Source organism: Saimiri boliviensis, chromosome 7 (assembly GCF_048565385.1).
Source record: "Saimiri boliviensis isolate mSaiBol1 chromosome 7, mSaiBol1.pri, whole genome shotgun sequence".
Taxonomy (NCBI): Eukaryota; Metazoa; Chordata; class Mammalia; order Primates; family Cebidae; genus Saimiri; species Saimiri boliviensis.
This window is the reverse complement of record NC_133455.1, coordinates 67,311,045-67,376,903: the sequence shown is the minus strand read 5'-3', so window position 1 is coordinate 67,376,903 and position 65,859 is coordinate 67,311,045. Positions and strand designations below refer to the sequence as shown.

The window sequence follows — 65,859 nt, the reverse complement described above, 5'->3', positions numbered from 1 at the left end:
GTGAGTGTCTGTGCTGCCCCATTAGTCTGTTTACTTGCTGCTGCACACTTCGTTATTCCTATTTAATTTCGAGTCCGTTATTGCTATTTAATTTCGACACCTCTTTGCTTTCTTTTTTCATAACTGGCTTTGCTATAAATTGAACTTTATTCTTTCAGAAAGAATTTTATCAAGTTCCTCAAAATAAATCTAGCTGGAATTTTTGTTGGGTTTGCACTGAATTTACAAACTGATTTAGGTGCAATTTATATCTTTAGAACGCTAGGTCAAAGTATTGCTGAATATGGTATAATTCCATTTAATCAGAGTTTCTTGTTTTTCTTTTTCATTATAGAGTTTTATATTGTTCTCCATAAAAACCTTGTGCATGCTTTATAAAGTTATATTGTAAATACTTCATTGTTTTTAATCTCTCTTAGGAATGGTATCTTATTTTATATACATAATGGTATCTTATTTTATACTCCCTCTCTCTCTCTCTCTCTCTCTCTCTCTCTCTCTCTCTCTCTCTGGTTTGCTTAAGAAATCTCTCCCCACCCATAAGTAAGGACATTCTCTGACATAGTTTGAATTTGCAAACTAATTTAGGGGCAATTTATATCTTTAGAATGCTAGGTCAAAGTATTGCTGAATATGGTATAATTCCATTTAATTGGACTTTCTTGGTGTTTTTTCATTATAGAGTTTTATATTATTTTCCATAAAAACCTTGTGCATACTTTATAAAGCATACATATACATATATGGAGAGAGAGAGATGGATGGAGTTTTGATCTTGTTGCCAAGGCTGGAATGCAATGGTGTGATCTCGGCTCACTGCAACCTCCACCTCCTGAGTTCAAGTGATTCTCCTGCCTCAGCCTCCCAAGTTGCTGGAACTACAGAAGCGCCCAGCTAATTTTTTGTATTTTCAGTAGAGACGAGGTTTCACCATGTTGATCGGCCTGGTCTCGAACTCCTGACCTCAAGTGATCTGCCCACCTCAGCCTCCCAAAGTGCTGGGATTTCAGGCAGGAGCCATCATGCCCAGTCATATTTTCTATATATTTTCCAATTAGCTGTCACTGATAAAGAAAAGCACTTTTGAATTTCTTTTCTAAGCTAGTTAGCAGCACTGCTCAACTTTTCCTGATACTTCTACCCTGTATCCGTTGACTGTGCTGGGTTTTCTATACCACTGATCTCATTGCCTGAAAATAATGCCAGTTCTATCCCTTCTCTTCCAATTCTTACAAACATTTCTTTTCTTGGCCAGGAATTGCAGTATTTTACAGCATGGCCTTGAGAATGGACACTCTTGTCTTGTTCTCAGCCTTTACTGGCATGTGTCCCACACATTAGGTCTGACATCCTCTAAGCTTCAGCCACGGTATCCTCTGTTCTGTGAACACATCTGTGCTCTTCTCCCGTTTGCTGCCTGGCATTGCCTCCACCCTTCTGACCTTTCCAAACCCCTCTATCCTTCAAATCCCAGCTCAAGTCTGGCTTCTCCCGCAAAGCCTCCTACTGCTCCAGCCCAAATCGAGCTCCCCCTCCGAGGAGGAGGAGCCTTGAAGAACTGCTTCATCCAGAGCACAGCTCGCGTTTATTTACAGACCTGCCCAGCTACACTGTTGGGTCCTTGAGGACAGAGGTCGTGTGTTAAATTCCTCTCCCTCCTCTTAATACAGAGAACTTGTGTCGTAAATAGTAGTGAGTATGTGAAGGTGCCACATCTGATCAGCTCTGGAGGTGTGTTGTGAGTTCAAGGCCAGAAGGCAAAACTGGAGGCATCAAAGACTTCCTCCCGTCTGGAGCAGGAAGCCGACTGCAGCTTCCGCCCTCAAGATTTCATGCCTTCGGTGGACTCCACATGCCACCCCAGGCCATCTTCACAAAGGCCCAAAAGGCCAGTATTAGAATCCTCTTTTTTCAGATGAAGAAACAAGAAACAGAGATGAGCTAACGCAACACACACACACACACACACACACACACACACACACACAGTGACCAAAATGAGAGCTGCAGCCCCACTTCCAAGACTCCCAGATCTTACGACTTCACTGCATGAGGCTCCTCGTGGAAATGTCACTTCCACAGCCAGGTCAGCAACACATCTGCAGGCAGGCACACCTGGAGAAGAGCAGAACAGTCCCCTTTGACTCAACGATTTCACCTCCAGGGATTTGTTTTAAGGAAATTAATAGGCATGGGCCCAAAGGTGTATTTACTAATGTTCATCTCAGAGTCGTTTATCAAAAACCCATTCAGAAGGGACAAAAAATGTGAAGGAACATGGATATCAAGGCAAGAAAAAAAAATGACAAAATTCAGAGCATCAGGGTGTCAGAAACCTGGCAGGCAGGCAGGCAGCCACCAAAAAATACACAGGAAAAAGGCCAGGGGGTTGTACCCCAAGGGAGGTAGAGGGCGTCTGAGGACCAGATCAACAGGGCAAGCAGTCAGTCTTCCAGGCCAACCCAGGTCAGGTGTGAAGGGCAGGCACAGAGCCTAGGCCCTGGTGACTGAAAGAGCCCCTGACTCTGTGGGACCTTTTATGGGCCCATGGTTAGAGGGGGAACCAATCACAGCCTGGAGCCCAGGAGGGAGGAGGCACCCTGGGGGTTTGGGTGCTGCTGTCTCTTTGTCAGCTTCCTGTCTGTTTTCATGGGACTCCTGGTCTGTAGTTCTCTTTGTTCTGAGCCATTTACAAATAGATGCTCTAATTAAGGCTTTCTGGGGCCTCAATGATTGCCTTGTAAAACTGTTTTCTGCTTACCCAGGGGTGGCACTCTATATCACACTAGCTGTGTACACCATCCCTTTGCAAGGCCCTGCCAGCTGCCTACAGCCAAGACCCAGTCACCCTGCTAGCACAAAGTGAGGTGTTTACCCCCGCCAGGCACTCGCTCAGTCCTCCCAACCCCCAGCAAGCTGCAGATTGCCACTTATATTTCACAAGTAAGGACCCTGGGGAAAAATGCCCATGCCATGGCACAAAGCTAGTAGGAGGCACAGTTGGGCTTCGAAACCTGTCTTTTTATCTCCAGGGTCCATGCTATCTTCAGCTCCAATCAGGGCAGGGGTGGGGATGGTCATGGCTCCCCCACCCCAAGGAGGTCATGCGTCTACACAGAGCCCCTCAGTGAAAGGGTCCAACATGATCCCGCGCCTGCTGGATTGAGACAGATGAGCCAGGTCAGAGGACAGCAGCGCCGTTTCCAGCACGGTGATGGGGAAATGCTTCACAGAGGGTTCACTGCCCTGTAGTCCTCAGCATTTCACCAAGAAGCAGATCCTCCATAATCACTGGATGTGTGTGGAGAGCACTCCAGGTGCTCACTGGTTCCAGGCTGGGGGAAGAGCCTGGTCTTTCTTGGCTGTCTAGCAAATGTTTGACCCGACCACGACTGAACACGACAGAGCCAGCCAGCCCAGCCTCTCTCAAAGATGCTCCAAAAATTCCACTGACCACTCAGCTGCGATCAGCCACACCCAGGCGCCCAGGAACCCCCAGGCTGTGCCCCTCAGTGTGTCTTTCACACCAGGATCCCCTAGAACACAGCCCACACCCCCCAGAGTCCCCACCCCAGACACAAGACTCTGGAAGCCTGTCCACAGGACCCCAGAGGAGGGGCTAGGATCCATGGCAGATGTCCAGCTTCCTAAGAGACTTCAAAAGCACCATCACCTGCCCTCCTTCAGGCCCAGAGAAGATGGGTCCCTCTTCCATCATCCTCAGATCCCCACTCTGGGATGTACCTGGCCCACTCACCCTGAGAGGGAATAGGAAGGGCAAAAGATGAGCGTCTCAGGAGGGTTACTGTTAGCCCAGACTGGGTCAGTGTTGGGTTGTGGCCGGGTCAGGACACAGGTCCATCAGTGGAGTCCTCCTCATCCTCCCCTGACAAAAGTAGTCCAGAGACGTGCATTGGGAGCGGTTTATGGGCTCAGGTCCTCGGGTTAGGGCAAACCTCCTGGCTCGGTCCCACTGTCCATCCATCAAAGCCATTGCCTGTCCCAACCCAAAGGAACAAGGGGCCAAAGTAAGAGAGCTTGGCTTTCGAAACAGCCACATGAGCTAGCACCCTTCTCTCACCCAATATGTCCTCTGAAGTGAGGGGGTGACCTCACTTAAGGACCCTGCTGACCTCCCTCACCTCCCATTGACACAGCACCCTCCCTCCTTCCTGGTGAGTACATACACCCCAACACCCCATCACTGAGCTTCCCTGCTGGAAACCTGAAGGACACCAGTCAGCCTGGACATTGTAGGGGCCTTCTCCCCCACCTGTGGCCTCCTCCCTCTGGCCAAATCTTGGCTCCTCCATGTGCATGCTACCTCCAAGCACCTCAGGTCTCTGCAGGATTTCCAGAACCTAGCACAGTGGCCAATGCATAATTGGTGGGCACCAAATAAGTATTTCCTGAATGAATGAGTATACATAGTCTAGTCTGCAAAATCAGAGCCAGCCTTTTTTCTGGTCACCTCTCAGCCCGTACCACTCCACCCCAATCCTCCTCAAACCCAGGTCCCCACTCTCCCCCATGAAGCCTTCCCTGATCAGTCCCTGTTGCTCTGAGGCATTCCACACTCCCCGCTCTCCATCCCATCAGTGATGACGCCTGGAACTCTGAAGCATAGCCCTGGTTCTGTCTTGAACTCTCTGAATCAGTTTCTTCCACGTCCCAGATGGTGTCCCTAGGTGACACTAGGCATACCCAAAGTGCAAAGACCCTGCCCTCTCCTCACCCCCAAATCTCTAACCCCACTCCCACCCCTGACCAGGCGCTGGGCAGGAATGGGATAGGAAAGGCCAATTTTGACAATGAGGAAAGGAACCTGCCTTTCAGGTAAAGACAGGGAGGCTTAGAGCAAGAGGTTGTCTGGGAGGCAGTCCACTCCTTGGGACAGGCCAGCCACTCCACCCCAGGGCCAGGCCAGGGGTCCAGGGCCCATAGCCCAGCTCTGTCTGTTTCAGAATAGGGTTCAGAGAGCAGGCTTCACCCCAGGTCAGTGCATCAATTCCCCTCACTTGGAGAGTGGGATGAGACTGATGCTTTCAGGAGCCCCTCTGCCGCTCCACAGCAGTGCCAATGGGAGGGGCAGCAGCAAGGAGGAAGCTTGTAAAGGCCTTTGAAGATGAAACAGGGCCCGTGGCCAGGGATCGTTGTTGATGCAGCCACACTGAAGAGGCAAGCAGGGTTCGAGCTTAAGAGGCCAGGGTGATGCCAAGCCAATAAAATTCAGCTATTGTCTCTTTGCTGCCTCTTTTAATGCCAGCTGCTCCGGGCACATAAAAGGGCCTGCCATCAGCCAGGGAGCACAGGCCCTTGGCTCCATCCTCTGCCATCTTCTCTACTGTTCAGACACCTCCTGACCTCCATCATGACCTGTGGCTTCAACTCTACGGGCTGTGGGTTCCGCCCGGGAAACTTCAGCTGCATCTCGGCCTGCGGGCCCCGGCCCGGCCGCTGCTGCATCACCGCCGCCCCCTACCGCGGCATCTCCTGCTACCGCGGCCTCCCCGGGGGCTTCGGCAGCCACAGCGTGTGCGGGGGCTTCCGCGCCGGCTCCTGCGGACGCAGCTTCGGCTACCGCTCCGGCGGCGTGTGCGGACCCAGCCCCCCCTGCATCACCACCGTGTCGGTCAACGAGAGCCTCCTCACGCCCCTCAACCTGGAGATCGACCCCAACGCGCAGTGCGTGAAGCAGGAGGAGAAGGAGCAGATCAAGTGCCTCAACAGCAGGTTCGCGGCCTTCATCGACAAGGTGGGTGTCCTGGATCACACCCTTCCTGAACCCCTACTCGTGGTCAGGACTCAGGCTGGGCACTGACAGGGAAGTCAAAAGCTAGAACTTGACCACGGAAGTTCCCAGGCCAAAGGGAAAGGTAGTCATACTTCTAGGACACAGACAGAAAGACAAAAATAGGACCAGGAGCTACCAGACTGTTGGGGGAGGTTCACTGAAAAAACCCATAAGCAAAATGAGGGGCAGAGTCTTCCATACTGAGCAATAATATCGCCTAGTGAGCAAGCGACAACTGTGTGGGTGCTCAGGGCATTTGAAGCCAAGTAACTGCTTAAACGCCAAGGAGGTGCTCTCTCCATCAAGGCAGGGCTGGTAAGTGTGGTGCTGGAAGACGGTCTGAGGTGGGTCTCGTGGATGGCACAGAGCTCTTTCTATACCAGGCAGTGATTTGGTCACGGAGCAAGGGCCAGAGTAGTTTGTCCAAGCCACTACGCCTGGGGCTCAGGATCCAGGGTGAGCAAGAGACATGGTCCCCATCCTCATGGGCCTTATGGGGAGGCAGGCAGTGCACAGTCTGGGTTCGGTTGAAACCATCTGTGAAGTCAGTTTCCAGCTCGAGTCTGCAGCCACCTTCTCCACCAAATCCAGGCGATCGCCAGGTAGCAATGGTGTGAGGGACTGGGAAAAAAGGCTCTAACTAGGAGCATGTTCTGGGGTTGGAAAGAGCCCTCCAGAGCCAACCTCAAGAGAGAAGTCACACTAGAGAGATGCCCACCAGAAAGGAATGGGGAAAAAAATCTGGAACTTCTAAAAGCATGAGAGACCAAGGATAGCATAAGATAGGACTTACCAAGGGCGTGGCCAAGTTATTAGGCAAAAGAAGCTGAGTGGGGTAGTGGGCCAACCTCGTGGCTGGGAGAGAGATGTGAAATTCTCCTGCAATTGTCATAGTGAGAGAAGACTCCCCTGCAGAGCAGAAGATCGGAGTTTGAGCTCTTCTCTGCCATTGTGAGCTCTCAGGCAGTTGGGGAATGTCTTTGGCCTCCAATTCCTCATCAGTAAAACGAGGGGGTTGGAGCACAGGACATTCCTAGTCTCATATTCCAGGTGACTATTATTCTAATTGTATTGTTGTCATAGGGTTTGAATAATTGGTACATGCTTTATTTTTCAACTTTTACAGTCTGCCTTTCTAGACAGGTCCACCTGGCTTGCTGTGACTGAACAGCAGTAGCTGTTCAGTGTGGGACTCCCTTCTGTTAAAGGGTTCTTTTAATCCTCATAGTGAGGTGAGCTTTAACCTCCCCACTCTGCAGAGGGGTGAGTGCTTTATCCAAGGGCACATTTTTAACAAGGGGTAGCAGAATCTGGACTCTTCCAGCATTTTCCATGACACCAGGTAAATTGACTTAGAAGAGATTCAAGTTAGCTCCCAGGAAGAACTTCCAGGTGGTGAACTAGTTAAGCCCTGATGGCATTTTGAGAGAGGAATGGGATAGGAGAGGGTCAGTTTTGACAATGAGGAATGGAACCTGCCTTTGAGATAAAGATAGGAAGGCTTAGAGCAAGAGGTTGTCTGGGAAGCAGCCCGCTCCTTGGGACAGGCCAGACTTCCCTGCCAGGGAAGACTCTGGGTCAGAGAGTTGGGGGCCTTCAGGCCCTGGTGCTGGGAACCCCTCTTGCCCTCTGATGCTGCAAGAAAAGATTCTTACACTCCGCCTCTGGGTGGCAGGTGCGCTTCCTGGAGCAGCAGAACAAGCTGCTGGAGACCAAGCTGCAGTTCTTCCAGAACCGCGAGTGCTGCCAGAGCAACCTGGAGCCCCTGTTCCAGGGCTACATCGAGACTCTGCGGCGGGAGGCCGAGTGTGTGGAGGCCGACAGCGGGAGGCTGGCCTCGGAGCTCAACCATGTGCAGGAGGTGCTGGAGGGCTACAAGAAGAAGTGAGTGTGGACAGGAGGGATGCTGGGCACAGGAAAGAGTGTGGTGGCACCTCCCTGAGCCCCAGGGGAGTATCCAGTCTGCAGCTGCGATCTCTGCCTGAGAGTGGAGAAGAACCCACACCCCCTGCACCCCCTGCTCGAGACACAGGGGTCCCTTGAGTGGGCCCTGGCCCTCTGTAGGGTTGAGGCTCTGCTTATCTTTCCACCAGTAGATCAGGGAAACAATGCTTTGTCCCTTTCTCCATCCATCTTTCACAAAAACTCATATTCCCTGGTCCCTTTGAGACCAGATCTCAAAGTCATGAACATACTTTTTCCTAAGTTTGCTCCTTCACTCAGCTAACACTAGCTGATCACCTGCCACACGACAGCACACTGTGCTGTGCTAGTGACGCAGGGCCCCACAGTCCACATAGTATAAGTCCTTGCAGAACCTGCAGTCTGCTGGAAGGCAGGCATGACATAGCCACAGATCTGGCCTTTCAGCTACAAAGTGTGACATACGATATGAAGACCACGCACTGGGTCCTCAAAAGGAATCTGCTTTTGAGGAGTGGCCAGCTTCCTTCAGTGACATTCTCTCAATGGACTCCCCAGGCCCAGCACACCCCTCCCTCCCTGTCTCTGAGCTGCCTCCCACAGCTCAGGCCAGGAGGGGAGAGACAGAGCGAGGATCCCACCACCTGCAAGTGAGTGGGACTAGGGGAGGGCTCAAACGAAGAGACAATGGAGACCTGGATGAGAAAAACAGCATCTCCCACTCCCCACCCACACACATTCACACACTCAGCTTCCAGATCCTGCCCTCCCAACCTCCACCAAAATGGGGGAGTGGGCACTTGGGTTCTCCAGTGCATCCCAGTAGGCCCGCGCCAGCAGCCTGGTTCCCCCAGAACCCTGCCCATTTCCCTTGGGGCTGGAGATGACCAGGGGGAGGTCGAGGAAGGAGGCGCCTTTGCACACATGCTCGCAGCCATGATCAAGAGCTGGTTGACACGGTGCTGTTCTCCCTGCTCACCTCAGGTATGAAGAAGAAGTTGCACTTCGCGCCACAGCAGAGAATGAATTTGTGGCTCTAAAGAAGGTAAATGAAGCCCAGCTGGCCCTGAGCCCGCCCCAAGTCCCACCATCCATCCTCTCTGCCCTGCCACACTGCAGCCAGGTCCTCAGATAACTCTGGGGAGAGCCAGCCTCACAGCCCCTCTACCCCTGGCAGGACGTGGACTGCGCCTACCTCCGCAAGTCAGACCTGGAGGCCAACGTGGAGGCCCTGATCCAGGAGATCGACTTCCTGAGGCAGCTGTACGAGGAGGTATGGGGCTCTCAGCCATGGTGGGCACAGATCTCCCCACGGGACCCCCACTCCGGCCCAGACACCCACAGGCATGGACCAGGCTGCTGACGTAAGAACCCAGGCTCACGGCTGGAGGGTTGGCAGGGAGCAAGGACAGGGAAGGAGCAGGGAGGCAGAGGAATGGAGAACCAACAAGGAACAGATTTGTAAAGGGCAGGAGAGTGAGGAGTGAGCACACCAGACAGCTACGGCGTAGGCCCCACATGGCATCAGACAACCTCGAACCCCATTGCTCTGGCTCAGGACTTTCTCTGGCAGCAGAAGCCTTCCTTCATGGGGTTGGTCTAGGAGAATGGAAAGAGGCCCCACACACAGCGTCTGAGCCCCTTGAAAGCATCTGGATCATGCTGGCTGCACATGGCCCTGAATAATTACAAAAGCAAGCAGTTGAGATGCAGTTGTGTTTCTTCTAAGGGGATTTCCTATTTGTGCAGAAAGTTACGCAATCTCATCAGGTTTGTTTCTCCAAATATGAGAGGTTTGCTCCAGATGAGCCGAAAGGATGGTACGCATCCAGGTATTAGGGCAAGCCCAGAGAAGTGAATGTGTCCTTCCTTTTCTTTCTCCTGCAGGAGATCCGCATTCTCCAGTCCCGCATCTCAGACACCTCCGTGGTCGTCAAGCTGGACAACAGCCGCGACCTGAACATGGACTGCATTGTCGCTGAGATCAAGGCTCAGTACGACGACATTGTCACCCGCAGCCGGGCTGAAGCCGAGTCCTGGTACCGCAGCAAGGTGAATGGGGCAGCACACCTGCCTGCTAGTCATGGCAGTGTGAGGGATGCAAGGTATCTAGTAGAAAAGGCTTCTTTGTCTGGGGATTCTGATCCCTAACGATGGTAAGAGAAAAGCCAATAGCTTTCAGGTTGAGGTGGCAGGGCAGGACTGCCATGTGTGGTTGCACAGGCTGAGCACTGCACAATCGGTGGGATCATCCGTGGTGTCCTGAATGGATGGGAGTTTCCACCCTGAGCCTCATGAGTATCTCTCCTTCCCCAGTGCGAGGAGATGAAGGCCACGGTGATCAGGCACGGGGAGACCCTGCGCCGCACCAAGGAGGAGATCAACGAGCTGAACCGCATGATCCAGAGGCTGACGGCCGAGGTGGAGAATGCCAAGTGCCAGGTGTGAAAGCCCTGCCCACCCCTCAGTGTGGGAAGAGAGTAGGGTTAGCCCTCAACAGAGGGATTGAGTTAGACTCTGGAAAAGTCTTCCCAGCTTAGTCTCATGGGTGACAGAGTAAGATGAGGAATCTACTGGGATCTTTCTGATTGTCTTGGCCAAGGTGTGTGTGAGTATCTGTGTGTGTGTGTGTGTGTGTGTGTGTGTGTGTGTGTAAGTGAAGAGGGAAGGAAGGTTAGGAAGCCGATTGGAGAGACAGTATTTTAAGATAGAAGTTGAACAATCTTATTGGAGACTGGCTGAGATTTCAGGAAACTAAAATTTGCTTTCTCCTCTCCGTATTCCCCTGCCTTCCAGAACTCCAAGCTGGAGGCCGCGGTGGCCCAGTCAGAGCAGCAGGGTGAGGCGGCTCTCAGTGACGCCCGCTGCAAGCTGGCCGAGCTGGAGGCCGCCCTGCAGAAGGCCAAGCAGGACATGGCCTGCCTGATCAGGGAGTACCAGGAGGTCATGAACTCCAAGCTGGGCCTGGACATCGAGATCGCCACCTACAGGCGCCTGCTGGAGGGCGAGGAGCAGAGGTGGGTCCCACCCAGCCCTAAGCACTGCCTTGCATAGACCTGCTAACCTTTGATTTTTCCCTAACTCAATCTCAGTCCCCACGTGACATTCTTGCCTCTATGGATCCCAGATCCATATCTTCAAGTTGTCTCATTCTCAACTGTCCCAAGATCCACACTCTGCCTGGTTTCTAGGACATCACCTACTCTAGGGCAGGATTGCTGGCCAAACTCCACCCCTGACCTCAGCTTCCCAAGAGGGCCTTGCGCTTCTGAAAGCTGGGCCTATCCAGACCTGCCAGATATGGTTGTTCAGGTTGTTCACTGCACAAAACAGCCAGCAGAGAGACACATGAGAGCTGAAATCCAACCATACTCTGCCTGCTGAACAGTGTGCCCTGGCATTGCTTCAGCTGCCAGAAAGGCACCTTTTCCTAAGTTGCACAAGGGCATGTATGTAGGTCAGAAATAGCCCTGAGATGACCAATTTCAGCACCTAGGGGAAATTTGATGACCTCATTCTGACTTTTCTTTTATCTTTCCCTTCCTCTCTTTTCCCCACTCAGGCTGTGTGAAGGTGTTGAAGCTGTGAATGTCTGTAAGTATCTTGAGCCCTGAAAAGAACAATGCAGATTGGGGGAAAAGGACTTCATGACTATGAGTATACACAGAGACTTTGGGAAGAGTGTTTCCAATAATTCCCCCGGTAAAGGGGGTAGGTTGGTCATGCAGCAAAAGAGACTGAGGTTAGCTTGCAGGAAGAACCTCACAGCATGAATGTGTTGAGGAGGGGAAAGAATAATAATATGTCACTGCAAGAAGGGACCTCAGATGTCACTCATAACCTTCACCTTGTATAGATGAAAGCTGAAACCCAGATAGAGGAAGGGACCCTCAAGGTCACAAAGCAGAACCAGGACCGGAACTCTGGTCTGCTGGCTCCCAGGCGAGGGTTCCCTCCACACCTTCAGAATAGAACTGGAGGCTCTTTGCATCCTTGCCTGGATGGCCGATACCTCAGACAGATCAGAGGAAGGTGGCTGAATGGGACAGCCACCAGCAGAGGTCTCCTGATCCTGCCCTTGTCCCCTCAGGTGTCAGCAGCTCCCGGGGTGGGGTCGTGTGCGGAGACCTCTGCGTGTCGGGCTCCCGGCCGGTGACAGGCAGCGTCTGCAATGCCCCCTGCAACGGGAACCTGGTGGTGAGCACCGGACTGTGTGCACCCTGTGGCCAACTGAACACCACCTGCGGAGGGGGCTCCTGTGGCCAGGGAAGGTGTTAGGTGGCCCAAAAGAGAGCCAGGAAAGCCCCTTCTGCCTGCCAGACATGCCACTCACTGCTTCACCCCCAGCTGAGAACGGCAGCACATCGCGGGCTTTTCCCCTTGTGTTCTGAGAATACACCATCGGCTCATTCCCACCAGCGGCTCCTCCCCACCTCTCATCCCACTGGAAAGGGGCCCGCAGCTTGGCAATAGACCCATTCCTTCCCCGGTCTCAGCCTTCAGCACCTCCCAGAGAGAAGGGCCTTTCTTCTCTGGAAGGAGCACTGTGAGACTCTTCCCCCCACCGCCACCGCTTCTCTGGCCTCTTATCTCCTCTTATCCAATAAACTGGGGGACCTGCTTTCTGTGCCGCAAAGTCTTGCTTTCTTGGAGTGCCCCCACACCCAGCAGCTGGTGACCATCCCAGCTTGATGATATGGCCTGAACACTAGAGTCATTCTGGCCTATTCTCAGCCTGGACACCCGTGGCGCCCTGTCCCCAGATGGTTCTATCATCTCCTGGCCAGGCAGTGCTGACTGTGCTCACAGCACCTTCCACCTGTCACACCTGTCAGTCTGGAATGGCGCGGGGTTTTGTTCTTCCAACTGGCTCTGAAGAGGACAAAGGAGGCCGGAGGATCAGCAGGAAGACAGTGCACGTGCATGCGCCATGTTTATGTGTGTGCACGGGCGTGTTTGAGTTTTGGCCCCTTCTTGCACACACAGTCCCCACTTGCTCTTCTCCACACATCACCACTCTGTGCCCAGCCATCCTACCACATAGGTACCACAGGAGCAACCACCAGAAGTGCCAGCAGCCACCCTTGGGGGTCCGCCCTGTGTCAGTCTGGTCCCCACCCCATTGCCACGTCCTCCTCACGCTGCCCACCAAATAGAGAAAGATGAGAGCCTTGGCACCTGACCCTGGCCCACCCTCAAGGGATCAGGCCTGGAACAGTCATTGCAAGGCTACAGCCCACCTCCAGGGTAGCACATCGCCTTCCATGCTGGCCCTCTTCATTCCTCCGCTTCACCCAGCCCCAGCCTCAGCCCAGCCCCTGGCCTTTCCCACCCATCTCACCAGGACATCCTTGGAGGACCCACCCACTTTCTTAGCTCCCCCTGGAATCTCCAGGCCCCCCAGGGCCCTTTAGCCTCCACTCATGCTCCCGGGGCTCCCCGTCCCCTTCTCTCTCTCCTACCTCCCAATTCCTGAGTCTCGAGCCTTTGACCTCCTTGTCTCTGAAACCAGGCTCTCCGCTTCTCCCAGGAGGTTCTGCTCACGGGCCACACACCTCACCATGCACCTTGCCTCAAACTTCCAACTACCCCAGGGCCTTTTCTCCTCTCCGCACTCTCCCTAGGCAATTACACCAGTCTCTTGCCTTCAGCTGCCACCCGCCGTTAATGTCCTCCCTAGTTAAGATCCTCCACCTGGGCTTCGGAGCCCTGAGGATTCTCCTCCATTCCTCCCTCCTCAGCTTAGACCCACCAGCTCCAGTTCCTACAAGACACCTCCATTTGGCAGTTTTAGAGATGCTTCTAACTCGGCACACCTTCCAGCTTAGCTCATTGCTTCCCACCCTCTCAACTGGGGTCTCCTCCAGTCTCTCCTGCCAAGATCAGCACAGTTGCCCAAACGAGAACCTATGATTTATCCATGCCCGCACCCTCAATATTCATTAAGCCCCAACGACTTCTTTTTCTGCCCCCTCAATACCTCTCTATCCCCCTCTGTCCTTCTCCCTACTGCCGCCACCACACCCAGTCACCACCGTCTTGCCTGGAGTCCTGTTCTTCCCACCTCACAGCAGCCAAAGAGACCTTCATCAAACACAAGGCTGCCCTTTCAGTGGGTCACCAGTGTCCCTGGGACAAAGTCCAAACTTAAACACAATGTACCATCCCTGTATGTCTAGCTCTGACTGATCTCTCAGTGTCTCTCACTGCTCCCCATTCCCCATTGCCCCCCAACCTTTCTCCCCTTCTCTGGCTTCAGATGCCCTGAACACCTGTCAAGTGAGGGGTTGGACCAGAGGTTCTCCAGGGGCCTTTTCAGTTCTGCCCTTCTTGGAAAGGGGCTCTGAGCTCTGCTCTGGGGTTTAACACTCCCTTCTCAGGGGTTAAGGAGGATACTGTAAGGGCTGCCAGCCTCAGAAGGTCATGGAGATGCCACCTGGGGGAACCCAGAGGCTCCATGCCTCTGTTGGTGACGCATCTCTCTTTCACTCAATCAGCTCAAGGGGCCACACAAGACTGTCGGAGCCTCTGGTCCTGGGTCCTTGAGTCCATTTTCTCCACCACCACTGCCACCTCTCCACCAAGGAGTGGGTGGCCACGCAGAGCCCTGAGCCTTGATGCTGGGAGAAAAAGAGAAGCACCGTCAAAGGGTTGTTAAGCAGGCAAAGCTGATTACTTCCTGAAGGAGGTAACGTTGAAGCTGAGACCTAAAGGAAGACCAGGAGCTCATTTATTCCATCAACAAATCATTATTGAGCACCTGCTGTGTAGCGGGTGCTGTTACACAAACTCGGGTTCCTTTAAATGAAGAAAATAGTTAAAGATGCTTGTCCCTTTGAAGTTTACATTTGAAAGCAAGAAGTGAACCAAAGTAAAGAGTTAGCCAGGAGGGGAGATGTGCTCCAGACATGGGGAAGAGCATGTGAGAGGTGGAGCTGGAGAAGGAGCAGGGGGCCATCCAGGAGCTGTGATGTATCGGGAAAGCACTAAGGAGAGTGAGGACTGCTTTCTACATCCTCCTCTGCGACCCATCCTACCCCAGCTCCAACTCCACTCCATGAAAGCTTTCTTTACCCAAGGGCGTTTCTCATTCCTCCTTCCTTCTAGGCGCTTCTCCCGTCCTCTTGCAGAGGCAGATGCTATGTGCCTTCCATGCTCATATAGAGAGCCAGCTTCCTCTTCTCTGGAAGCTTCCTGCTGGCTGCTGAGGAGTGTGAACTAGCTGGATGGTAGATCCCTCTGTGCTGACAAGCCTGAGATAGGGCCAGTGTGGTAGTATCAGTACCCAGAGTAACAGTGCCGTGGCATCCAGCCTGCCCTGCATACCAGCTGAAGCTCTCGTTCACTCAGTGAGCTGCTGCTATCACCTGCCTTTATCAAATGGGTAAACTACCTGAGGCTCCAGAAGCTGAAGGGGCTTGGCCACGTGCTCTTATTGACAAAAGCTGAGATGCCAGACCTCCAGCTTCCAGTTTTTCCTACCAGCCCCCTCTGCCCCTGGCTGAGAATGCTGCACTGTTATGATGTCATGGCAATAGTAATAACAAGAGCAATCAGATACATTCATTGTTTAGTACCTGTTGAACGCGACGCTATACCCCAAACTTATTTGTGTTGTCTCATTTAATCCTCCTGTGGTAGCTATCTTCAGAGATGAGCCCCCAACAACTCCTCCTTCTCTGTCCATGGCTCTACTCATATCAAAGGTGGGACCTTTTTCCTCTCCTGGATCCCAGGCTGGCCCCGTGACTGCTTTGACCAATAGAATCTGATGGAAAGCACCTTCTGCAGCTTCCATGCCCAGGAGGCCTGAAGGGTATTGGAGCACACAGAGAAGAACAGAGACCCTGGCCATCAGCTCCTGAACTCTTGACCAGAGGTAGCTCCAAATGCCAACCGTACAAGTGAAGCCATCATGGATCTCTCAGCAGTGCCAGAGCCCCAGTCAATGATAGGAAGCGGAAGAATCAGCAAGGCAATTTACACAACTATGAAAAAGATTGTTGCTTTAAGACACTAAATCTGGGGATGTCTTGTTACACAGCAATAGAAAAGTGGAGGGCAAGCTAGTACCTGGCAGAGGGGTGCTGCTGAAACAAAACCCAAAACTTGTGATGCTGACTTTGGGCCCAGGCATCAAGCAGAGACTGAATGTGCTTAAGGAGACAATCAGTGAAAGCTGGATCATCAGCGAATAAATTATCTTTAGATGCTGGAGAAAAGGCCTAGGGGTAGGGGCTGCTCCTTACGGCTGCAGCTCCTGTGGTCTTTAGAGGTTTTGCTTTGTACTAGCCAATCTCTGTTATGGTTAATAATACTTTATGTTAAACCTTCTCTGTTCAAATTATTGTCTTCTAATTGGACTCTGACTGATACACCCTGGCCAGCCACCTCAGCTGATTCCCAGCTGGTGGCCAGCACCAAGTCCAGCCATGTGAGACTGTGGCCATATTGGGCCTTTTAGACATCCTAACCCTCCAGACAGCACCATGTAAAGTGGAACTGCTCGGTAAGCCCACAGAACCCTGACGCATGATAAAGCATCACTGTTTCAAGACTCTCCATTCGGGTGACTTGTTATGTGAAATATCTGAAGCACCTCCCTACAGCCCAGTGGATGTCATCAACCCATTTTAAGTATGAAGGAACTAACGTTCAGGGAGGGTTAGTGATTTGCCCACAGTTACAGACTAGTAAATGGCTGAACTATCAAGGCACACAAACTCAAAGGGCATTAACATAACCCTTTCAAACAATCTCGCTTAGGGAGCTAGAAGGATCTTAGGAATACTGTCCAAACTCCCCATTCCACAGCCAAGGCAACTGAAGATCAGGGGATGGAAGCAATTTGCCCAAAGTCACACGTGTGGCCAACAGCCATCAAGGCTTGGAATGAGAAGCGCAGTTCTCCTGACTCTCAACCCAAGGCTATTCCTCCCCCAACACTGCTTCTCACATGCCTTTCTTCCATTCTCATGCATCTTTTTCCCCATGCACTTTCTCCCTCCAGGAAGGCCCAGGGGTGGGGGCAGTGGGTGATCGCTGTGGTTGAGAACCCCTAGGAAACATGTGGCCACATCTAGAGACATTTTTCAATTGTCACAAGAGGGCGGTGGAAGACCCCTGTCATCAAGTGGATTGAGGCCAGGGGTGCTACTAAACATCCTACAAAATGCACACAACAGCCTTAAAGCAAAGAATGGCCCAGCTCACAATGTCAATAGTGCTGAAAGGAGAATTCCTGGTCTAGAGAAACCCATGACCCCATAAGATTCCCTGGCTCCATGAGTCTTCCCTCCTTTCCCCAAGATCTGGGCTGCTCAAGGACAGATGTCATTTTCAGCTACTGAAAAATAGCTAACTGGATCAACAGGTCCTGAGGCGCTCTGGCAGGGAGCACCCATCACAGGATGGTCCTGGCATTTCCAAGACTCTGAGACTCTAGGCTTGATTCGCTACAATGAGTTTATTGGGGAGTTTATTGGAAACACAGAGTGAAACAAAGACAAAGGAGAAGGCAGCAGAGTCACTGGTTTTTCAGAAGCTCTTGCGGGCAGCCCTGGAAGGGAGGTGCTCTCCCCATGCGTGGGCCTGTTCCTCTCAGAGTCACAGAACCACCATCCAGGGTCCGCCTCTCCATTCCACAGGCAGAAGCGCATGGGCAGAGTCCCAGGTCCTGCAGAGAGGGACGTGCCCGGGCCTCCCCTGTTCCTCCAATCTTTGGGAAAGCAGTCAGGCAGGACCAGTGCATACGGCGAAAAACAGAACGCAGGCGGAAGGAAAGGATGAATCCTCAGGACAACAAATTGACTACTGGGAAAGGCTGCAGAGAGAGACCACGGCGCTGCCCGGGCCTCCCCGGACTCCTGCGACCCGGGATCGCGCCCGGAGCGGAGCGGTTGGGAAGGCGCTCAGAGTGCCTGCAGCTGGCGGCGGCTCTTGAGAGGCCGGCGCGGGCGGCGCGTTCCGGTGGCACGAAGTACTGGCTGGGCGGAGAGTGACGGCGACAGGCGCTAGCGCAGGCCGCGGCCTCCTAGCACCTCTTACAGCTGCCGCCGCAGGCGCCGACCCCGGAGCAGGGGGCGCAGGCGTTAGTGGTGCCCACCACCACGTTGGTGTTGCTGGGGCCGCTGCTGACTCTGGTGGAGACAACAGGGGCAGTAGTGGAGGCGCAGAGATCGCCACAGACGACGCCACCGCGGGAGCTGCTGACGCCTGCGGGGAAAAGATGGAGGCGCACATCAGGAGCAACCACGGGCGGGTGGGTGGCTTTGCTGCAAGCGCACGCGCCCCCTCCCCGGAGGCGTCCAGACCCGCCCAGCGGGAGGAAGGGACGGACCCCACTACTTACAGACATTCACCGAGCCAACGCCCTCACACAGCCTGCGGAGAGAAGAGAGGAGAGGTCAGTGCCCACGGAAAAGGCGCCGGGGCCTCAGCGGCCGAGGTGGAGGGGGACATCTGTGGCTTTCCATCTGGGCATTTGCCAAAGGGAGGGGGCAAGAAACGCGCTCGGCCAGTATAGCCCCGGGTCACCGTGAGGGTCTGGAGACAGAAGGCCTGCCAGCGCCTCGCTCCCCACCTTTTCTGAGCTGTGCAATCCCAGCTTCAGCCAACCTCGGCCTAGGCTTCCTCATCAGGAGACTCTACTTTGTAAATCTCTCGTGAGGACTGAATCAAATAAGAGGCCTACAGTGCTTAGCCCTGGCTCATAGCCGTTAAGACCAGTTATCAGCTGCCACTCCTTCAAGTTGGCTCTGACTGAATGGCAGGTGCATTTGAGGGGAACAGATTTAAATTCTGAAATCCAGTCTGATTGGTGTCATATGAGATTACAGGCTTCAGGAGGGTAAGTGTTTTTGTCTATTCCTTTTCCCACCACCTAAAAACAATGCCGGGCTCAATACAAAACCGTTGGATAAACAAATGGGATTTTAGAACAGGCTCTGGGACTCCTCACCACAGTCCTCTCATCCTGCAGATGGACACACTGAGGCCGAGAAGGAGGAAATGTCCAATGACGAGGCAGGGCTGCCACCTAGGCCCCCCGTTTCCACCCAGCCAGCGTTTTCCTCCCACACAGCTTCCCCCAAGGGAAGCAAATGGAGTTCCCCTGAACGCACAGTGGCCAAAGATTGGTGAAATCAGCCTCAGATAGAAGAGGCCACAGCCACCATCAAATTGTCCCATGCCCAGGTTCCCTAGGTAACCTACACCAACGCTCCTGAGTTCATTCCAAGAGACCCATGTGATGGAGGAGCGGGCCACTCGGATTCTAATGCCATTTCCATGTGTCTCTCCGACTTCCAAATTCAGACTTGGAAAACTCCTCGCAGGATTCTTCACTTAGGAAACTCCCCAGCCCCAGCCAGACCCCTGCCTCTGAGCTTGCCAGTGCAACAACTTGAGTTTGTTGGAAATCTCATCATGAGGCCACTTTAAGTTTCAGGTCACAAACCTGTGTTCCCCATTTCCAAAATACACAAGATGCTCCCTCTGCATCCCCACTCTTCACCCTCCTCTCCCCAGGGCTAAGGGCCTGACTGTCCACAAGAAACAGAGCTTGGAGTGACACCAACTGACTAACTGGGGCAAAGAAACCAAGGGCAAAGAATGAGCTCACATTCTGGGAGGGTTGTCCTTCTGGGCGTGGGAGCTGTATAGCTATCTGCCCTCCAGCCGTAGGAAGACTGAGTGACCAATTGGTCTTCTCCTCCCCCCCCCCGCCCCCACCCACCTCTCAAGCAAGCAAATGAGGAAAAATCCTGAGAGCAAGGCGTAACTGCCCCAGGGGATAAATCCTCGCTCTCTAACTCATTCCCACCTGCCACAAAGGAAGACCGCTTTGGGTACTCATTGCCATTACAATAGAAAAGTGTGAGTTGATGGTGTCATCTATCTGAATCTGTCCTTGGGGGATACATCAGAACTCCCAGGTCTGGGGCTGGGCCCCGGGCCAGACTAGGAAAATAATAAGGAATCCTGAGTGGCCCATGCAGCTACAGCTGGAAGGGAAGAAGCACTACCCAGGCAAGCTGGCCTCAAGCCTTAATTAGGCTTCTCAGTAACAGAAATGCCTGCTGCCAGATTACTGGATCTCAACTGAGATTAACATGACTGCAATCCCAGATCAGTGCCTGGGCGAAGATGGGAAACTCAGACAGAGAGATATCATATTTAAAGGACTTACACAAATTACCTGTCTGGTTGCAGGGTGGGGAGGTTAAGAAACAATACTTGAGTGCTGCCAGGAGTGTGAGGACAGGGCACGCTGAGACCCTGGCAGAGCTGGGAAAGTGAAAGGTCTATGGGACCCACCTCTGCTCCTCGCCCTCCAGCAGGCGCCTGTAGGTGGCGATCTCGATGTCCAGACCCAGCTTGGAGTTCATGACCTCCTGGTACTCCCTGATCAGGCAGGCCATGTCCTGCTTGGCCTTCTGCAGGGCAGCCTCCAGCTCGGCCAGCTTGCAGCGGGCGTCACTGAGAGCCGCCTCACCCTGCTGCTCAGACTGGGCCACCGCAGCCTCCAGCTTGGAGTTCTGAAGAGAACAGAGAGAAGAAGGTAGATTAGAGTCTCTGGGTCTCTCTGATGCTTACCTGGATGAGACCACACTCCCTACCAGGAAGGGCACACATAGGCTGTGCGACAAGGGTTAGGCACTCAGTCTCTCGGGCCTTGGGCACAGATGCCCCATACCTGGCACTTGGCATTCTCCACCTCGGCCGTCAGCCTCTGGATCATGCGGTTCAGCTCGTTGATCTCCTCCTTGGTGCGGCGCAGGGTCTCCCCGTGCCTGATCACCGTGGCCTTCATCTCCTCGCACTGGGGAAGGAGAGATGCTCATGAGCCTCAGGGCGGGACGTCCCATCCATTCAGGACACCACGGATGGTTGTGCAGGTTATGCAGTGCTCAGCCTGTGCAACCACACGTGGCAGTCCTGCCCTGCCACCCCAGCCTCAGAGAGACAGCCCTTCTCATCCCTAAGGACCAGCATCCCCAGAAAAGGCAGCTTATTTAATAGACACCTCACATCCCTCCCACTGCCATGACTAGCAGGCAGGTATGCTGCCCCACTCACCTTGCTGCGGTACCAGGACTCGGCTTCAGCCCGGCTGCGGGTGACAATGTCGTCGTACTGAGCCTTGATCTCAGCGACAATGCAGTCCATGTTCAGGTCGCGGCTGTTGTCCAGCTTGACGACCACGGAGGTGTCTGAGATGTGAGACTGGAGAACGCGGATCTCCTGCAGGAGGTGAGGGCAGCGACATTAGTTGAGAACACAGCCCCACCTACCATGTCCTGGACTCCACCTTCTCAGGCCTTCTCTGGTCCCCAGCCCGCCCACTCACACAGCCTCAGGGACCACAGCCCCTACCCACATCCTATCCAACAGCCCACCCCCAACTCTCCTCTCTGCTGGCTACCAGGCCTCTGCCTGGCCCCTGAGCCCGCACCTCCTCATACAGCCGCCTCAGGAAGTCGATCTCCTGGACCAGGGCCTCCACGTTGGCCTCCAGGTCTGACTTGCGGAGGTAGGCGCAGTCCACATCCTGCAAAGGTGGGGAGTGTTGGAGCGCAAGGACCCTGATGATCCAGTCCCCAGACTACTCTTTCATCCCACCCAATCCATGCAGCCGGGGAAAAGCAGTCCCCCGCGTCCCATTCCCATGCCCTCTCGCTCCCTTCTGGCCCTTCCCAGAATGATCCAGCATCCTCTTCCCCTCTAAGGACAAACCCTGTGGCCTTGGGCATGGCTCAGCAGCCTTTCGCCCCTGCCTGCCCTGCCATCTCTCCTTTCTCCCCTCTCCTGGTCCAGGAAGCCTGCCCAGACAGACTCCCCAGCTCTCACACCCTGACCCTTTCCTGTCCCCCAACAGTGCTCCAAGAGCCCAATGGCTGCTCCTGCTTCTGCTCCCTCCTCCGCTAGACCCTGGGATTGTGTCCCTGCCTCAAGGTCAGACTCCTCACAATGCTAGACACACTGCACTGTCCCTCAGCAGAGACAGAATCTACTAAGGCTCCAGGGGACTCAACCACAGACCACAACCTCTGGGACAAAGCAAGACACCCAGAGGTCAATGCAGCCATCCCCCGGCCCAGGGCAGAGGCTGGTGGATATTCCAAGGTCATTGTCCTCTGTCAAGGCTCTGGATGCTCTATCCAATGGCCTCTACCTGGACCGTCCCAGCCTGCTGTGGAAAAGTCATTGCACCTCACACTGAGATTAAGACTCCCTCTGTCTGCCCAGGAAGTGCCTGTCATTCTGAGATCCCACGAGTCTGTGCTTCTCAATCCTGTGTCACTTGCCTTCTTCAGAGTCACAAACTCATTCTCAGCTGTTGCTCTCAGAGAAACCTCCTCCTCATACCTGAGACAGAGCAGAGGGCAGAGAGGGGAAGTCAGAGCAGGGCAGGTCTCTGCAGAGCCTCAACCCCGATCACAGCCATGGGGGCAGTACTAGGAACATGCCCACACAGTGGACCCTAACAGTTCAGCTGAGTCTTTTCTGGTTGGAGGTGGGATGTGTCTTGGAGTCCCTCTCCGCTTTGAATTGGGGATGGAGACGGCTTATCTGGGACCTCCCAGTCCTATTCCCAAAGGGGATATGAGTTCTCCCAGAGGGCAAATAGAACTCAGCCCTCAGCCCCATTCCAGGAGTAGACAGCATGGCCTCCCAGGGCCCGTAGCCCCAGCACCCTCTCACTGGTATCCAGACCCTCCCCTCACTGAGTGTCTGCAGGTAGGGAGGCCAAACACCTGAGTTAGGATTTTGACCTATCGGACCTGCAGACACTCAGGACTCAGCACCCAAGGCAGTGGGACACCCAGAGCCCCAGACCTGTCACACCTAAGTGACCCTGGGCTCACATCTGACAGGTGCTACAACTGTAGGGGCTGAGGGGCAGGAGAGGAGGCCTGGACCCCACAGAGGCTTCCTCCCCATTGAGCACAGGGGAGAGCTGCTGGGTGATGTGGCTCAGGGAAGAGAGGGCTGAAGTGAGATAGAGACAGGTCGTGGGAGTCGTAGCCCTCCTCTTACACAGGTGTCTGGGCAAAGATTCCACAAAGGAAAAGACCCAGATCTCACCACCCTCAGTCAACCTAGTGGTCATGGCCACTCACCCCACCTGGGAGTTCTTCCTATTGTCCAATCCAGTGTATTTAACCTAAACCCATTCCTGTGCCCAGCGTCCCTCCTGCCCACACTCACTTCTTCTTGTAGCCCTCCAGCACCTCCTGCACGTGGTTGAGCTCTGAGGACAGCCTCCCACTGTCGGCCTCCACACACTCGGCCTCCCGCCGCAGAGTCTCGATGTAGCCCTCAAACAGGGGCTCCAGGTTGCTCTGGCAGCACTCGCGGTTCTGGAAGAACTGCAGCTTGGTCTCCAGCAGCTTGTTCTGCTGCTCCAGGAAGCGCACCTGCCATTCAGGGTGGGAAGAAGGGGCAGATGGTTTCTGGTGTCCCAAAGCCAGCTCTGGGGGCCTGGAGGAAGGGTGATGCTTTAATGGGAATTCCCAAGTCTGGAGCTTATCTGAGACTGAGTAGAGGTGGGCAGTGGGAGACAGACAGTTTCTGGATTTCCTGGCCATGATCTGTGTCTAGATTTTCCACTCAGGCATGGAGCAAGGGCTGGGGGCAGGGGGGGTGTCAGTTCCCGCTCTCAGGGGAGTTGAGTGACTCCAAGCAGATGAACACAAGTGGAGGCTCAGCCCCTCACTCTGAAGCCAGGTGAGGCAGCAACCCTCACGGGCAGAGTGCCCATGTTCAGATCACAGATGGCACTTCTGGAGATGGTGCCAGGAAGAGGGTGTCACAGGCCATCTGGAGGGGAGCTCAGCTGTCCCAGCCCTTCCCCTATGTCATCTGGAAGTCAGTGCACCCTACTCTCTCACCCCGGGGCTCCCCAGACCCCTCTGAGTTCAGCTGCAGCGGTCACATGGCCCCCACCCCCAACTCCCTGATGTCTAGCTTCTGCCCCAGAGCAGCCTGGCCACACTTTTCGTCGGCAAGCTCCCCCTATCTCAGTCTGGGTCTTGATTGCATGTATTTGTGTGTGTGTGTGTGTGTGTGTGTGTGTGTGTGTGTCTGTGTGTCTGTGTGCCTCTCCCATCAGACTGGGATCTGAGGCAGTCAGAGGTCTTTCTGCCTCTGACTCCATCCTCAGTACCCTGCCCTGGCTGTGTAGGTGGTGGTGGTTCAGGAAGGGTGTGATCCAGGACACCCACCTTGTCGATGAAGGCCGCGAACCTGCTGTTGAGGCACTTGATCTGCTCCTTCTCCTCCTGCTTCACGCACTGCGCGTTGGGGTCGATCTCCAGGTTGAGGGGCGTGAGGAGGCTCTCGTTGACCGACACGGTGGTGATGCAGGGGGGGCTGGGTCCGCACACGCCCCCGGAGCGGTAGCCGAAGCTGCGTCCGCAGGAGCCGGCGCGGAAGCCCCCGCACACGCTGTGGCTGCCGAAGCCCCCGGCGAGGCCGCGGTAGCAGGAGATGCCGCGGTAGGGGGCGGCGGTGATGCAGCAGCGGCCGGGCCGGGGCCCGCAGGCCGAGATGCAGCTGAAGGCGCGGCCACCACAGTAAGATCCACAAGTCATGGTGCTTTTGGAGAAAGACAAGAGGTTCTGAGGATGGAAATGTCCAAATGGAGGGTGCAGTGGTCGGGGCGTCAGGTGTTCACTGCTTGCACCTTTCTAGGCCTTTTATATACGTGGGTAGACTGGGACCACGTGGGTGCCAGCAATTAGAAGGCTTTATGGGCTTGTGTTGTTAAGCCGCTGTCGCTCCCCACTTAATGTACTTAATTGGTGCCCAGATGCAGCCAGATGTTTATGATCCTTTGCCCTAAACTGCAGTTTTCTTCTTCAAAGGACCAGCTCACGTCGTCCACACCCACCTCAGCCTCCCAAAACGCAGTTGAGGAAGCTGACTTTGGGGGAAGGAGCGGGCAGTGACTCAGGCTGGAACGGAGGGGAAGGGGCGGCGCTGCGGCTCCTCCTGTCCTGCAGGGTTTGACTGTGTCGGTGCCGCTGTCCATGGTGCTGATACGACTGACTAGGAATGTTGAGAGAGCGAGTCAGATGATGTCAAACTTGAGGGGCGCTTGGTGCTTTCTCTGAACTAGATGGCCTGTTTTGGCAAAAAAAAAACAGTCCCAAAAGCCTCCTCACACCCCAAAAGTCCCACGTTTACAAAATCTCTAACTTAGTCACCTACACAGGAGCCCAATACCCCCAACACCCACTCTTAAATCCCTTATCTGTACCTATCAACATGTTTCTCTCTCTCCCACTCTTTCATGTGCACGTGCACACACACACTCACACACAATGCACTCACATGCTGTCCTTCCTACCCACAACCTCCCTCCCCCCCACACACACACACACTGACACATAATACTTTCATATGCTGGCCTTTCTACCCACAATCATACTCTCTCTCTCGCTCTCGCTCTCTCCCTCCCTCTCTCTCTCTTGCTCTCTCTCTCTCTCTCTCTCTCTCTCTCTCCCTCACATGCACGCTCAACTAGCATGCAGACAAGTCCTTAGGCCACCTTATTAGGCCATGGTGTCTAGCCTAGGCTGAGTAGAGGCATTCCCTGCCTCAGAGTATCCCATGCAGCCTGAGGGGCACACACTAGCCCACTGGCCCCAGGAAAGCACGATTACTACCCAAGAGGCCCTAGAACAGGATTGAACATCTGGATGTCCTCTCAGGCCTCTGTGTATCCTCCAGGGCCTAGAATGCCTGGGGCAAGCACCACTGTTACGAGTCTGTATATTATCTGGCTCAGAATATGAGATACAGATAGAGCCCCAGAAGGATGAGTCCCTGCTGCTTTCCACATTATACTCCCTGAAACTCCTGCACAGAAGTTTGTCAGTACCCTTGGCAGGTGCCAGAGAACAGATCTATATTTGTGTGTGTCATCCATCCAGTGTGACTACTGTGAGTCTTGAACTCACAAGGGCTGGGTAGGAACCAATGCTCTGGCCTGAATATCCCTGTGTGATCTGGGGGAAGGCACTTGACTCTCCTGGGAATAAATAGGTTAAGGCTTTCCCTCCTACTACTGCCTTAGAGATTTACAGAGATGTGTACATGCTCAGTAGACTCCAGAGCACAGTGCAGATGGGCTTCATTACAATCATTGGGAGGCGGTGGGCTCAAGGGCAGTGTTTATTCAGAGTTCATGTTCTGACCCACTAATTGAAGCAACCAGAATTTTATTTTAATGAAATAGATTATGAGAAAATTACATCGAGCAGAATAGACTAGAAAAGAGCAGATTGCACCATATGTCAAGAGAACAACTTTTGTTACATGCACTTCTTGTTTCAGTTGTATGGTGTGTGTGTAAATGTAGGTGCATACCCAGTCACTATGTAAAATTATTTCTTATTATAGTTGCAGCTGAAAAGTTGAAATACCTATTTCTCACTGTATACAAAAACCAAATTAAAATGGATTAATGACTTAAATGTAATACCTGCAACTATGAAACTACTAGAAGAAAACATTGAGGAAATGCTTAAGACATTGATCTGGACAAAGATTTCTTGACTGATATCTCAAAAGCACCGGCAACCAAAGTAAAACATGGACAAATGGGATCACCTCGACCTGAAAGAACTTCTGCACAGCAAAGGAAACAATCAACAAAGTGAAGAAACGACCTATAGAATGCAAGAAAATATTCGCAATCTGTTCAACTGACAAAGAATTAGTAGCTGCGATATCTAAGGAACTCAAACAACACAATAGCACATAAAACAAAGAATCTGATTTTAAAAAGGGCAACAGATCTGAATGGACATTTTTCAAAGCAAGATATATACATGGTCAATGGGTGTATTTAAAATGCTCAACATGTCATTAAAGAAATACAAATCAATACCACAATAAGATTATCATCTTAACCCAGTAAAATGGCTTTTGCCAAAAAGACAGAAAATAATGGATGCTGGCAAGGATGTGGAGAAAGGGGAACACTTGCACACTGTTGGTGGGTTATAAATTAGTACATCCACTGTGTAAAACAGTATGGAGGGTCCTCCAAAAGCTAAAGATAGAAGTACCAGAGGATCCAGCAATCCCACTATTAGGTATACATCCAAAAGAAAGAAAATCCATATGTCAAAGAGATATCTGCCCTCCCATGTTTATTGCGGCACTATTCACAACAGCCAAGATTTGGAATCAACCTAAGTGTCTATCAATGAATGAATAAAGAAAATATGTTACATATACACAATGGAATATTACTCAGCCATAAAAAGTATTGAAATCTTGTCATTTGCAACAACATGGATGGAATTGGAGAACATTATGTTAGGGGAACTAATTCAGGTACAGAAAGATAAATTTCAGATCTTCTTACTCATATGTGAGGGCTAAAAAAACAAATTGATCTCATGAAATAGAGAGCAGAATGGTTACCAGAGACCAGGAAGGGTAGTGGGGAGGGAAAGATAAAGCAGAGTTGATTAACGAGTACAAAAATACACTTAGATAACAGAAATGAGATCTAGTGTTTGGTAGCACAATAGAATGACTATAGTTAATAAGTTATTGTATATTTCAAAATAACTAAAGGAGTAGGTTTGGAATGTTCTCAACACAAGGAAATAATAAATGTTTGAGGTGATGGATATTCCAATTACTCTGATTTGATCAGTACACATTTTATGCTTATATCAAAATATTTTATGTAGCCCATAAATATGTATAACTATTATATATCCAAAAAAAGAAACATAAAAATAAATAAATAAAAAGTGGCATATTGGTTAAGCACACAGACTCAGATTCCAAACTGCCTTGTTTCAAATTCTAGCTCTGCCACTCAGGCAATTACATAACCTCTATGTACCTCATTTCATGATTTCTAAAATGAAGATAATAATAGTACACTTCATAAAGTTGTTGTAAGGATTAAAAGAGTTAATCCATGTAAATCACTTAGAACTAAGCCTGACACACTCTAAGTGTGTCATCATGTTAGATGTTGTTGCTGCTGCTGCTGCTGTGGACGTATCAGCATCATTGATGGGATATACTCACCCACATGCCTAAACTGTCTATGTCTCTATGTCCAATTCCCATTATTGTACCTACCTTAAATGACTTGTAGAAGGATTAAATGAAATAATGCATGGACAAGGTTTAACAGCACCTGGCAAGTAGAAAATGCTCAATAAATGGTATCTATTAGACCCTACCATTATTTGGACTTAACAGACCACCCGAAGTCCTCAGTCATAAATCAAATAATGGCATGCTCACTCATCTTGCTTTTTGCCTGATCCTAAAACTTCCTGATTGGTCAGTAGCCAGAGTATTTCATGAAGTTGAGGATGGGGGATATGGCCTTGATAGTTCATCCAAGTATAATGGCGCTTCAATGAGAGCAAGAGAAGGCAAGCTTTCATTGCAGATGGACAAATGGAAGTTGGAGTTAAGGAAGAACTTCCCAGGAGACAAGTAGTCATGATTTTCTAAGGCAGCTTGCATTATCTCTTCCATTTAAGGAAGCTTTATGTAAAAGAAAGACACTTCTTATTCTGCAGTGGCCACCATTTTTGTGGAGACAAGGTGAACCAAGAGATCTTCAGAACTGGAGATCAGAGTTTCTTCTTGTAGCCCAAGTGGACCTTTATTTCAAGGGCACCTGTAAAGAATGGGCAAATTGGGTGGTTTTAACATTAGGAAGTTCTTGTTCAATTCTCCCTTCAGTACATCTCACTCCCTGGAGGGTATTATAAGGCAGACTCCTCAAGACAGTTGATCACTTGGACTAGATAACATCTTCCAGCTGGGGTAATCAGGAATTTTGTGACTGATATTTCCTAGCTTTATGTTCAATCCTGTCTTAATTTTGGAGGGAAGGAGGAACTAAGAGGAGGAAGGAGACATGGATTCTGGAGCTCCCAGTCTGGTGGAACACACCTGAATTCATGAGAAAGGCCGGAAGTCTAAAGAAGGCTGCTTTTAAGATGTACTAACAAATACTGAGGAATGCAATACCTGCTGACAGTGTCCATTCTGGGACAATGTGCAATTGCAGCTAGTCTGATGGGAAAGGAAACAAAGGCTTCCTAGAAAGGGTGAGGGCAAGCTTTAGGCAAAAGGCAGGCAGGACAGTGTTGGTGAGAAGATGTACATGGAGGCATTTCAGAGAGTGAAAGACGATGAGGCAGGGCCAGGGGCTGGACAGCAGGGGATCCTGTGGGCCCTCACATGAGTGGAGAGGATCCTGAGCTGCTGTGACAGTGGAAAGAGAAGAAGAAAGCCATTTGAGGCACAGCCCTTATAAGCAGGGCCAGTGTCATCCCTGAGACTCTGCTTCACAGCTATGGGCTGGAAGACAGCCTGTGGGCTCTACATTTGGAGGGTATCAAAGCATCTGCATGCTGAGCTTACAGGTGTCCAGAGGGTCATGCCCTTACTAACCTTGCAGCTAGCTCATGCTTTCTACTCATAGAAAGCAGGTGCAGGCCAGAGTCCAGTGAAGGAAGTTGAGGGATAGTGGGGTGGCTGCTTACATGACACTTGGACTGTTGAGATATTGATGTTGGAGTTGACCCCAGGTCAGATGTGTGGGTGACTGGGAAGAGGCCCAAGTCAGAGCCCTGCCTTCTCAGCCAAGATAGCCCAGGAAACTAGCCAATTATCCATCAGAACTCACCAGAGGAGTCCCTCTGGACAAAGGGGAAGAAGACCCTTGTGGGATGCCTAGGTGGGGCTGGAACCTGACTCAAAAGCTCCACCTCGGTGAGGTTGATCCCACTAACCAGCTGAGTGCCTGCACCTCCCTCACCCCATGTCCCTTCCCTGTGAGAGTTCATTACTATAAATCTGGTGCTATGGTGCCCACCTCTTCAGTGGGTCTACACGCTTCCCCTTGGTACTGTGCTGCTTCCCCCATCCACCTCCTCCTCCTCTGCTCTTCCAACGCTGAAGTGACCCCTCCACCGTCCTCCCCAGATCTTCTCCCATTTGTCCTCCACTGTCCCCCACTACCTTCCTCTTCTTTGACTATCTCCCGAGATCTCTCCCTCATTTTCTTCTCCAGCCATGGGGTACCCTCCTTCCCTTCTTCTAAGTGGCTCTTGAGAATAATAACCTAAGACGAAGTATTTCCTTCTCCCTCTTGTCCTAGAAATCCTCTCTGATTCGCTTCTCTCTTTTCCTCTCGAACCCAACCCCTGGTCTCTACGCTGCCCCAAAGCCTTCAAGATCCTTGCTCTCATTGGCTGACTTTCCCTACCACCCCCTTAGAGCCCAAGCCAAGGACTTCGTTTCAGTTAAAGACATATCTCACTCACTTCATTCTTCCTTCAGGCCCCGGCAAGGAAAGTCACCCCTCTCCACCCCCACCCCCAGGAATGACCACGTCATCTGCTTCATCTGTCCCCACCCTATCCTACCACAAAGCTTTGCACAATAAACCACCAAGCTTCAATGGCTCCATTACTCAGCACTTAATATGTAGCTGGTAGTCTTTTCATTCATTCAGCAAATATTTATTGAGCACCTACTATGTGCCAAGCCCTTGGAATATGCCCAGGAAGCAAACATTTGCACACATTGATGTGTTGCAGGGTTTGCATTTTTGTTCTTGATCTAGATCTGTGTCCAGCTTTTCTCTTAATACTGAAAGCTCGCCAAGGACAAGGGTGAGCTCTCCTATACCCTGAATCCTGAAAGCAATCTGCAAGGCCCTCCAGCTGGCATGGGACGAGATGAGTGTTTGTGTTTGTGTGTTATGTACAAACACCAGCTACTGTGTGACTACTGATGGCCGATGGTGTACAGACGGGAGTGCAATGGGACAAATGCACCCCTTCCTTTGTTATCAGACACACAGGTGATGGATGCCAGCTCTGCCACTAACACACAACCTAAGCCTTAACCTCCCTACACCTCAGTGTCCTCATCTATAAAACAGGAATAATAACACCAACCTCAGAGGGTAACTGTAAAAATTAGATGAGTTAATGCATGTTGGGCTCTTAAAATAGTACCTAGCATGGTGCAATATGAACATCAAAAGATATTATTATTAAGTTTGGAAGAATATTCATAAAATAGTTTTCTATATGAAACATCTACTACTTACATAACTTTTTTTAAAAAAATGGTCACATACCCCAGAAAAAACTCTTACATAAACACACCAGACAGCATGGGAGAGGATGTTCATAGCAGCTCTGTTCAATCTACAGAACCCCGGAAACAACCATGAGGCTACTAAGATAGAAAGGGGAATAAACTGCGGTACACTCATGCAGTGAGTGCAATCCACAGTGAAATGAACACAGGAAACATTTAATGAAAGAAACCAAATACAAAAGGATACAGGCAGCATGATTCCATTTATGTGAAGTTCAAAAGCTGGAAAACGAAACAATGTGTCACTGCAAGGTGGATACAGTGGTTCTACAACTGTAAGTAAGGCAAGGGAATAATTAAATACGAAATGCAAAAGAGGAGTACCCTAACAAGGTATACAGGAAGTCCTGAAATCTATTTCTTCCTATAAGTGGTAGATATTGGTACAGATCTAACCACCTATACATTCTTTTGTGTGTTGAAATATTTCACAATAAAAATAATTGTTCCTCCATAAACTTAAAATCGATTCTCTTTACCTTGCCAGAGCCAAGGCCATAGATTGGAGATTCTGCCAGCCTCTTCCCTCCCCTCCTCCCTTCCCGATGACAAGGAATGTTTACTCTGAAGAAAAAGTTGAATGTCCTTTTAGGTCTTCAAAAATTAGCAGCAATTAGTTCCTGAAGCTAAATGAAATGGTGTCACATTTGAATTTTTTATACCTTGTTTTGCTTCTTACATCTTTAAAATTGCTTAGTAAGGACCAGCCATTAGTAATTAGCTTGTGTTTATGCATGCCGTTTTTATAAGGAGTTATACTGGTTGAAAAGGTGAAGGGTGGATGAGATGTACTTTGACTCACAGCACTCCTCAGGACACCCAACCGCTGGTTTGCTGGGGACACCACTGCTCAACTGTGGGCAGTGCCCAGAATTGCAGATGAGGGTACAAAGAGCTTCAGAAGTGCTGTCCCAGCTGCCCCAAACTCCCAAAGAGACAGCAGGTGCCGTACTCTTCTCTGGGGTGACTAGATAGCTCAACCTAGTCCGTGACCCTCCGCATCTGTCCTGACACAAGGCCACACTCTGAATGTTTTGCACAGATGCCCTGAGCCCTACTCTCTATTTTCCTTCTCTCTTCTCTTTTCCCGTCAATCCTGCCACTGTTCTCATTCTCGAAGGCTGCTCTGCCCGTCTTTGCCCTTGAAGCACAGCAGCTCTGGGGGCTGCAAACCAGGTCATTTCACTTCTCTTTTCATCTCCTCAATTTAATCCAAAACTCTGTGCTTTAGAATATAATTTTTCTAGGACCTGCATTATTGGAGTCAGGGTGGTTCATGGGTAAGTAGAACACAGTACAATCTACCAAAGTATTGCCAAATGCTAGAGGTGTGCAAATAACTAAAACTGATGTTTTCTACCCCATTCTTCAGTTCTTAGCCACCGAGGCTGCGCATCGAACTCATACTCCTTCCCAGCCTCCAAACAGCCTCATATCACCATGTGCCACATGTCCCTCACTGGCCCCTCATGGTTCTCTACCCATCCCAACCCACTCTGACTCTGCCCGTCTTCCTTAGATTGTCTCTCCCACCCCTAAATTCACAGATATTCCCCTGTAAATAACTTTCTCTACCCTCTTGAACTTATCCAAGGATTAGGAAGTCAATGGGTAGTCATCGCTTACAGGTGAGAAGGCATTGCAATTCCTGGCTCTGTCACTTACCAGCTGGAAGAATTTGGGCAAGTTATTTGACCTCCCTGAGCCTTAGTTTCCTCACCCATAAAATGGGGATAATGGTACATACGTCATATGATTGATGTGAGACCTAGAGATCATTTGTGATATATAATGATGATCACATAGTAGGTGACCAATTCAAAAGAAACATATCTTATCAAACCAGGATCTATGTTTCTCTACACAGTTCTTTCTAATTCTAATCCTCTACACAGTTTTTCCTAACACAGGCAGAAATGTACTTAAGTGATCCAACCTCCACCTCCCAGGTTCAAGCAATTCTCCTGCCTCAGCCTCCCAAGTAGCTGGGAATACAGGTGTGTGCCACCACACCAGGCTAATTTTTGTATTTGTAGTAGAGATGGGGTTTCACTTGCTCTGGTCTTGAACTTCTCCACCAAGCTGGTCTTCAATCCTGACCTCAGGTGATCCACCACCTCAACCTCCCAAAGTGCTGGCATTACAGGTGTGAGCCACCACACCCAGCTGTGATCCAATTTAGCACCACCAATCCGACATTTTGTGCTTCCTCCAGTGACACAATAAAAGTTACACAGCATCTCTTATGAAGTATTCTGCCCAAAACAATCTCTAATTGAAACCTAATCCAGCCTCTAGCCCAGTGTTGTCCAGTAGAATTTTATGTGAAAATAAACAATAAAAAAATAAAAACAAATGATAAAGCACTGTTCTTTATTTGTTCTTTAAGGTAGGCACTATTATGGGTAGCTGCGGAGGACTGAAAACATGGATAATGCAACTGATAACTAGATTTTTAACTGTTTAATTTCAACTAACTTAAATTTAAGTAGCCACATCTGCCTATTGTCAACCTAATTGGACAGCCCAGCTCAAGATTTAATTTCCAGTTTATAGAAAACATAAAGGCTAGAGCCACAAATTAAATAATGCAAAATCTGGTTTTAAAATTCTTAGGACAATTAGGAAAATTGAACCCGAGATGAATAGTAAGAGGTGCTTTGAAATTATTGTTAATTTTCCTGCATGTGAAAACAGTACTCTCTTTATTCTTAAGAAATTCTTGCTGATGTATTTAAGGGTTACATGCCATGCTTTCTGCTACTCAAATAATTGGGCGAATGTGAAAGCAAATAGGGCATAATGTTAACCATTGAACCTGGGTATCCAGGTGGAACATCAATGCTTGTGTGTTGTATTATTTCAAATTTCTCAATGTTTGAAAGTTCCCATCATAAAAAAAGATAAAAGACAATTATTTAATAATCTGCTGACTGCTGCCATGGCAGGAAAATTCGTGAGATGGGTTTCAGCTGCCCACTGAAAAATCTGGAGATGGGAAAATCCAAGTTTGTGTTTTGGGAACACTTTAGCCACAGCTGGGATGGAAACGTGAGGTGGTATTTATTAATGCCTCTGCCTTTCCTGAATCCCCGTCCCCACATCACGTTTAACACACAGGTCTCCTCCTCCCAGTTTCTCCAGAACCTGGCCCCTCTTCTCCTCCGCGTGCCAAGAGCTACTCCTCCTTCTCCTCCTCACCCCTGCCCTCCCCAACGCCTGCAGATGAAGGAATGCCCTGCTGGCAAGATACTTTGAAGATGAAACATGCTGACTCCCGCTAGAGCCCAAGGCTGACATCCTTTACAAAAAAGAGGGTGCAAGCCACTCCACCATTAAAGCACTTTCTGGACAGGCGTTGGGCCCGGCTAACCACCCACGCCCATAAAGCGAAAATTGCCCCAACACCGTCTTCAAGCCAAGCCCCTTCAGAATCTGCGCATAAATAGAGCTGCGGTGCCCTGAGGAGCACATCGGAGTTTCCACCAGGACTCCAAGTCCCCTATCCTCTCCTCTGCAACCCAGACGGCCAGGAGCACCATGACCTGCGGATCAGGATTTGGCGGCCGCGCCTTCAGCTGCATCTCGGCCTGCGGGCCCCGGCCCGGCCGCTGCTGCATCACCGCCGCCCCCTACCGCGGCATCTCCTGCTACCGCGGCCTCGCCGGGGGCTTCGGCAGCCACAGCGTGTGCGGGGGCTTCCGCGCCGGCTCCTGCGGACGCAGCTTCGGCTACCGCTCCGGGGGCGTGTGCGGACCCAGCCCCCCCTGCATCACCACCGTGTCGGTCAACGAGAGCCTCCTCACGCCCCTCAACCTGGAGATCGACCCCAACGCGCAGTGCGTGAAGCAGGAGGAGAAGGAGCAGATCAAGTGCCTCAACAGCAGGTTCGCGGCCTTCATCGACAAGGTGGGTGTCCTGGATCACACCCTTCCTGAACCACCACCACCTACACAGCCAGGGCAGGGTACTGAGGATGGAGTCAGAGGCAGAAAGACCTCTGACTGCCTCAGATCCCAGTCTGATGGGAGAGGCACACAGACACACAGACACACAGACACACAGACACACACACACACACACACACACACACACACGCACTCAAGACCCAGACTCAGATAGGAGGAGCTTGAGGAGGAAAAGTGTGGCCGGGCTGCTCTGGGGCAGAAGCTAGACATCAGGGAGTTGGGGGTGGGGGCCATGTGACCGCTGCAGCTGAACTCAGAGGGGTCTGGGGAGCCCCGGGGTGAGAGAGTAGGGTGCACTGACTTCCAGATGACATAGGGGAAGGGCTGGGACAGCTGAGCTCCCCTCCAGATGGCCTGTGACACCCTCTTCCTGGCACCATCTCCAGAAGTGCCATCTGTGATCTGAACCTGGGCACTCTGCCTGTGAGGGTTGCTGCCTCACCTGGCTTCAGAGTGAGGGGCTGAGCCTCCACTTGTGTTCATCTGCTTGGAGTCACTCAACTCCCCTGAGAGCAGGCATTGACACCCCCCCTGCCCCCAGCCCTTGCTCCATTCCTGAGTGGAAAATCTAGACACAAATCATGGCCAGGAAATCCAGAAACTGTCTGTCTCCCACTGCCCACCTCTACTCAGTCTCAGATAAGCTCCAGACTTGGGAATTCCCATTAAAGCATCACCCTTCCTCCAGGCCCCCAGAGCTGGCTTTGGGACACCAGAAACCATCTGCCCCTCCTTCCCACCCTGAATGGCAGGTGCGCTTCCTGGAGCAGCAGAACAAGCTGCTGGAGACCAAGCTGCAGTTCTTCCAGAACCGCGAGTGCTGCCAGAGCAACCTGGAGCCCCTGTTTGAGGGCTACATCGAGACTCTGCGGCGGGAGGCTGAGTGTGTGGAGGCCGACAGTGGGAGGCTGTCCTCAGAGCTCAACCACGTGCAGGAGGTGCTGGAGGGCTACAAGAAGAAGTGAGTGTGGGCAGCAGGGACGCTGGGCACAGGAATGGGTTTAGGTTAAATACACTGGATTAGACAATAGGAAGAACTCCCAGGTGGGGTGAGTGGCCATGACCACTAGGTTGACTGAGGGTGGTGGGATCTGGGTCTTTTCCTTTGTGGAATCTTTGCCCAGACACCTGTGTAAGAGGAGGGCTACGACTCCCACGACCTGTCTCTATCTCACTTCGGCCCTCTGTTCCCTGAGCCACATCACCCAGCAGCTCTCCCCTGTGCTCAATGGGGAGGAAGCCTCTGTGGGGTCCAGGCCTCCTCTCCTGCCCCTCAGCCCCTACAGTTGTAGCACCTGTCAGATGTGAGCCCAGGGTCACTCAACAGTGACAGGTCTGGGGCTCTGGGTATGTCTGCAGGTCCGGGAGGCCCCCACACCTGAGCTAGGATTGGCACCAGTGAGGGGGTGCTGGGGCTACAGGCCCTGGGAGGCCATGCTGCCTACTCCCAGGATGGGGCTGAGGGCTGAGTTCTATTTGCCCCCTGGGAGAACTCATAGCCCCTTTGGGAATAAGACTGGGAAGTCCCAGATAAGCCCTCTCCATCCCCAATTCAAAGCGGAGAGGGACTCCAAGACACATCCCACATCCAACCAGAAAGGACTCAGCTGAACTGCTAGGGCCCACTGTGTGGCCATGTTCCTAGTACTGCCCCCATGGCTATGACCGGGGTTGGGGCTCTGCAGAGACCTGCCCTGCTCTGACTTCCCCTCTCTGCCCTCTGCTCTGTCTCAGGTATGAGGAGGAGGTTTCTCTGAGAGCAACAGCTGAGAATGAGTTTGTGACTCTGAAGAAGGCAAGTGACACAGGATTGAGAAGCACAGACCCGTGGGATCTCAGAATGACAGGCTCTTCCTGGGGAGACACAGGGGGTCTCAATCTCAGTGTGGGGTGCAATGACTTTTCCCAGCAGGCTGGGACTGTCCAGGGCCTTGACAGAGGACAATGACCTTGGAATATCCACCAGCATCTGCCCTGGGCCGGGGGATGGCTGCATTGACCTCTGGGTGTCTTGCTCTGTTCCAGAGGTTGTGGTCTGTGGTTGAGTCCCCTGGAGCCTTAGTAGATTCTGTCTCTGCTGAGGGACAGTGCAGTGTGTCTAGCATTGTGAGGAGTCTGACCTTGAGGCAGGGACACAATCCCAGGGTCTAGCGGAGGAGGGAGCAGAAGCAGGAGCAGCCATTGGGCTCTTGGAGCACTGCTGGGGGACAGGAAAGGGTCAGGGTGTGAGAGCTGGGGAGTCTGTCTGAGCAGGCTTCCTGGACCAGGAGAGGGGAGAAAGGAGAGATGGCAGGGCAGGCAGGGGTGAAAGGCTGCTGAGCCATGCCCAAGGCCACAGGGTTTGTCCTTAGAGGGGAAGAGGATGCTGGATCATTCTGGGAAGGGCCAGAAGGGAGCGAGAGGGCATGGGAATGGGACGCGGGGGACTGCTTTTCCCCGGCTGCATGGATTGGGTGGGATGAAAGAGTAGTCTGGGGACTGGATCATCAGGGTCCTTGCGCTCCAACACTCCCCACCTTTGCAGGATGTGGACTGCGCCTACCTCCGCAAGTCAGACCTGGAGGCCAACGTGGAGGCCCTGGTCCAGGAGATCGACTTCCTGAGGCGGCTGTACGAGGAGGTGCGGGCTCAGGGGCCAGGCAGAGGCCTGGTAGCCAGCAGAGAGGAGAGTTGGGGGTGGGCTGTTGGATAGGATGTGGGTAGGGGCTGTGGTCCCTGAGGCTGTGTGAGTGGGCGGGCTGGGGACCAGAGAAGGCCTGAAAAGGTGGAGTCCAGGACATGGTAGGTGGGGCTGTGTTCTCAACTAATGTCGCTGCCCTCACCTCCTGCAGGAGATCCGCGTTCTCCAGTCCCACATCTCAGACACCTCCGTGGTCGTCAAGCTGGACAACAGCCGGGACCTGAACATGGACTGCATTGTCGCTGAGATCAAGGCTCAGTACGACGACATTGTCACCCGCAGCCGGGCTGAAGCCGAGTCCTGGTACCGCAGCAAGGTGAGTGGGGCAGCATACCTGCCTGCTAGTCATGGTAGTGGGAGGGATGTGAGGTGTCTATTAAATAAGCTGCCTTTTCTGGGGATGCTGGTCCTTAGGGATGAGAAGGGCTGCCTCTCTGAGGCTGGGGTGGCAGGGCAGGACTGCCACGTGTGGTTGCACAGGCTGAGCACTGCATAACCTGCACAACCATCCGTGGTGTCCTGAATGGATGGGACGTCCCGCCCTGAGGCTCATGAGCATCTCTCCTTCCCCAGTGCGAGGAGATGAAGGCCACGGTGATCAGGCACGGGGAGACCCTGCGCCGCACCAAGGAGGAGATCAACGAGCTGAACCGCATGATCCAGAGGCTGACGGCCGAGGTGGAGAATGCCAAGTGCCAGGTATGGGGCATCTGTGCCCAAGGCCCGAGAGACTGAGTGCCTAACCTTTGTTGCACAGCCTATGCATGCCCTTCCTGGTAGGGAGTGTGGTCTCATCCAGGTAAGCATCAGAGAGACCCAGAGACTCTAATCTACCTTCTTCTCTCTGTTCTCTTCAGAACTCCAAGCTGGAGGCTGCGGTGGCCCAGTCTGAGCAGCAGGGTGAGGCGGCTCTCAGTGACGCCCGCTGCAAGCTGGCCGAGCTGGAGGCTGCCCTGCAGAAGGCCAAGCAGGACATGGCCTGCCTGATCAGGGAGTACCAGGAGGTCATGAACTCCAAGCTGGGCCTGGACATCGAGATCGCCACCTACAGACGCCTGCTGGAGGGCGAGGAGCAGAGGTGGGTCCAACCAAGCCTGGCTGAGAGCCACCCTTCCTGACCCTTGGCACAAGCCTACCCTTGGCCTTGGCTGAGTAATGGCCAGGGCTCTAGGAAGAAGAAAATCATTCATAACTTCCGGTGTGGGGAGGGCTGGTGTGTGGGTTTGTCTGGGTCAAGGTGTTCCCTCAGACTCTCTGTTCTTAATTGCCTGACTGTGGAGCCTACTCTATGACCTGGGGAGCTTTTTCAGACTCTCTGGAGCTGTTACTAACATTGCCTTTTTCTCTTTTGCCCTCAGGCTATGTGAAGGCACTGGGACTGTGAATGTCTGTGAGTATTTGGGGCCCAGTGTGGACAGATGTAGTACCTCCCTGTGATGAGGGCAGAGTTTGGAAAGAGGCATGTTACTGAGATTGAATATAAGAGTGGGCTGGCATCACAACAGGAGAGATCTGGAGTCAGACAGCCTGAAGGACCCCAGTTCGTGGATGAGATGGACCTGGAATTGTCCACTAAAGATGCTTCTGACTTTCAATACCCAGAGCTCGGGGCTTGGGCAGGGGCGGTGGTCAGCCAGGCAGGATGGCTTGCCCTTCAGAATTTTGACTCAGCCTTCGGGGTTCACAGGTGTCAGCAGTTCCCGGGGCGGGGTCGTGTGCGGGGACCTCTGTGTGACAGGCTCCCGGCCCGTGACTGGCAGCGTCTGCAGCGCTCCGTGCAATGGGAACGTGGCGGTGAGCACCGGCCTTTGTGCGCCCTGCGGCCAGTTGACCACCACCTGCAGAGGGGGTTCCTGTGGCGTGGGCTCCTGTGGTATCAGCTCCTTGGGTGTGGGGTCCTGCCGGAAATGTTAGGCACCCCAACTCAAGCCCCAGACCCCAGGCATCTTTCCTGCCCTGCCTTGCTCGGTCCGTCCAGCCCAGGCGCCTGGACTAAGTGCTCAGCTATCGCTCCGGCACTTTGAAAGACCCCTCCCACTCCTGGCCTCTCATTGCTCTGTGTGATTCCCCCACTTCTGGGCTCTGCCACCCCATGCCGGGAAAGGCTACCCTAGAAAGAAGTCCCCTGGCACCTACAAGAGGAGCAGGAAGAGCTAGGACCAGAACCTCCCCCATGGCCACTGCCTTCCTGCCTCTTCCTCCTCTGCCCTGTTTATCTCTGTCTTGATCTGCGTTTCAATAAATTAATGTAGCCAACCTGGGTCTTGTCCGCATCTCTGTTACCCTCCTCAGGGGTCAGGGTTAGAGAGGGTCCCCAGAGTCACAGGGAGCAGCAAGAGGCCCAAGGGTCTTCAGTACAGTTCTCTATCCCTCATCTGACAGAAGGCTCAGATTTAGCCAAGAGTTGTGCTAGGCCCCTACGTGATGTAACTTTATCCACAAAACCCTAATGATGCACCTTGTAGATGAAGAAGCCAGAACTCAGAAGCACTCAGTCATTGGGGCAGGGTCCCTGCTTAGCTGGGTGGTTCAGCTGGGGTTTAAGCCCCGTGTGTGTTGCTAGTGCTCATTTCACTAAACCACAGCTACCTCCCAGAAAACACCTCATGCATTTCTGTAAACTGATGGATCATGAAGATCAGATGCGCCAATAACTCAGCGCTGAGGCAACATCATCCAGTGCTTTGGTAGGGAAGACTCATGCCTGAGTAATTTATTGGAATTCTTTAAGGGGTGAATATATGAATATTATTTAAAGTTTCAAAAAGCCTTCGATGTGGCTTTCTTTTGTTTTTCATGGAGTCACTCTGGAGTTTTGGAGACCTGCCATAGTTGATACATTTCCTTGAAGACAGAAAACAGCACATAGCAATATGATGGGGCATAGAGCGGGGAACACGGACTCCAGCCAGACTGCCTGGGCCCCAAGCTGGGCCCTGGTCCTTCCTAGCTGAGTGGGGTTGGGCAGTGTACTTACCCTCTCTGTGCCTGTTTCCACACCTCTAAAATGAGGATGACAGGAAGGGCAACCACCTCATAAGCTGACAAGAGGATTAAAGGATTTCATATACATAAAAGGCTTAGATGGTTCATGCCACACAACAATCATTCTATTTTTTTTTATCATTAGTATTATTCTTTTGCAGGATATAAAGTAGAAGTCCCTCCAGGGATCAGGGCCTCTTATGGCCAGCCTCTTATTATACTTGTAACCGTGATCAGAGATCGCAAGTACGGAGAGAAATCTCCATGTTTACCAGGGCTGCTCAGTGCCTTCATGCATGGAAGTGTTCACCAAACACTGATGAGGTAGGGATGGGGAAAATGACAGCTCCGCCCCACAATGGGCCAGGGTGACTCCCTGAACATACATCTTTTTTTCAATGTTACAGGTTTATTTAAAACTTAATTTTCACCTTGAGTGTGCAGAATACAAACTCCACAAAACGTTCATTTTACTTTGCAGTTTCCAAGTATACAAAATAGATGTTTGCTTAAATTTATATTACATATTTATTAAGGCAAGGAACTATATAGAGAAAACATTTGTTCTGCTTAAGGCATACTTGGGAATAAACCATTGTACAAATTATTGCACATCTGAAACCACAGTGCATAACAGACTGTCTGCATAAAAATGGTAAAGAAGTAAACCAGGTGTATTATCTGGCTTAGGTCACGAATGTAGATCAGAAGACAAATATAGATGCTCCTGGTCAAAGTTTGCAGCAGTTTGAAAACTTTGGCTTTCTCATTTGGTACCTTTAGAACCAAGACTCACCAAGAACCATCATTTAGGCTATTTAAACATGTTTCTGTACCTGAATTTCTTCCTCTTCTAACATCATAAAAATGGCTTTTAGAAAGTAGAGAGAATACAAGGCAATCTTTTATGCTTATATTGCATCAATACACAATTCAAGGGAATTCTGGTCTTCCCTCCCCCAACTCATGGATATAATTTATACCCTGAGATCCACAACTTCCAGTCACCGCCTTGGCATTTTGTAAGTTCAGGAATATTCAAGTCGGATTTAGAATTGGAATGAAAGAAGATCCGATCACAGATCCCAGCTGTTCTTTGCTTTTTGTCTGTTGGATTCCTCATTTTTCCTGATTATCCACTCACAAGTTGACTCATTTGGGAACTTGATCATGACTGTGGTGCTTTCTGGCTGAGCTCCTCCTCTCATCGGGAAGACAATGTGAAAGGTAAAAAATACTGAATTCTCTTCCAGCAGTGTGGGTCCTATCCACTGTCTGGGATTTTAAAATGCCTTTTCCTGTGTAAGGTGAGGTGGTGTCACCTGGAAAATGCTCAGTGGCATTTCTGGCACTGAAATGGGCGGTGCCCGGTATGTTTATACGGTAGTGCCTGGTCAGTTCATCTAAGCGGGCAAATTTCCACCCACAGCCTTCCCAGTCACAGTGATAAAGATTCTCACCTGTGTGGGTTCGCAGGTGTGCCTGGAGATGGGAACTCTTTGTGTAGGTTTTGCTGCAGCCCGCATAATCACAAGTGTGGGTGGCTGTCCTTTTCTGGGGCCACGATTGTCTTGCCTTCTTCAGCTTGGTCTCCTCCAGCATGCAGGAACCAGGAGGCACAAGCTTTTGGTAATGAAGTGGTGGGACTTGCAGCTGCATCTGGTCAGGCAGGAAGGATGAGTATTTGGGCCCCGGGTGGGGATGGCAGCCGGGTAGGGGGAAGCAGCGGGGCAAGGTGACACCCCCTGTCAGCAATTCCTCAGGACCCAGGGTCAGGGTAGTCCTGCTGGGGAGCTGCCGCCCCAGGGGGAAGTCCTGTGTAGCCGGCCGATGGTCATTGCTGAGAGGGTTCCAGCGCCCAAGTGGGTGCATGGGCGAACACCTCCTGCTTGGTCTTGGGGCACACGCATGGTGGCCTGCCGTTGTAGGACGCCACCAGCACCAGGTGGCTGCCACCCTGAACATACATCTTTATGCCAGCGTGAATCTCTAAACTTCCAGTCTAAGGCCCAGAAAATGCAGCAGAAATGGAAGTCCCACACTTCTACCCTTCTGGGCACTAGAAATGATTAAGAATATTAAGAGACCAGAAGCGTCTAGACTAAAAATACAAAGTCTCTTGTAAAAGGTGGAATCAAACCAAGGTCTCTAATGGAATTCTGAGCAGGACAGAATCCTGGAAAGTTCCAGAATTTCTGATTGATCATCCACACCCTCTATGCTGTAACATCACACGGCTCTGTGACATCACACAGCTCAGAAGCTGGCCCTAGGCTGGGTGCAATGGCTCACACTATAATCCCAACACTTTAGGAGGCTGAGGTGAAAAGATTGCTTGAGCCCCGGAGTTAGAGAGCAGCCCGGACAATATGGTGAGACTCCATCTCTATAAAACATAAAAGCATTAGCTGGCAAGGTGGTGTGCACCTATAGTCGCAGCTACTTAGGAGGCTGAAGCAGGACAGCTTGAGCTCAGGAGGTGAGGCTGCATACTGAGCCATGTTTGCACCACTGCCTTGCAGCATGGGTGACAGTGCAAGACCCTGTTTCAAGGAAAACAAGCAGTAGCAGCAGCCCCTGTCTGGAGTCCAGACACCAGCTCCATCCCTCCCTAGCTCAGAAGCCAACTGCAACTCCAGTCCTGATGGACTTCTCGCCTCTGCCAACTTCCCCACCCTTGCGTCTCAGCTGGGCCTTAGAGACCTGCCATATTTTACTCTCTCACTTTCCCTCGAGCTTTGACCCTGTTTTCCTGCCTACTCCGGCCACACAACCCTCACCAATTTCTAGGTTCCCATTCCTGCACAGGCATGGGCAGAGGAGCAAAGCGGGAATGAATCAAATGCATGATGCCCCTGCTGCAGAATGGTGAAGAAAAGGAACCTCTCACTGTGTGACCTTTAGCAGGTCACCTCCCATCTCTGGGCCTTAGTGTATCTGCTAATGAAGTACAATTCTTGGATTAGGTGGCTGCTAACATCCTTTACCAATGCAAAGCTCTATTGTTCTTTGGGAGAGGTGGGACAGGACTAGGAGCTAGAGAGAAATGGGGGGTCCAGGTTTCATGCAACTATGCAGTGTATGCGCATGTTGACTGTACATTCATTCTGCTTTGCTCCATGTCTAGAGGTAGCTGTGAGCGGAACAATATGATTGCATCCAGGTACATGCACATTCCAGGCACCTGTGTGGAAACACGTGCGTGTGAGAGAGATGATAAGGGTTTCTAAATGTGTGATTATGTCTGTGAATGTGTGTGCTATGTGCTGAAAAGTGGAGATTTAGCCAGGCACGGTGGCTCACACCTGTAATCCCAGCACTTTGGGAGGTCAAGGTGGGTGGATCACCTGAGGTCGAGAGTTCAAGACCAGCCTGACCAACATGGAGAAACCCCTCTCTACTAAAAATAAAAAAAAATTAAAAATTCGCTGGACATGGTGGCAGGTGCCTGTAATCCCATCTACTCAAGGGGGCTGAGGCAGGAGAACTGCTTGAACCTGGGAGGCGGAGGTTGCGGTGTCATGCCATTGCACTTTAACCTGGGCAACAAGAGAAAAAGTCTGAAGAAAGAGAGAGCAAGAGAGAGAGAGAGAGAGAGAGAGAGAGAGAGAGAGAAGAAAGAAAGAGAGAGAGAGAAGAAAGAGAGAGAGGAGAAAGAAAGAGAAAGAAAGAGAAAAAGAAAGAAAGAAAAAGGAAGGAAAAGAGAGAGAGGAGAAAGAAAGAGAAAGAAAGAGAAAAAGAAAGAAAAAGGAAGGAAAAGAGAGAGAGAGGAGAAAGAAAGAAAGAGAAAGAAAGAGAAAAAGAAAGAAAAAGGAAGGAAAAGAAAGAAGAAAGGAAAGAAAGAAGGAAAGGGTACATGTGAATATGAGTACGGTGTGGGTACATGGGTAGACATATGTGTGCTGGTGAGTCAGGGGTCACCGATGGGGAATGTGATTAAAGTGGGAGTAGTGATGGGCAAGTGCTGCTGGGGGTCATTACCAGGGAGGTGCCCCCTGGCTAAGGAGCCCTTGCTCTAACCCCTAGGCTTCCCTACTTATGCCTCCTGCCCTACTGTCACTCTCACTCCAGGTGGGGCAGAGGGAGCTCAGCTGGCCTTAGACTTTGTAGAGCTTTCTTTAAAGGGGCTCAAAACTCTTCCAAAGAATTCCAGTAAGGGAAATAATAGTGAGGCATATATAACTGCCTATGCTTTAAGCACTTTACATGCAGCAATAACTTTCTCAAACAACTCTCTGATAGTTACTATTCTATTTTGCAGCTACTCTTTGGCTGAGAGGGACTAAGTAGGGAAGAAAATAAGGGAAATGGAGCCAGGCACGGTGGCTCACACCTGTAATCCCAGCACTTTGGGAGGCTGAGGCAGGAGGATCACTTGAGCCCAGGAGTTCAAGGCTGCAGTAAGCTACTGCACTCCATCCTGGGTGATAGAGCAAGACTTCATCTCTACAGAAATAAATTTAAAATTAAATAAAGGGAAAAATGGATTTTCATGATTTAAATCTAGAGGAGAGCAGGACTGAGGCCCAGAAACAGGTGAAAAGTTTGGTCAAGGTAAGAACAAGACTGGGAACAGGATCCAGGCCCTTCCTTCATTACTCCAGGCTGGTCTGGTTGGTATCTTGCAGCTGAAATCACAGAGGGAAGGACTGCATTTAGACTCCACAAGAGACTTCCAAGGGGTTATGCAGGATGCAACATGCTAATGGTCAAAACCAGGGCCCAGTACATCTCAGGACAGGCACACCAACCAGGACCATGCAGCCTCAGCCCCGTCACGTCTGTTCTCAGGCAGACCCTGAGGATGGATGAGACCTTCACTGCCCTCCGGGGGCTCAGATCACAGCTAAGTCAGCCTCTGACATGTTTAAGTACAATGAAGTGTGAGGCAGGCACGGAGAGCCAACAGAGGACTCATGCCTTGTGGTGCCCTTCCACTGAGAAGCAATACCGAACCGAGGACAGTCCTCCTCCCGTTAGAAGCCACCCCAACTCACAATACTTATAAATGGGCTGGTGAATGACTCTCCATAAATGCATCGGGCAGTTTCCTCCCATTCCGGGTTGAAATGCGGCCCATGGCCAGAGGAGCCTCTCAGGGAATTAGTCTCCAAAGCACAAACATTGCTTGTGACCCACATGGCTCTGGCCCAGGAAGAAATTCAAACCTGACCCCAAAGCCCTTGGGATCTTCTGGATTGACATCAGGCAAGTCCAGGTTCAGTGTTTAAAAAGGGAAAATGTGCCGGGCACGGTGGCTCACACCTGTAATCCCTGCACTTTGAGAGGTCGAGGCAGGTGGATCACAGGTTCAGGAGTTCGAGACCAGCGTGACCAACATGGCGAAACCCCGTCTCTACTAAAAATACAAAATCACTTTCAGCTTTCGGCTCGGAGGAGGCCAAAGTGCAGCTTCCTTTGGTCAACCTGAATCCGGGGTCATCCGACACCAGCTGCCTCCCCCGTGCTGCCAAAGTCCAACCCCAACGAGATCAAAGTCATACACTTGAGGTGCACTGGGGGTGAAGTCAGTGCCACTCTTGTGCTGGCTGCCAAGATCGGCCCCCGGGTCTGTCTCCAAAAAATTGATAATGACATTGCCAAAGCAAAAGGTGACTGGAAGGGCCTGAGGATTACAGTGAAACTGACCATTCAGAAGGGACAGGCCCAGATTGAGTGGTGCCTTCTGCCTCTGCTGTGATCATCAAAGCCATCGAGGAACCAACCAGAGACAGAAAGAAACAGAAAAACACTAAACACAGTGGGAATATCACTTTTGGTGAGATCGTCAACATTGCTCAACACATGCAGCACTGACCTTTAGCCAGAGAACTCTCTGGAACCATTGAAGAGATCCTGGGGACTACCCAGTCTGTGGGCTGTAATGCTGATGGCCACCACCCTCATGACATCATAGATGGCATCAACAGTGGTGCTGTGGGATGCCCAGCTAGTTAAGAAGCACAAAGGGGTCAGGCGCAGTGGCTCAAGCCTGTAATCCCAGCACTTTGGGAGGCCGAGGCGGGTGGATCACGAGGTCGAGAGATCGAGACCATCCTGGTCAACGTGGTGAAACTCCGTCTCTACTAAAAATACAAAAAATTAGCTGGGCATGGTGGCTGGCGCGTGCCTGTAGTCCCAGCTACTCAGGAGGCTGAGGCAGGAGAATTGCTTGTACCCAGGAGGCAGAGGTTGCGGTGAGCCGAGATCGCGCCATTGCACTCCAGCCTGGGTAACAAGAGCAACACTCTGTCTCAAAAAAAAAAAAAAGAAGCACAAAGGAAGATATTTCAATAAAGGATCACTTGACAACTAAAAAAAAAAATAATAATAATAATAATAATAATAATACAAAATCAGCCAGGCATGGTGGTGTGCATCTGTAATCTCAGCTACTTAGGAGACTGAGGCAGGAGAATCGCTTGAATCCAGGAAGCGGAGGTTGCAGTGAGCCAAAATGACGCCATTGCATTCCAGGCTGGGCAACAGAGCGAGACTCCATCTCAAAAAAAAGTGGTGGGTGGGGGGAATATGTGCAACCACTCCTGGGTGACACAGTTTGCAGAATGTACATCCTAGATCCTGCCTACAATTCCCACGAAGTTCCCTTGTTGACAAGATCATCACAGCAGAAGCTGGAGAAAATTGGCCTTGAATATCACAGAACCTCATGACCCCCTAGCAAAATGCAAGGAGCACAGAGCTGGACTGAAGAATCTTGAAAGAATCTTCAGGCAGCTAGTTTGCATTTGTGAGTGTTGGCAGGTCAGAATTTATCAACCAGGGCTGATGTGTGAGCCCAGTGGGGTCATACCCCCTACCCAGGGGGGTGGCAGCCTGCCAGCCAAGTTTCAGTCCCATTCCTCTGGCATGAGACTTTTCTGTTTACACAGGAAGAGGGCCTTTTGCATACCTGTCCTCTGGGCAGAACCCAGAAGAACACAGCAGACACTCTGGCACTAGAGTGCCTTAAAAGGTAAAGCCCAGGCCTCTGGCCAATGACGCACTTTAGCCCCACCCAGAGACATGGAAAGCAGAAACTATTGTTGCATTGATGATGTAATTTTATGCAATAGAAAGGAATGTGTGCTCACTGTACAGAAGCTTCTCTTGGACTGTGAGGTAGAAATCCAGCCTTTCTCTAGCCACGCGATTCCCTAGACTGGTCTACCTTCTGACCCCCAAAGTCCAATACCTTGTAAAAACTCGGACTTACACCCTAGATCTGAAGTAGAGACAGAACCGGAGCCTCCCTCTGATTCCACAGCCCACGCTTTCCTCCACCGTAGCGTGTTGTTCCTCTGCCCACCACCAGATCATATTAACACAACTGTGTGGCCCAATTGCGTGTTAAACCAGAAACCAGGCTTGGGCCACCCAATTGTGCTTATATCCCTCCAGCTCCCCATCTGCAAAGGCCACCTGTCCTCAAGTGCCCCATCAAGGTGGTAGAAGGCACTGGCCCGGTCCCCATCCCACCCTTTTCTGTTTCTGCTCAGATTCCTTATCTACGGCCCACCTGCCCCCTCCAGAATCTCATCTCCAGGGGTCCCAGAGTGTCTTCCTTGCCATCGTGTTCCCTGTATCAAGCACTATGAGGCCATTCAGTAAGTATGTGTGGAGTGAATGAATGGATGAAGAATGGAATTCTCAGCCCTGCTGCCCAAAAGCTGTCTGTGGGACCCAAGCTAGACCCTTCTGCATGAATGAACCACTTCTCTGGCTCTCCTCAGACTCTGCGCTCCCCATCCTAAAGACCCTGGATCTATAACATCGAATCACTCTACATTTAAGTCACATAGACCCTCACACCAGGAGGGGAGGAGCTTGCTTCCTGGTACGATTCCTGCCCTGACCTCTCCACGCAGCCAGGTTTGTCTGCGCTCCTGAAACAGCCTGGAGAATCCAGGTTTAAACGCCTGGCAGCTCAGACCACTGCACAACTTTTTATTGCATATAAGTCCCCAGAAAGAAGGGGTGGCGGCAGTTCAGAGGGCCAGGGTTCTTGGTCCAGGTCAGTCACAGGCCACGTCTATCCGATGGCACCAGCATCCAGGCCATCTGCACTGGGGACGGTCAGTCACGGTTCTGGAAGCCATGCTCCCACACCTCACGTTCTGGCGTAGGGGGAAAAAAAGGAAAGGTGTTGTAGGGTCAGCTCTATGGGAGGGGGCATCTGAGACAAGAGGGCTAAGTCTTTAGGGCTGAAGTTGAGGGTTCCTTGTCTTCTCTGGAGCTAGGCGGGAACGGTTCAACACCAGTGACAGCCGCGGCAGCTGAAGCCCGCGACACAGCCGGGGGAGCCGCAGAGCGCGCAGCCTCCGCCAGGGGCGCTCGTCTCCAGGGCGCCGGACCCGGCTTGGGGCTGGAGCAGTGAGGCGGGGCCCGGGGCTGGGGCAGGGAGGCGGTGCCCGGGGGCGGGGGCAGGGAGGCGGGGCCCGCGACTGGGGGGCGGGGCCCGGGGCTGGAGCAGTGAGGCGGGACCCGGGGCTGGGGCAGGGAGGCGGGGCCCGGGGCTGGAGCAGGGAGGCGGGCCCGGGACTGGGGGGCGGGCCTGGAGGGCTGGAGCAGGGAGGCGGGGCCCGGGGGCTGGGGCAGGGAGGCGGAGCGCAGGGGGTCGGGGCCCGGGACTGGGGGGCGGGGCCCGGGGCTGGAGCAGGGTGTCGGCGCCCGGGACTGGGGAGCGGGGCCCGGGGTTTAGGCAGTGGGCAGGGCCCGGGGCGGGGCCGGACTGAGCGGAAGGCGAACCAGGAAAAGCCCTCCCGTCCCCCCAGCCCCCATCCCCAGAAGACAGACATTCTGACTTTTCCTCCAGCGGTCACAGACCCTCCTCCCCACCGGGAGACGAATGTACGAACTCCCCCAAAGGAACAGGTACACGGACCCCTCCCAAAGAGCAGACCACAGGACTCCCTTCCCCACACATACAAACAGAGTCACCCCCAAGAGAAGATATAGCCCCTGACCAAAGGAGAGGCACAGAGGGAGCTGACAGACACAGGAACAGAAACACATCGCTTCTGCCTTCTCAAGAGGAGGCACGCCAAGGTGTGGACGGGGAAGGAGAGAATAAGGAAAATAAGATATTAAGATAAGATCCGACGCCAGCTTACTGTTTACTTACTGACGCTCCCTGCCCCAACTCCCAGACCAAGCCTGCGGGAAGGAGAAAGCAGGTGAGTCCGTCTGTCTAGTAGTAGGTTTCGTATTCTGCATTCCCCAGGACACACACTCCTGACCCTCCCAGACAGGAGTCCTTCCACCTTGCGAGCTCCCTGGCGCGCTCTGATCCCTCCTGTCTTAAATTCACATAACTCACTTTTGTTGATGACTTTTTGGAGGAAAGAGAAGACAAAAACAAAACAAAAACCTGCACTTTCTTTGGCCTGATTTGATCTTGGAAGGTGAGACCGTGACATTTTTCAGCTTTTAAAGGAGACCCCAGAGCAGATAGCTCCATCATCTGAAGACTAGTGTTCAAGCCTCAATCACTCTACCTGTGTGTCCCTAAAGCTGTCATTTAGCCTCTCTGAGACTTAGTGTCCTCATCTGTAAAATGGGGATAATAGGATCTCCCTGCTAGGGTTTTGTGAGGTGTGAAGGATGTGATCAAGGCAATGTGCCTGGGGTGTGGGTGATCAGTTCCCCCTCTGTCCTCTTAGCCTGGTTTACCCATCTCAGGTGTCAGCCCTTGTATCCTACTGTTGTCTACTGAGTTAAAAGCCAATCCCCACCTGGTCATGTAACCCCACCTTCCCCAGGCCTGGGGAGAGGGGCAGAGTTTAAAAGAAGGTACTTCACACAGGGGCCTTATTCCCACTGGCTAGGCCTTGGTCCCTGCTGCTGTCTCCATGGACAAACTGGCCCCTGGTCTCTGATACTGGGGTGGATGACTATGGGTCACCCCATCACAGGTGCCATCAGCTAGTTCAAAGTGCTGTAAGATGGTGAGAGAAAACTAGCTCTAGAGGAACAAGTCCCTGGATATCCAGCTCATCTCTCCTCACCCTTCCCTGACTATTGAGGGTGGTGGCTGCCCTGTGCCCCTGTACTCCTCACCAAAGCCACATCTGAGGCACTTCCCAGCCCAGCCATCACCCACTCTCCTCACCCTCCAGCAGCTTGTGGTAAGCAGCGATCTCAAAGTCCAGGCCCCGCTTGATGATCATCAGCTCCTGGTACTCGCACAGCTGCTGCGCCACATCCTGCTTAGCCCGCTGCAGGGCAGCCTCCAGCCAGGCCAGCTTGCTGATGGCGCTGCCAGAGCCACCCTCCTTCTGCAGAGCTGGCGGGTCCTTGGCTTTCTCTAGTTCATAGGGCTTGGGGGGTGCAGGGCAAATCAAGGACAGAAGAACATTCTTGGCCCTCACTCCTTCCCCCTTAAAGATCCAGAGCTTTCTCTGAGGTTAGAGGGCCAGTGAGGGATTGGAGATTGTCCATGGTTGCAAGGAGTGAGCACGCCTGTTCCAAAACTTGTGTTTGTGTGTCTGCATGGCAAGGTGAAAAGAACCCGCCAACCTGTCTACTTTCAGGGTGAAGATTTGAAACCAGACATCTAGAATGGCTGAGAGCGAGCTTTTTACGTCTAGTGTGGAGAAACTTCTAATATGAGCTAGGATCCTGGAAGCATCCAATGCTCTTACAGGTAATGCTGTGGTTATTGTTTTCTAAGGAAAACTAGCAAGAAGAATATCCATTCCTCACAGGAGCCTAGAGTTTATAGTCTCCAGGAGGAAAAATATTAAGACCTTGGTGAAGGTCTTAATTTGCTGCTTGGGAAACCAGAGCAGCTGTGGCTGGAGGGAGCCTGAACCATGACAGTCCACCCAGTCACTCTGTCCCCTCAGAACCTCAGCAGCTTCTCCCTCCTCAGAGTCACTCATTCTTGCACAAGGGAGATCCTCTCCATAAATATCTTTCCCAGCCTGAGACACTTGCATCTGCAGAAAGCAACAAAAGACCAGGAACAGAAGCCCTTCCCTCCCTGGAGTGAGACCTGAGCCAGTGGGGGTGTGAGAGGGCTGGGGGAGGGGTGGGGTAAGAGAGGAGGCCAAAAGAGAATGGGAGAAAGCATCCTGGGGGACCGGCTCCTTACTAAGGCTCACAAATGCAAATGCCTGAAGGGGCCTGGCTGGAAGTATCAAAAGGTGAAGGCTGAATGCTAAATATGTATCAGGAGTACCCAAGTTCCACAAAAAACATCTGCCCTCTCCCATTTCCTGAAATCACCAGGACCTCTTGCACATTTTCAGACTTTCGTCACTCTACTTCAGTGACGTTGACCCAGCACCTTTTCTCTTCTTCACGGATAACAACATGCAGCCAGGGCGGTGATAAATGGCAAGGGACCCTCTGCCACACACCCAAAGGATGCGATTGGGAGTGGTGGGGACTGTGGCACACAAGGGGGCCTATACCCCGTGTGAAGAAAAGGGAGATGACAGAGGCCTCTGTTCTCTAGCTAAATACTACCATTTGAGAAGCATAATTGAACGTTGCCAGATCGCCACATTTTGAAAGAGAACCCAGAAAACTGGGTTTCTAGGTAATATCTTGCAATTTCTAAGACGAGCTCAAAAATTTAATACTGAGTAAAGAAAACACAAAACACAGACATAAAAATGAACATACACAAGCAAAAAGATAATGATGTACAAACAAGCACATGTCTTGATACAGATGTACCTACACGTTCATTACTTACATAAAGTGCACAGGGTCCTAGGCAAAGGTAAGCATGTCATACACAGGCAGCTGCACTGCTGTGTGCTCAGACATTCACTAAGAGAAAGTCTAGCCATCTAATCCAAAGGGTCAGTAGGAAGGGGCAGATGTCATAAATAATGGTCACCATCCCGCCATGGCCACTCTCTTGCCCCCCACTCCCACCTCTCACCTGACTCTCAGCACTGCCCACCTCCACAGTCAGCTGCTGGATGGCCTGATTAAGCCCATTCAGATCCTCCTTGCTGGGTCTCAGGCTCTTCATGTGTTTCTGTACGGTTGCCTTTAATTCCTCACACTGTGGAGTGGGTGGCAGAGGGGAGATGTGGTCAGGAGGTGAGGAGGGCAGACAGGGCCACCCATTCACCTGCTGTCACCGGTGGTCACCTAGCCTCTCTGGGCACCCCTTTCTCCAACTGTCGAATGGGAGTGATCATTTTTCCTATCCCCAAGAGTTGCTGAAAGAACACAATGAGCTTGCCTGGTCCCTGTGGGGCCAGGAGATGCCAAAGGAAGCCTGAACTCAGGCAGGAAGGGCAGCAACACAGGGGAGCGATCTGTTGCAGGGAGCTTTGGGACAGAGATCACATAGGTTTATCCCAGGAACAGGGAGAGTTAAACAGTAGGAAATCGATTATTGTAGTTTACCACATCTAACCAACTACATTAGTACAAAAAACATTTAACGAAATTCAATAATTCCTAATTTTAAAAAACACATTTTAAAAACTAGGATTAGGGCTGGGCTCACTCCTGTAATCCCAGCACTTTGGGAGGCCAAAGCAAACGGATCACCTGAGGTCATGAGTTCAGCCTGACCAATATGGTAAAACCCCATCTCTACCAAAAATACAAAAATTAGGCAGGCATGGTGGTGGGCACCTGTAGTCCCAGCTATTCGGGAGGCTGAGACAGAAGAACTGCTTGAAGTCATGAGGCGGAGGTTGCAGTGAGCCAAGATCGCTCCACGGCACTCCAGCCTGGGTGACAGAATGTGAGTCTGTCTCAAAAAAAAAAAAATCTAGGATTAAGAAGCAATGTCCTTAAGTTGAATGCCATTAATTAGAAACCAGGAACAGTGATCTAGATTCTAGCTTCTTCCCCAAACCCAAGGCCACTATGGGAAGTGCTGTCTATGAAATCAGGGGACCCTTTCCCTTCTTGCACCTCGCCCCCACATGCATTCAATACACGAACAGCCAGGGAACAGTAACTCACACTTGCACAGGGCCTGATGCTTTTCACAGGCTTTTACTCCACCATCTCACTGGGGCCTCACAACCACCCATGAAGTTGGCCAGGTGGACGTGACTTTTCCCATTGTCTTTCCTCAGGCAAAATGGGGCTCATTCCAACCACCACGTGGCAAGAGGGGAGTGAGTGGCCCTGCCAGCCAACAGTTGAACCAGACTGCATTTTAAGCCCATGCTCTGGGCTCTCCACCAAGGCCATACACACCCCCTCAACCCAGAGAGCAAGAACTATTCACACCAGCCCGTTGCAAACTTCCTTCTAGAGCAGATGGTGTGTGGGGAAACAGATAGGAACTGATCTCAAAACATCATCTCAATCTCTGCTATGTTCCCACCCTGCTTTCCTACTCCTGTTCCCAAAAGCTGATGCCCAGCTGATCTGGGTGGAGCCCAAGACACCTCATCCCCATGTGACCAGGGAGCCCAGTGGATGAGTCTCACCATGGTGTAAGAACTGTGGCCTCCTCCAAGCTCTCTTGAGCATCAAACCCCAGCTCCAGCCCAAGAGGTCCCAGAATCCTCGCCACTGCGAACTAGGCCTTTTCTTTCTGGGGGCTCTGTGACCTCACCTCATTACAATCACAGAGTTCCACCCAGGAGGCCTCAGAGGCATAGGGTAGAAGGGGCCATACTGTGATCCCAGATGGGAAAATGAAAGTTTTTGGGCTGAAGTAGAACTTAAAGGAAAGTGGAGGAGGGGAAGACTACGTCAGGTGGAGGAAATGTGTGGAGCTGAGGAGCTTGGGCTTCTGGATGGGCACTGGGGAGCCACAGAGGGTGTTTGAGCAGGAGAGTGGCCTGACACAAGATGTGATTGTCTAGGAGCAGTGCAGAAGATTGACAGGAGGGCAAGAAATTGGAACTGGGGATGCCAGTCCCAAGACTTGGTAGGAGATCTCGGGTGAGGCAATAACTTTAACCTGTAGGAGTGTGTAGGAACTAGAGAGCACAAGCCACTGACAGCATTTTTCCTTTTGTTTTATAAATTTCTCATGCATGCAAAAGAGTATGCAAAACCTACACTTATTGATTTAACTAGCAACAATAATAAAACAAATCCTTGTGTACTCCCCAGTACCTTCAAAGCCCCCTGCAGGATTCTTGCTGATCCATCTCTATCCATCTCTAACCCCATCTGATCCCCAAATTAACCACTGTCCTGGGTTTTTATGTTGGTCATTCCCTTTCTTTTCTTTATTACTATGTCATATGTGTGTATCCCTAAACTAGCATTGAGTTTTGCCTACCTTTAAGCTTTATATAAATAGAATTACACCTTGTACGTTTCTATGACTTGCTTTTTCCTCCTCAACATTCTAGTTTTGAGATTCATCTTTCTGATGCATGTAGTTTTATTTCTCAGTGCTGCATAGTATTCCAATGTATGACTATACATATATACACACACATACATACATATATCCATTTTCCTATAGGTAGCACATGTGATTTTTGTTTTGGTTATAACAAACAATGCTGTCATGAACTTGCTTATACATATCTGCTAGTGGACCTCAGCAAGAAGTTCTTTAGGGTACTAGTTGTCAAATTGTTTTTTAAACTCAACTCTAAATAAGAAATATAAGTTGTATCATGAATCACTACCTATATACAAATACACACACATATACTGAAATAAGTTTCACGGAAAAATCATTTACTTCCACTATGTATAATGCACTTTGATCTAACCAATCACTTTAACACACTCTTTTACTTTCAACTTATGTCCTTATGTTTTAAGTTTATTTCTTATAACTAGCTTGTTACCTTATTATTTAATAATATAATGAAAATGAAATACTCATGAACCCACTTACTGATCCCAAAACTAAAACCTTACTAGTAATTTACATCTAGCTTTATGTTCCTTCCCTACCCTGTCTTCTCCTAATCACCCCAGAGGTGATTGCTTTCCTAAAGTTGATATAATTCCTTTGTTTTTTCTTAGTTTCTTTATCATTTACATGCATATGCCTAAATATATATTTGTTTCAGTTTTCTGTTTTTTTTTTATAAAAATGACGTCACACAGGGTCTTGTTTTAAAAATCCTTCTCTACACCAAGGTCAGAAAAATATTCTCCAATCTTTCTTCTAAAACCCTTAAAGTTTTGCTTTGATTGACATCTGTGTTTTAAATTAGTTTGAAACTGATTTTGTGTATAAGAGAAAACAGGAATCTAATTTTATTTTTTACATGTGGATAACCAATACATAGTCCTTTTCACTACATACCCTCTCTATTATACAACAAAATCATTTATTTATTTATTTATTTATTTATTTATTTATTTATAAATAAATTTAGGGGCTATTTCGTTCCATTGGTCAATTTGTCTATTCCCGTGTGGGTACTATACTTTCTGAATTACTACAACTCTATAATACATTATACTCCCTGAAAGGGGGAGTACTTATGTTTTCCTTTTCATCATTCCTTAGCTAGTCTTGAGCTTTGTTCTTCCCCATAAATTTTAGAATCAACTTGTCAAGAATTATGTAAATCCTTCTTTGGAATTTGAGTGTTGTTGCATCAACTCTGTAGATCAGTTTAAGGATAATTAACATATTTATTGTAATAAAGCTTCCTAAGAACATGGTATAGCTCTTCATTTAATTAGGTCTTCTTTATCTTTCCTTTCCTATAACATCTTGTACAATGTTTATATTTCTCTAGGTATAAGCCTTTCACACATTCATTAGATTTATTTCTAAGTATCTTATGCATTTTAAATCATTATTTTATCGCCTTTCACACATTCATTAGATTTATTTCTAAGTATCTTATGCATTTTAAATCATTATTTTATCAACTTTATTGAGATATTTGCATACAATTATCTCAATAGAGTGCACACATAAAGTGCTTGTTTAACTTTATAAGAAATTGCCAAGCACAGATCAACAAATTTTGACAGATGTATGCTTCAATATAATTACCACTGAATGAAATATAGATTTCCATTATCTTAGAAAGTCTCCTCATGCCTCTTTGCAATCGGCTTCCCAATCCCATCCCAGGCAACCACTGATCTAATTTCTTTTTTTTTTTCTTTTTGAGACGGAGTTTCGCTCTTGTTACCCAGGCTGGAGTACAATGGTGCGATCTTGGCTCACCGCAACCTCTGCCTCCTGGGTTCAGGCAATTCTCCTGCTTCAGCCTCCTGAGTAGCTGGGATTACAGGCACATGCCACCATGCCCAGCTAATTTTTTGTATTTTTTTTTTTTTTTTAGTAGAGATGGGGTTTCACCATGTTGACCAGGATGGTCTCAATCTTTTGACCTCGTAATCCACCTGCCTTGGCCTCCCAAAGTGCTGGGATTACAGGCTTGAGCCACCGCGCCCGGCCACCACTGATCTAATTTCTATCACTGTAGGTTAGTATTGTTAGTTGTAGAACTTCAAATGAATAGAAGTATACAGTATATATTCTTTGTATCTGAACGTTTCTACTTAGCATAATGTTTTTGAGATTATCTATGTTGTGTCATGAATCTAGTTCATTATTTTTTGTCGCTGAATGATATTTTATTATATGACTGTATCTCAAATGCGTCTGCTGGTACGCATTTGAGTTGTTTCCAATTTGGGACTATTATGAAGTCTTCTATAAAATTCATATACAAGTCTCCGTATAGATCTGTTTTGGTTTTGGGGTTTTTTTGTTTGTTTGTTTGTTTTTTAGTAAATACCCAGGAGTGGAATTGCTGCATCATTTGATAAGTACACATTTAACTTCATAAGAAATTGCCAAACTGTGTCCGTCTGTCTGTCTGTCTGCCTCTCCCATCAGACTGGGATCTCAGTTAGGCAGAGACTTGCCTGCCTCTGATTGATTCCTCAGTGCCTAGGCCCGGCTGTGCACATGGTAGGGGTTCAGGAAGCATGTGATCCAGGATACCCACCTTGTGGATGAAGGCAGCAGACCTGCTGTTGAGGCACTTGATCTTCTCCTCCTGCTTTATGCACTGCATATTGGGGTCAATCTCTAGGTTGAGGGGCGTGAGGAGGCTCTTGTTGACCAACACGATGGTGATGCCGGCAGTGCTGGGCCCACACGTGGTGCCAGAGTGGTAGCTGAATCTGTGTCCACAGGAGCCAGTGCCAAGCCCCCAGTGAGCCATGGTAGCAGAGGCCGGCCGTGACGCATCAGCGACCAGGCCAGGGCCCGCAGGCCAAAACCCAGCTGAAGGTGAGGTCGTAACCATATCTCCTAGTGGTCCCACAGGACCTGGATTTGCAGACTCCGCTCAGACTCTGCTCTAGGCAAGACATTCTACAAGTCATGGCACTCTCTGAAGAGATGAAGCAAGAGGAAGAAGAGAAGGACTCTGACCTCTCCCTCACTGCTAGCACCTTTTATAAACCTGGACACCTGGGTCTGTCTGCCTCCCTATGTGGAGAGGCCATATTGTGACCTTTATGAGCTTGGGAAATTTCAGTCATTTCTCCTCCCTCCTGGGGTAACATCATCAAGATGGGGCTTTGGAAAATCCTACGCTCGGGCAATTCTGAAATGTTGGCAGCATTTCTTCCACAGCTGAGGGCTGAAAGTGCCCAGGAATCGAGGTCAGCCAAAGCCTGTAGTCTCCACACTTTGTGAGGTGATTGTGGAGATTGGGAGAAGCCGGGTTGGGATGCTTCCTTTCAGGTTGTTAGCTGAGCTCACAAGCTCAATTTTTCAGTTTGGGCTATCAGATGAGCTGCAACCAGGGAAAGGACAGGCCATCCTCACTCCAGGTGGTAGGCCCTGGCTCCTTCAAGTGAAAGACCCTTCCAGAAGCTCCCCAGGCAGAGCCCCAGGGCCAAGTCCTAAAGGCAACCCGTAATACCTGGCTCCTGGCACAGCCAGTAGGAGATTGTGTCTACCTCTACTAAGATGTGGAAAAGTCAACCACGCAACCAAAAAGTTTTGTTCAGCTCTTCTTGCCACAGGACCCATGGAGTGAGCATGTGTGTAAGCATCTGGTTGGAGGATTTGAGTATCTGGATCCCTCCACCTGCCCACCCACCTCCCTCCCTTTCCCTGTGCCTTCAAGATTCCTCACCCCCACCCGACAGTCTCCCTCAACTCCGCCAGAAGCACAGAGCCATGCTCTCCAGTCCCTTGCAAAGGCTCCCTCTTTATTGGGGGTACCCTTCAAGAGAGCTTCTCTCATCAGCTTTGAGACAGGCCCACAGGAGCCTAACGGAAGGGTGGGAGTGGGGGTCCCCAGCCAGGAGAGCATCAGTGTGTAAAAGGCCACAGCCTCCAGACCTGAAAGAGCAGGACAGAGGGCTGGGTGGTCTGGATGGTGACCGGAGCAGTGAAATAACGACAGCTCTCAACAGTGGCTAGAATGTACGGACCACTTACTGTACAGCAGGAAGCAGGCTAGTGCTTTACACACCCCTCACCTGATCCTTACCATGTCCCTGGCAAGTTCTATTACCTCAATTCCACATACAAAAGAAACAGAGGCTCAGAGAGGTTGTGTGCAAGTTTTCACCCACATTGTAAGTGGCAGAGCCCAGATGTGTCTGATTCCAGAGATATTTCTGATTACTATACCATGAAGAATGAAGAAATGTATTTCTGAAATGGACACACTGGTGTCCAAGATAAATGAAGGTACCAGAAGAACACACACGGACATGCATGCACACACACGCTTTCACACATATACACTCTCTGTGTACCAGCCCCATGCCCTGTTTACTCACACACCTCCGAGCATGGCACCTCTAGCACTTTGCTTGACATTCTAAGCCCACCCTGCCAATCCACCATATCACCGTGTGGCTTCCCCTGCCCTCATCAAATCCTGTTCTTCAGCCAAAGCAGATGACCTGCTGTTCCCTTCACCTCCTCTGGCCTCCCTTGCTTGCTGTCATTGCTGACACCATTCTCTCCGGCTGAATCCTCCCCTCTCTCATCTCAGCATTTCCAGGTTTCTCATCTTCTTCAGGCCAAACCAAAGTGTCAGCTCCTCCAAGGACCCTGCTCTGACCCCTGGCCCCAAGCTCCCATGGCATGGTATTGCTCCGCTTTAGCCAGACCCCCTGCAGCTTTGCACCAATGTCCTCTGTGTGCGTGCCTGTGCTGCCCGAGGACGGCAGTCTCTCCTTCATGCTCCGAGCCTGGTTCCTGATGAGTATTCAGTAGATGTTTGCTTCCTGCCCTGGGACCCACTGGGAGGCTAAAGAAGAGGCATGGTAACTCAAACAGGACATTAGCTTTTCACTGATAGGCTGGTATATTGGTGATAAAAGGGGTGGTGGGGGGTGATTTCTAGAAGATCTGGCTAAGAATGAAGAAGCCCTCCTCTTCCCTGGCACTTGTGACGATCAACCCACTCTATGAAGAAGTATGTCCTTAATTGTTTCTGAAATTTCTCGGGCTTCAGCCCGTTTCTCTCGCCTGAGTTCCCAGAATAATAAAAAGACCACCAGGCATATGTTTCCCCGAGTCTGGGCTGGGGATGAGCATTAACGCTGTGGAGGACCACTGATATCTAGGTGACAAACTTCTCCATTCCAGCCATTTCACATTGTACTCTCAGCGGGCACAACCCAGCCTGCAGCTCTTCTGTTTCTCTGGATTTTTAATGCACGTGGTTATCTGAGTGGACAAAGGCTGATTATTAACATCCTCATCAATTGTGACAGCATAGAAAGTCCAGTCCATCCACCCACAAAACCCCAGAAAGGGATCCAAGCAAGAATCATGTAAGTGCCTCCATATGTCTAATTTAAATCCCCCATGCTTCAGGTTAAGTCCAGTTCCTCTTGTCAAGGAAACACCAAAGGAAGACTCCTTCAATACTACTTATTCCCAAAAGAAAATTGGAGTCAAAATACATAATCCTGAAGCCAAGCATTGGTCACACAACGGGTGACTGACAGAGCAGGAGCACCATCATCTCGGACAAACACCACCACTGTCAGTTCCAGTTCCCTTTCTAGCCTCATCCATTGCAAGGAAATCACTGCTAACTACAAGCAGACATTCCCAGTCAGGTAAATGGGTACAATAATACCCACCTCAGAAGGACGCCCTGGGAGCTAGACCGTAAAACACAGAAAAGACAGCTCAGGCACAGAGGGAAGTAGGGGGAAAGTCTGGTGGGTAACTGCCAAACTTCGCCCTCATACAATGGGCCCTAGTAAAACAGTGGTCCTGAATTAGCACATTCCTTTCCCTTCAGGTGCACTAAGATAGGGAAGCTAAAGGCAGCCTCAGGGGACATGCCTGCAGCTGCAGAAAGATGTATGGAAACAGACACACACTCTCCCTCCCAGATAAGCACAACAAAGACACAGAAACAGTCCAAGCCTCCAATAGACTCTCCCACCCTAAATCCTGAAAAAACTGTTAGTCCGTAAGAAGAGTGTGCCTCTGACCTTACTCAGCCAGATGTCCCTCTCATGTTTGTTTTCTCTAAAATAAACCTGTCTGGCAAGCCACCTTTCGTGTTTCTTTCCTCTTTCTTTCATTCTTACAGACTCCCAGCTGAAGCTGGGGAAGAAGCGCAAGCCTGTGGCGTTGGGCTCCAACTTCAACGGAGGACCAACTAAGGTTGGCCTTAAGCTGCTACGAAACAGACCAAGGCTGGGCCAAAGGAATCCAAGCCGGTGAGAGTGCAGAAAAGACAGGAAAAGGGGTCATAGGGCACTCCCTGGAAATGAGATGCCAGGCAGCTCAAAGCCAGGACTGGCTGTGATGACCTCTGGAGTTCTAAGATTTAATTGCTGCTTTCACAATAATAACTCATATTTAAAAGCAAAGGAAGCTGAGGGTGATTTGCGTGCTTCTCTTTAATGCTGGCTGCTGAGTGCACACTCCTGGTTTCCTCTGCAATAATTGGACGCATAATTCACCTCCTTTATAATGGATTATGGCCTTCTAGAGTTGGTGACCATGGCCAAGCCTCAGTTAAGGGGAAGGCCTGGGATTGATCAATTTCTCCAAGGGCCCAAAGCCCAGCAGTCTGTGCTCCTGCCGTCAACAAAAACTCAACCCTCGGCCGGGCACGGTGGCTCAAGCCCATAATCCCAGCACTTTGGGAGGCCGAGGCGGGTGGATCACGAGGTCGAGAGATCGAGACCATCCTGGTCAACAAGGTGAAACCCCGTCTCTACTAAAAATACAAAAAGTTAGCTGGGCATGGTGGTGCGTGCCTGTAATCCCAGCTACTTAGGAGGCTGAGGCAGGAGAATTGCCTGAGCCCAGGAGGCGGAGGTTGCGGTGAGCCGAGATCGCGCCATTTCACTCCAGCCTGGGTAACAAGAGCGAAACTCCGTCTCAAAAAAAAAAAAAAAAAAACTCAACCCTCATTCAGCCCCCAAAGATTCAGACCCTGGGTGAGGCCATGTGGAGGAGGGCCCGGAAGAGGGGTGTCCTCTCAGATTCTAACTCTGCCCCTCTATGGAGCCACCTATGTATAACCTTAAGTCACTGGGCCACCCTGAGCTCACCTTCCCAATTAGGTGGGCCCAATAATACCCACCTCAGAAGGGTTCCCTGGGAGCTAGAGGAAACAATATAGTATAAAGAGGCCTCGGCACAGTACTAGGCAGATTGTGGGCACTCCATAAAACCACTCCCTCCCCCTCACCCAAGCAGAGTGGAGAGAGATACAGGAAGGAGGGACACTTGGCCAGAAGAGGAGGTATGAGCTGAGTCCTGAGATAGAAGAGAAGAGAAAGTTTTTGCCCAAAGGGACACAGGATGAATGATAAATTAACAATAGAATAAATAGAACAAATAATAGATAAAGAAACGAACATTTACAGAGCTCTTACTAAGTGGCAGGTAGGGCCCTAAATGCTTTCTGGTTATTATCTCATTAGATCCTGGTGACAGCCCTCAATGCTTACTATTATTATCGCTATTTTGCATTGAGGAAACTGAGGCTCAGAAGGTTATTCAGCTGCCCAAGGTCACGACAGGAACCTGCAGGACTGACTTCAGAGGCCCCACCCTCTCGACACGCACGCACACACTCGCCCCCCACACCGTGCAGGGATGTGCAGATAACTAAAGCCAAGCCTCCCCGCCGGTGGCGGACCAGGGCTATGGGACTGGGACCCGAGTGGGGGCCGGATCCAACGAGGCAACCCTCCGAGTCCCGGCAGAGCGGCGGACGAGCAGGGGAGTGACATCCACAATCCCGCAGCGCACGGGCGGCAGAGCTGATCCGGCGCTTCCCGGCCCCATAAAGCGCGGGCGGGAGGCGAACGCCGTTTTATGGAGGCGGCCTGGCGGCCCGGCCCGCTTTGATTGCCGGCTCCGCGAGGCGCGAGGACCGAGCCCTCCAAGCTCGTTAACGCCTGGCCCGCCAGCTCCCTCCCTAGGCCCGCGGGCAGCCGTATAAGGCACTGCGTGGGCCTGGGGTCCAGCCGCCAGCCCCTGCCGCCGCGGCACCATGTCCGGCCTCTCCTCCCGCCTCGGCGCCCCCTTCGGGGTCCGCGCCTTCAACTGCATCTCGGCCTGCGGGCCCGGGCCCGGCCCCCTACCGCGCCATCTCCTGCCACCGCGGCCTCGCCGGGGGCTTCGGCAGCCACAGCGTTTTGCGGGGGCTTCCGCGCCGGCTCCTGCGGGCGCAGCTTCGGCTACCGCGTGTGCACACCCAGCACCCCCTGCATCACCACCGTGTCGGTCAACGAGAGCCTCCTCACGCCCCTCAACGTGGAGATCGACCCCAACGCGCAGTGCGTGAAGCAGGAGGAGAAGGAGCAGATCAAGTGCCTCAACAGCAGGTTCGCGGCCTTCATCGACAAGGTGGGTGTCCTGGATCACACCCTTCCTGAACCTAGAGATCCTGGGAGGAGATGGGCATTCCCAGGCCGGTCTCTCTAGAAATGGGGAATGAGGACCGCTGATAGTTCATACAGTTTTAGGCAGTGCTGGCCCATAGCATTAAATAACAGTGAAACACCCGATGGGAAAACTCATCTGCTTTAATGTCTTGTTTCAATCCTTAGGATTAGGTTGGGAAAAGTCTCACTGGATGCTAATGTTCTTAGCATCTCTCCAATACTTGCTTCCCTCCTGTTTCTAATAAAGAGAGCGAGCCTTGGGTTCAGAACTGTCTAGGACAACTGTGTGTGCTAGAATTTAACTGTTTCTGCTAGAATTTAATAATTCCCTTTATGTATGCCTAGTAATGATGGTTTTGCATCTCTGGTAGTAATATCAAGTTACTTTTTTTTTTTTTTTTTTTAATTGAGACGGAGTTTCACTCTTGTTGCCCAGGCTGGAGTGCAATGGCGCTACCTAGGCTCGCTGCAATCTCTGCCTCCCAGGTTCAAGCAATTCTATCTCAGCCTCCGAGCGGCTGGGATTATAGGCACGTGCCACCACACCCAGCTAATTTTTTGTACTTTTAGTAGAGACAGGGTTTCACTATGTTGGCCAGGCTTTTAACCCCATACATGTAAATGTTAATTGAATCCACTTATAGATAAATCATGAGTAAAATATCATATAGCATGGCAAAATCCTGAAGTCACCTTTGAGCGTCCACAGAAGAGAAAGGAGAAGGGGAGAGGGTGAGGGGCTGGCCCAAGGGCCCCCAGAGAGTGGGTGACAGAGCAGGGCTCCAATCCTAGGCCCTCTCCAACTCTCCAGCCCCTGGGCTAGAAGGTCCACAGCTTGGGGCCCCAGCTGCCCCACTCCCTCTAGCAGGGGCTGGCTCACCTCAGCAGGCACTGCACCCTGGAGAGGTGACCAAGAAATGGCTCATGGAATGCACACTGGCCCAGAAGCAGGTGGCCTGGCCTCTATGCCCATTTCTTTTACTAATGTACTGTGTGGCACTGGGCAGAGGCTTCCCTTCTCTACCCCAGTGGCCTCCTCACCAGGGCTGTGTGTGGTACAGCGTCTGAGCTGGCCATGACTCTGAAAGGGAAGATGGGGGCCAAGGCAGCCATGAGACCCCATAGCCAAGACCACCTAAAATTATTCCATGTAACCAGGTGTGGTGGCTCACGCCTGTAATCCCAGCACTTTGGGAGGCTGAGGCGGGCGGATCACGAGGTCAGGAGTTCGGGACCAGCCTGGCCAAAATACTGAAACCTCGTCTCTACTAAAAATACAAAAAATTAGTTGGATGTGGTGGTGGGTGCCTGTAATCCCAGCTGCTTGGGAGGCTGAGGCAGGAGAATTACTTTAACCCAGGAGGCAGAGGTTGTAGTGAGCCAAGATTGCACCATTGCACTCCAGCCTGGCAACAGTATGACACTCTGTCTCACCAAAAAAAAAAAAATTATCCCATGTAATATCCAGTCCTCATTCCCCATGTCTACAGTTTCCAACCTGGGAATTCCCAGCTGCACTCATGGAGTTGAATGAAAAGGACCCCAGGGCAAAAGGCAGGAGGACATCTCAGCTCCAGCTCAAACGTATGAGAAGTGGAAAACTGGAAGCCCAGGGACCTAGTTTGTTTGCTGACACCCTTTCTGGCCAGCACAATGTTGTTGCCATGTGTTCCTCCAGTTTCAGTGAAATCCAGGAAAAGCGTACAAGCCTCACTTTGCTGGGGTCCTCCCCCTCCCTGTTTTCCAAAACCTCCCCCCATTCGCATTACCTGCCTGGCCTCCAGAGACATATGACACAGTGTTCAACATAAGAGTTCAGGCCACCTAGGACCATGCCCCACACATCCCCACGGCTCGTCAGGCCCCAGGCATCCTGCCTGGTAAGAGCCTAGCCTCTTTGACCTCCCCAGCTAGAAAGCCCTTCCCACCTTGACCACCCATTCAATCAAATGTTCACCAAGCCAAGGGCTGCCTATGAGGACATCAATACATAAGCCATAGGCCCTGCCCTGAGGGAGCCTATAGTGAAAGACATTCTCCCTACTCTATCCCTCCCAACACTGCTTTACATTCCTTTCCTCCAGGAAGTCTTCCCTAATTATCACTACCCACTATCCCCATTTGTCCTCCGTAGCCTGACAGTAATATCTGTCCCTCCCAGGCCTCTCAGTTGCTCACTCATCCCATCCAGGCCCAACCTGGACAGACCCTCCCTCAGACCTGAATAAGTAATTATGAAACAAGGATTCTCCAGCTGCATCTTGCAGCCAGAAGAGGCAAGGGCCATGTGGTCTACCCTTGGCCTCTGCACATCTCACTGCTAGTTCTGTCTTGACTCTGGCTGTTCCCCAAGGAGGGCTGGGGATATTGGCTCCTCCCGCCAACTTTTCTCCCACTTCCACACCAGGTGCGCTTCCTGGAGCAGCCGAGCAAGCTGCTGGAGACCAAGCTGCAGTTCTTCCAGAACCGCGAGTGCTGCCAGAGCAACCTGGAGCCCCTGTTTGAGGGCTACATCGAGACTGCAGTGGGAGGCCAAGTGTGTGGAGGCC

At 51.0% G+C, this 65,859-nt stretch overlaps 4 protein-coding genes and 2 pseudogenes across 6 annotated transcripts; 3 read left to right on the top strand and 3 right to left on the bottom strand.

Annotated features, from left to right (window-relative positions):
* The first annotated feature begins 5,302 nt into the window (after positions 1 to 5,302).
* On the top strand, positions 5,303 to 12,338 carry LOC101042227 (keratin, type II cuticular Hb3). Its single transcript, XM_003939185.4, has 9 exons — positions 5,303 to 5,755; positions 7,470 to 7,678; positions 8,702 to 8,762; positions 8,895 to 8,990; positions 9,605 to 9,769; positions 10,034 to 10,159; positions 10,514 to 10,734; positions 11,280 to 11,311; positions 11,808 to 12,338. Exons 1-9 carry the CDS (start codon positions 5,372 to 5,374, stop codon positions 11,993 to 11,995), a joined length of 1,482 nt encoding a protein of 493 aa, XP_003939234.2. The 5' UTR covers positions 5,303 to 5,371; the 3' UTR covers positions 11,996 to 12,338.
* Positions 12,339 to 17,164: 4,826 nt separating this feature from the next.
* Positions 17,165 to 24,411, bottom strand: LOC101043175 (keratin, type II cuticular Hb6). The gene is made up of 9 exons (XM_039471822.2): positions 23,947 to 24,411; positions 22,931 to 23,139; positions 22,027 to 22,087; positions 21,174 to 21,269; positions 20,798 to 20,962; positions 20,415 to 20,540; positions 20,036 to 20,256; positions 18,069 to 18,100; positions 17,165 to 17,932 (listed from the first exon to the last, which is right to left on the bottom strand). Exons 1-9 carry the CDS (start codon positions 24,313 to 24,315, stop codon positions 17,751 to 17,753), a joined length of 1,461 nt encoding a protein of 486 aa, XP_039327756.1. The 5' UTR covers positions 24,316 to 24,411; the 3' UTR covers positions 17,165 to 17,750.
* A 9,957-nt stretch (positions 24,412 to 34,368) lies between these two features.
* KRT81 (keratin 81) lies at positions 34,369 to 39,799 on the top strand. The gene is made up of 9 exons (XM_003939183.3): positions 34,369 to 34,804; positions 35,616 to 35,824; positions 36,598 to 36,658; positions 37,388 to 37,483; positions 37,695 to 37,859; positions 38,117 to 38,242; positions 38,401 to 38,621; positions 38,902 to 38,933; positions 39,231 to 39,799. The coding sequence occupies exons 1-9, from the start codon at positions 34,436 to 34,438 to the stop codon at positions 39,455 to 39,457; spliced, it is 1,506 nt and encodes a 501-aa protein (XP_003939232.2). The 5' UTR covers positions 34,369 to 34,435; the 3' UTR covers positions 39,458 to 39,799.
* Positions 39,800 to 41,104: 1,305 nt separating this feature from the next.
* Positions 41,105 to 42,988, bottom strand: LOC104653077 (Krueppel-like factor 4 pseudogene; annotated as a pseudogene).
* A 4,548-nt stretch (positions 42,989 to 47,536) lies between these two features.
* On the bottom strand, positions 47,537 to 63,133 carry LOC101045534 (keratin, type II microfibrillar, component 7C-like). 3 transcript variants are annotated; one of them, XM_010349842.3, is made up of 5 exons: positions 57,415 to 63,133; positions 52,425 to 52,550; positions 50,640 to 50,847; positions 49,653 to 49,684; positions 47,537 to 48,645 (listed from the first exon to the last, which is right to left on the bottom strand). In XM_010349842.3, the coding sequence occupies exons 1-5, from the start codon at positions 57,715 to 57,717 to the stop codon at positions 48,544 to 48,546; spliced, it is 771 nt and encodes a 256-aa protein (XP_010348144.2). In that variant the 5' UTR covers positions 57,718 to 63,133; the 3' UTR covers positions 47,537 to 48,543. The 3 variants fall into 3 exon arrangements, with proteins under 3 accessions (XP_010348144.2, XP_010348145.2, XP_010348146.2); XM_010349843.3 differs by having other exon boundaries at positions 52,446 to 52,550; XM_010349844.3 differs by having other exon boundaries at positions 48,559 to 48,645; positions 49,642 to 49,684.
* LOC141585208 (keratin, type II cuticular 87-like) lies at positions 62,890 to 65,138 on the top strand (annotated as a pseudogene).
* Positions 65,139 to 65,859: the final 721 nt, after the last annotated feature.

What these genes read in the sequence shown, in the direction of transcription:
- LOC101042227 (XM_003939185.4), top strand. Translation starts at nt 5,372, where the DNA reads ATGACCTGTGGCTTCAACTCTACGGGCTGTGGGTTCCGCCCGGGAAAC. An exon ending in TCGCGGCCTTCATCGACAAG is followed by an intron (nt 5,756 to 7,469) that starts GTGGGTGTCCTG and finishes TCTGGGTGGCAG; the next exon opens with GTGCGCTTCCTGGAGCAGCA. An exon ending in TGAGGCAGCTGTACGAGGAG is followed by an intron (nt 8,991 to 9,604) that starts GTATGGGGCTCT and finishes TTTCTCCTGCAG; the next exon opens with GAGATCCGCATTCTCCAGTC.
- LOC101043175 (XM_039471822.2), bottom strand. Translation starts at nt 24,315, where the DNA reads ATGACTTGTGGATCTTACTGTGGTGGCCGCGCCTTCAGCTGCATCTCG. An exon ending in TGAGGCGGCTGTATGAGGAG is followed by an intron (nt 20,963 to 21,173) that starts GTGCGGGCTCAG and finishes CACCTCCTGCAG; the next exon opens with GAGATCCGCGTTCTCCAGTC. An exon ending in CGTTGGCTCGGTGAATGTCT is followed by an intron (nt 17,933 to 18,068) that starts GTAAGTAGTGGG and finishes TTTTCCCCGCAG; the next exon opens with GCGTCAGCAGCTCCCGCGGT.
- KRT81 (XM_003939183.3), top strand. Translation starts at nt 34,436, where the DNA reads ATGACCTGCGGATCAGGATTTGGCGGCCGCGCCTTCAGCTGCATCTCG. An exon ending in AGTTTGTGACTCTGAAGAAG is followed by an intron (nt 36,659 to 37,387) that starts GCAAGTGACACA and finishes CCACCTTTGCAG; the next exon opens with GATGTGGACTGCGCCTACCT. An exon ending in CTGGAGGGCGAGGAGCAGAG is followed by an intron (nt 38,622 to 38,901) that starts GTGGGTCCAACC and finishes TTTTGCCCTCAG; the next exon opens with GCTATGTGAAGGCACTGGGA.
- LOC101045534 (XM_010349842.3), bottom strand. Translation starts at nt 57,717, where the DNA reads ATGGTTACGACCTCACCTTCAGCTGGGTTTTGGCCTGCGGGCCCTGGC. An exon ending in CTGCTGCCTTCATCCACAAG is followed by an intron (nt 52,551 to 57,414) that starts GTGGGTATCCTG and finishes CCCACTCCACAG; the next exon opens with TGTGAGGAATTAAAGGCAAC. An exon ending in TGGGCAGTGCTGAGAGTCAG is followed by an intron (nt 50,848 to 52,424) that starts GTGAGAGGTGGG and finishes GCACCCCCCAAG; the next exon opens with CCCTATGAACTAGAGAAAGC.